Genomic DNA, 72089 nt, shown 5'->3' on the forward strand with positions numbered 1-72089 from the left:
CTCCTGGGCCTATTGATCGATTCCCCGGCAGCTGTCTTGACTACCCGGTTCCTCCTCTAAATGGTTTGTCACCCAGAGTTCCTCGTCCCACCTTCTCCCATCATCTTTCCAAGCCCCTTTCCTCTATGTCCCCATTGGAGTCCCCATCCCCACGACCGTTACCTGAGCAACACTTGTCGGTAAACCATCACTGCGCTCTCTCCCTTACTGCCCTCAGCCGCAAATGGCAGATGAGCGGATTGTTTCTGCTTCGAACTGAGGCTCAGACACAGCACTGAGTGCCTAGACCCAGCGAGTAGCTGTTTGTGTCTCGGCGTACTTCAAAGGCAACGCCAGCCATGTATAGGCGAGTGGCGTTTGATTACGGTCCTTTCTCCATCTCAGGTGTTTAACCAGGTGTGTTACCTCGTCTCTCGGCAGAAAACAAAACGCTTTGACTTGGCTCTTTGACAAAAGACAACTTCAAAAACCCCAAAGTGGAAACAAAGATCTAGAGAGCAAAGCTCAACTACTGGCCTACAGTTAATGTGCAACATTCCACCCCCCCCCCACCATCCGCCAAAGTAATATTCAACTGACAGCTTTTTACAATGAGGCTCTATGTCAAAGCAATTAAGAGAGAATCATTCCAAAAAATTTAAAATGTTTTTTAGATAGTTTGAAACATCTGAATCTGATATAAACAAATTACTATTAGTGAATTCAGTGCTTTTCTATGTTCAGCTGGACAAATAGCATCCTATCTCAGAAAAGAAATAACTACTTTATTGAATATTTTGCCGGTTGAAGAAAACAGAATCTCTTTTGTTCATGTAATCAACAGTTAGACTGATCAGTGGAAAAGGAGGGTTTGTGATTTTTCCCAACTTAATATCGCAAAATCAACAGAAAATGAAATTAATGTTTAAACATTTTCTAAGAAAATGTTTCTGTTACGTTCCTCAGTGCGTTCACTTTCCTCAGCATATTAGTAAAATAAATATCAGTGACATAATAGCAATAGGATGTTCAGCCTGGATGGGTGCTAAGTTTTATAAGCCCGTCAGCCAATCATTTACCCAACAGATTAGTGGAAATAATCACAATGTGCCCTTATGTCAGGAGCTCGGCAAGCATTTATAAGAAATATCTGTCGCTTAATGAGGCCTTTCAAAATCATAAACACACTCACTTAGAAAATAACATAAGCGAAACACACAGCTAGCAATTTCATAGTGGGGTAGCATTTAATGACAATCTACTTTTATTTGGATGGAAAGAGTGGATTGAAACAACGCTGGAAAAGAAGTCTCCTTCTGCTCTCCCTCCCTCGCTCCCTCCCTCCCACGGTTTGCTGGAGAGACAAAAAAAAAAAACCGCAGTAACACAAAGGCAACGCTAGCTTTCCATTGCTGGCTTACTAATCGACCTCTTTGTTGTGTTCTGTGCATGCCTATCCCTGTCACATGACTGTGTTTCCATGGCGACTGAGGTCTGAGTAATCATTTGCGCAATGACCTTTATTCCCTTGAGGGAAGGGGAGGGGGAGGCTGGAATGAAAGCGAAGCCAGCAAAAGGAGAGAGAGTGATGGGGGGGGGGGACGGGGGGGGGAGCGAGCAGGGAGGGTGAGAGCAGCAGAGCTAGGCTGCAGGGACTCAAACAAAAAACTGCTTTTCTCCCAGCACCGAGAATCTGTCGGGTTTGCATAGATAAGGAACAGAGCTTACTAAAGGCGGAGAGAGAAATCCAGATGCAACTGCAGGGAAAAAGAGGCAGATAGAGAGGTAAAGCACGGGTGACAGGAAACCGCAGAAAGTCTTTGCACCTTTTGTCCAGTAAAAGGGGGCGGGGAGACACAGCACCGGGGCTCGGGAGACCCTGAGCCGCCTTTGGGAAACTTTACTGGGGCAGCGTCCTCCTTGCGGTGGGAGCGGAGGAGTCTAAGCGGAGGAGTAGCTGCTAAGTTACCGTGCTAAGGAGGGCGCTGAGGGGTGCATGGCGGCACCGCGCCGTGTTTTAGCGTCACGGCTAAGCCTTTCTCGCCACCTACGTACCATAACGGCTCGCACCATCAGCACCAGGCAGGTGAATATCACCGGGCAAAGTGGAGGGTGCCTTCTTGTCTTTGTATACGGGCCAGGCTGTTACCGAAGTAAATCAGGTCAACATGGAAGCCGCAAAAAATGCCAAGAATTACTGCTCTGATTCCCAATGATTAGCAAGAGACAAAGTTACCGAACACAGGAAAACAGCACTTCACTCAGAGGACAGAAATGTCAGACTGGGTTAGGACTGGGACTGCATTCCCAGACTGGGTTAGGACTGGGACTGCATTCCCAGACTGGGTTCTGGCACAGTCAGGACTATGAAGCATGGATCCAATCATACCCCGAATGTAACAAAGGCCTTTTGCTTTAAAAATTCACAGGTGCCGCACAGGGTGAATGAGGAGAGTAACTGAAATAAAGCCTGATTGTTCTTTTAATATTTATCCTTCCAAGTTTTAGCCCAAGCTACTGTGAAAGAAGGCTATAAGAATCGATTCAGAAATAATGACTTTCTCCACTCAAGAGAAAAAGACCTTAGACCCTATGAAATATGTAGAGTCTTAAAATGCAGTTATACATTATTACTATCAATAATCAGACGTGCTGGATGTTGTGAAGCCAATTCCATTGAGAAAAATGCATCTTGAAGTTATTACTAACATCAATGATCCAGCTAGAGTTTCAAAGCACCAGTGGGACAAAAGTTCCTCTCTGACCCTCTGTGACGTTTGTCATGCCCCCATTGTTCAGCCTGCCTGTACCTTACGGATCCGTGTGGTTACCTCCTAAAGGCCCAAAATGAAGGCAACGGCTGAGAAGCTCCTTTAGCGAATGTCGCAGACCTAAGACATTTACAATCGAGAGGCGGCCATTCGGCTAACTTAATGCCCTGGGAAAGAGCTGCACATTGTTGTAGATGTTTTGCTTGTTCTATTGACGCCTCATGAATGTCTCATATGGCTGGTGCTCTGCGGCTTACGCTACAGGCGACACATGTCCCGTTTACCTTTCACCTGAAGTCTTTTCCTTCAAAGCCGTGGCAATTTTTGAGTCTCTCTAATAAAATGCCAGGCGGTGCCTTGCGTGAGCGGAAGGCGAGTGGAAGTGTTCATTGTAAGAAAGGTGCGAACACAGACCCAGCCTTCCTCTGCTAATGAGGAAGGTCATGGTGTTTCTTTTCCGAAGAACTGCGAAGTGGAGTGTCAGAGGGAGCATAGTGCCACCCCCCCAAAGCGCAGGCGCCCCCCCCCTCGCCGGAGTCCGCGGTGACAATGGCCACGTGGCGAGCCTGAGCTGAACCCCACCACCCCGTGGACTCCAGAGAGAATGCAGCCGCCCCGGCTTTACCTCTGAGACTCTGTCTGTGCCTGACGATGCCTTCCTTCCCCCCACCCCCGACTTGCTCATCTTCCTCCCTGGCTCCCCACACAAAGAGCCTGATGAGGTCGGCCAGGATATCGATCATGTGTGCCGCTCTCTCTCCCAGCTGCTAAAATCCGGTTAGCAGGCCCACGGATCCTGCCAGCCAGGGAATGCACCAGTGTTTGGGCTGGCAAGATGAGGGACAGGCTGACTGTGACCTCTCATGCCACAGCGAAACCACTTCTGACACGATTCTGTATTACAGCTCCTGCTGGCCAGCTGATTGGTCGGTATTTTTCCCGTTCTCGGTTAGGTTGGCAACTGGGCACCTCATCACGGGTTGGATGAGGGGGTTTGTGTGATACAGGAGTAATACACACAGACACACACACACACACACACACACGAGTAGAAGCATATGGGATGAGTCAATCTGTGGTCATTACCCTCTCACAACCAACCTGACATGGAATTTTTTGAAAACAGCATTCCTTTCCAGAAATGTCCTCATGCTATAATAAATGCTGCAGTGTGAGTATGAATTTGCCATTTGTGTCCAAGGGGAACCGGAGAATCTGGTGGTGAGTTTGCTCTGGTGGTGTATGCTGTCTTTAGCATACCATAGACATTTGATAAAGACGATAATGGCCATCAACTTTTAAGCATTATGTCCTCTAACTAGCTAACCTACTGAAGCAACTGGAATATAGATCTAGGACCAGGATGGCTGTGGAAATGTCCATAATTGGACATAAAATGTTCAAACATAGAGGGAACTGAGTAAACAGCTCATATTGGGCTAAAACAGTGCAGCATGCAGTCGGGCTGGCTGAGAAGGCGTGATGGACGGGCACGTTCGCGTGGATGAAAGCTGCCGGGGCTTCACATGCCGTCATAATTCGTCGCTTCCCCGCTGAGATGCGCCGGGAAAGAGGAACCACTAAATTTTAAGCGCTTCCATGTGTTTGGCTGTTCCGAAGACGTGACGGGAATCGGGCGAGGAGATGAGCTGCCTGACGGAGCAGGTCGTTGGGGTTTCCATTCGCCACCAAAGCGGCTGAGGTGCCATGGCGACGGCCGGCGGCTACTGCCCATCCCAGGGAGCCCGCAGCTTCATCTTTAGGTTGCCAGGAAGGGAGAGTCTCATGGTCGCGTGCGGGATGACTCACCTTGCGGCGAACTGGCTTGAGTTAACTACGCTGTTCTTTGCCATGGGGGATGAGGTTGTTGACTGTTTTGCATCTCCCAGAAACCTCCCTGGCATGGCAAGGTGAAAGGGGAACAGGGTCGCACGTGATAAGACCCTCAAGGTGCTTTGGAGACAGAGGAGAGCTTGTATGAGGCCAGAATGAACACTTTCAGCTTTACCGCTCTCTACGTTGGTCGAGGTCCTCCTGGGAGTAAAGGACCTCTCAAGCACGGGCAGTAACGTCCATTTAGGACATACCCAGATAAAGAAATAAATTTTATGGCAAAATGTGCTCCTAGCTAATGCAGAGTGAGGAAGGAAATATCTCCAATTCATCAATTTGTCTTGTCCTTGTTTTGGTCCTTGTTCTACGGAGTGACAACTCTTAAACTGCCCCCCTCCCCCAAACCCCCAGCCAGGGTCCTGTGAAGTACAGGAGGCACAAACGTCACATTTCTCCAGCCCACTGCACTGTTGCCTGCAGACAGCAGACCTCTGAGCCCATCTGGCTCAGCGCCGGAGTGATGGCTGGACCCCCCTAGGTGGATAACAGCAGCCACACCGTCTCACCCAGGCTGCATCACACACATGCACATACACAAAAATGTTTCAGTAGCAAAACAAAAATCTTTAATGCAGCATCTGAGTATTGCAAATGCTGGAACATCCAGCAGAGTGACATCACAACATCCCAGACACAAATAAATGTAACGGAGAAGCTGGAATCTTCGTCTTACAATCACTTTCCACCTAAGCAGTATTTCGATGCATGTGTGTTATGTCTGACTCTGTTTGGCAGCCTCGGCCTCTCATTCTCTTTCTCCTTCAGCAGTGAATGACGTTGCTATTCACAAACCTCCCTCAAACCTAGACTGCATTGGTTGCCTGCTTCCCTTCTTGTGAGAGGAAGGGGATCCCATTTTAATATGGATGCTTCCCGGGTTACGACGGTCCGTGTTACAATATTTCGACTTTACGATGGATATGACTATTTACTAAATTGCATGAGATATTCAACATTTTATCATAAAATTGGCTTTTTGTTAATGATTTTGCACAACTGTAGGCTAATGTAAGTGTTCTAAGCATGTTTAAGGTAGGCAAGAGTAAGCTATTATGTTTGTTAAGTTAGGTGTACCGTACTAAAGTGCATTTTCACCTTATGATATTTACGCTTTTTAGGTTCATAACCCCATCGTAACCTGGGGAACCTCTGTATATGATACAATGATAAATCTCAGAATGGGCAGGGAACAAGGAAAAGGAGGGAAATGGGCCCAGTTGTCCATGATGAGACCCTTCTGATGGTCCTTAGTGAAGCACATGTGTGGAAGACATCATTAGAATGGTTCCTCACCTCAAGCTGGAAGGTCACATCAAAATGGACCTTCTCTACCCCATCACGCATCAGAAAGCCATCAGAGCCCGAGCAGAATTTCTGCAGCGAGAGCGACTAGGGTAATTCATCCCAGGGAAGAGACTGTCCTGTGCTAGTGAGGAAGCGTATCAGTGTGAAGAAATCAGGAGCGGTTTCAGAACAGCTCCCAGGATGCACTTGTTGGAACTACAGGTAGTCAAGATTCATCGCTGTGCTTTTCTGTTATCATAACCGCGAGGTCAAACGGAGCATGTTATAAACGACAACAAAAGGCAGTCATCCCCAGCAAAAGATACATCAGGGTAAGGAGTAAAGGAATAAAGGATCGTTCTTCACATAAAGTCCTGTTTGATACATTTTAATTGATTGTTTGTGTGATGTATTGTGTAGTCAATTTAAGTGTGTAAAGGGCCCTCAACTTCATTAATCATTCACAGCTTATTTTCAACAGCAGTAGATTACTATCAACAGTAATTTCCCTGTTAATTGCTTAACTGTTTTGCAGTATCAAATAATGCAGCCATATTTCTGTGGTAAAAGTGTACTACTAATGCACCCCAATAGGCTATGCTAACCATGCAGTGTCTTGATACTTTTGCAAGTACTGGTTTCAAAATGCATTTTGGATTAAATTTTGAATTTTTGCTTTGTTTGTGGGGGAGGGGGGGGTCACAATAGGTTATAGTTACCAGCCAAAATCTTGAATATAGCCGGGGCTTTTTGACTTACTGCGGTATGTCTATGTCTGCCTGCCATTTGCCAGAACAGAAGTAAACAAGACATGCCGATGTGTGGCTTTCTGCTGTGTGCTCTCTGGGACAGGAGCCAGTGTCCCGGTAACCCTGTACTGCATAAGCCGTTAGAAGATGGATGGATCTCAATGCGCTTCATGTAGCTGTGAAATATGTTGGAGATTGTTTATTATCCAACATAAACCAGAAAACATCATTTACAGTGAAACAAACTTCGGCATTAAGATTTGCAGTATTGAGTATTTCTAGCACCAGTATAAATATTATGTCCTTTACCTACAAAAATACAGCAGTGCTTCACACTACAGACCCCCTCCCTGCCATTGACTTATTAGCAGAGGATAATTAATTTCCTTTTATTTTTTTGCTAATGTCTTTCATTTCACGGTCACTCAGAGGACTCAACTATATGCATTTCAGGGAGGCTACTGTTGATGACTGAACCCAAGGGGATTTGCCTGGGTGATGTTTATTTCTAAGTTTATCACAAAAAGTCAAGAGAGTATTTTGTATTAAGTGAAGAGGGCATTTCACTGCCAGAGCATGCTGGGAAGTATGCAAATCACTACAGTTCCTTTCCTGTGGCACCTACACCTTGCCCGTCTCAGAGCAGCCAGAATTGTCTATCTCATTCAAAACTGTCAAACCTCTGTCAAACTTCAATAAAGCAAAAATATTTAGGTGATAAAGATTAGGCTAGGGTTAATGCTTATAGAGCAAGAACAGCACAACAGCTCACTAGTGTCAGTGGTGGCTTAATGGTTAGGCGAATGCACCTGTAATTGACAGATTGCTGGTCCAAATCCTTAACCAGCAAAGTACCACTGAGGTACTCTGAGTAAAGTATTGCCCCCAAGCCCTGCTCCCCAGGTGCTGAATTACCTGGCCCCTGCTATGTCACATAGGGATTAAATTCAGAGGACACATTTCATTGTTGTGTGTCAACAATGACTACTAATCACTTTCACTAGTGACAGAGCATGGAGAGAGATCAATCAATTGTTCCCATAACCACTTAGATAATTGAGAGTCATGTGAACTGGAGTCTTTCCCATGAATATGAGTGCAGAGATCCAGAAGACCATGCAGATTTGGACACTAAGATAATGGAGTGTCATGTTGACATGCATGTCATTGAGTCTAGAGGACACTGGAGTCTGTATCGAGATCCCAGGCAAGCTCAGGTAAAGACCTACACACCACAAATAAATCCTTCCTCACTTAATGCCTTTTCACACAACAATTGTCTCAAATGTTTTTAAATGAGCATTTGATGTTCAGAAGATGTTTTGGATATAATCAACCAGAAGGATGAGGAGCACATCCATGCTGGACACGATGATGAAAAAAAAAAGTGGACTGCGTGTTTGGCTACTGCCGTCATGGCAACTGGTGTCCCACCCAAGGAGTGAGGCTCACACTTTGCCTACTCCATCTTTTCCTTCTCTGTGGTTTAAAAATTTAAATTGATGTGTCAAGATTAAAGGATAGAAAGTTACGAAACCCAATATCCAAGCGAATGAGAGCCTGAGCACAGGAGAGAAATCTTAATTTTCTGCGTTCAGAGCTCATGCTCACCAGCTCGCGCGCCTCTCATGGTGCTGATACTAATTGGACGGAGCTGGAAGGAGAGATATGGCATGCATCTTTAATGAAGGGCCCCTCAGCCCCCCAGCTCCCTCTCTGAGTGCCTGGCTCCGGGAGTACGCTGTGCTTCGCCGCGACTGCGGGCCTCAGCAAAATGAGGTTCTATTTTCTGCTGCTTCCTGTTCCTCGTTGCTGTGTTGCCATGGTTACGGTGTTAGCCCACGGAGTGCCGCTTCCCGTCTCAGTTGAGGCTGGATGGGGTTATCTCTCTCTCGGTCTCTTACGGCTCTGGGTTTTTTTTTTTTCTCGTCATGCTCCACTCCTCTTCCTGCTAATATTTTCCTGCAAACATATCGGGTTTTGGCCCCTACCCGCCTTGTGCGGTTTACACCTTTTCAAAATGCATCTATATACCTGTGTATCACCTCCGTGCAGAGAATGCGACCGTGGTAGGTATTGCTGATCAGATGTCCTCTGAACCGTGGACCATCATTTTCACTGCACATTGATTGCTGCTGTTCGGCCCTGAGTCTTGGGGATCGTATCAAAACACATACACACGTTTGTATTTGTATCTTTGTGGGGACTCTCCATTCATTTCTATGGGCAAAACTGTAATCCCAACAATGACGACTTTAACCCTTACCCAGCACTAACCTTAACCTAAAGTAACCAAACAATATAAAAAAGTAATATATAAAAAGACTTTCAGCTTTTTTAATTTTTTGATTGTAGTCACAGATTTTTATGAAATTTTGTTTCCCCTTGTGGGGACTGAAAAGCTGGTCCCCACAACATCATAATAAGAGGTTTTTATCACACTGTGGGGACATTTGGTCCCCACACTGTAACATATACATGACCCAGAGACACACGCAGTCACACAAACAACAGGTAGGTGACGCAGCCCAGCTGCACTCCTCAAAAAACTTCCCGTAACACACAAAACTGGGTGTCGGGGGCCATGTCGATTTTAAGACTCGGTCATGGAAAGTCTGCTTCTGCAGACGCACTCATCTGGTGAACAAAATGTGCAGCAGAAGCCTGGAACTTTCTCTCCATAAACGGACGGCTCTAGGAAAAAAAAAATTAAAGTATGGGGCCATGCGAGAGGGCATGCTCACGAGGCAGGCGTCGGCTCGCCTGATTAAATAAAACTGGAGAAGTAAAAACAAGACTAATCCCAAGACTGAAACCCCACTGAAGAAGAAAATGTTCAGAGAAAAGCGGCAGAGATTAAGCTACCGCCTTTAAAAGGACACGTGGGTAGTTATATATTTTCACAAAGCACAAAGACCAACAGCAGGGGCTAAACTAGGCTCGTGGGGGTTACATACATCCTTCTTTCTTCTGGTAATCATTTCTCTGGCTTAATTGGTCCTGTTTGTACAGTTAGTACAATGTGTACCTATGTGTCATCCCAAAACATGGAATTTGGATATGTGTGTGTGTGTGTACATGTATATATATGTAGTACTGTGCAAAAGTCTTAGGCAGTCATAGAAAATTATATTAGTGTAAAACTTTGCTATAATGTCTGTCAAAGTGTCTTAGCTTAACCATCTGAAAACCTCTGCTAAAGTCACTCCACCATTTGCAGCAACCAGCCAAAACACCCATGCATATTTCTCACTTGACCACTAGCACAGCGCATATGGCTAATTAATACCTCACTGACTTATTAAACAATTTTAAATGAATTAAGTGAGCTTGTGTGAAATTGTGTCAGTTTTTTTTTTTCCTGGGCATATATGTATTTATTATGCAGTATTTTTGCACAGTACTGTGTGTGTGTGTGTGTGTATATATATATATATATATATATATATATATATATATATATATGCACACATTTTTTTTCTTTCATTTTGAAAAATGGAGGGGTATTTGTGGAGGGAAGTGGCCATCAGCTTGAGTCTGCCAATAAAAAATATCATTAAGCTAATTAAGCTTTTAAGGGAGAGATGCACAGTGATGATGGGCTTCTGGTAATATGACAGCTGATCATTCAAAACAGAGTCAATGTTTGGCAACTGAGTATTTATTAAATGGCAGAAGAACGGATGTTTGAGATGGTACGGTGAGTGACGGGCCATCTCAACTGTGCAGAAGGACATTTCTAACACCCCCACAATGCAATAAGCGGGGGACGCATAACTGAAACCAATAACACAAAGGAATTCAGACTGAGCGTCATATGCTGAATATTGCATATCAATTTAAAGGGGAATTTAAAGACCTTAGGAGAAATAAATACAGCCAGATATGTTTTGGGGGTGTTTACGGATGCGGCCTTCCCTTTAAATGACCTCATCCTGAGCAACAGCACGGGCTAGACCAAGGCTCAGGACCTGCGTATCAAGCTACTGCTCAGCAGTTACAGAATACCTGAAAAAACAAGCACTGCTCTTTAAGCATTCATTACATCTCATATACACATTTGTTATAAACATTGAATTCCATTTTTTTTTTGGACAAAAGCCTGCCAGTTGAATTTTCAGACACATCCGTCATGAACTGAGTACATAAGAGATTGCCTGAGAGTCAGTATTAAAAAGAGGAAGGGCTGACTGTGGCTGTGCTGCATTCTGCTGCGGGGGGGGGGGGGGGTCTCAGTCGTCAGCGCGCGCCACACGCCCCTCCATCGCGTGAGTAAACACGTAAGTAAGATCTCACAAAGTATGGCTGCCTAGTGGCCTACTTTGTTATTTTCTTTAATATTTATATATGACCAAGTTGAGCAGCTGGAAGATGGATGGATTTAAACATGGGAGGAGTTTATTTGAATCACTATACAGCTACACTATACAATTTTTGTTTTTTTAAACAAATTTACAATACACGAGTGATTTTTGGTTTTTGGTCTTAGGTAGAATGGTAATCTGAAAAAAAAAATATTTGTAGAATTATTCAGTCTTATAATTCAGTGCCAGTTATGGTAAATGAATTGGTAAAAAAAAAAGGCTTTAAATGGTTTCATGAATGCAAATAGATGTTTATGGACTTTTACTCAAGTATTTCTACTCAAAATGACAACCTAGTACCTGTGAACTAGTTATGATGTTGGTGCACAAACACTCCTGCACCATGTGACCAAGATCAATGATAATGTTACTTTTAAAGGAATAGTCAATGAACATAGGTAGCAGAAAAGCAATCAAATTTAACAGAAGTAAAAGCTCTATTTATAGAAGGCAGGGGTGCAGATCAGTGAGTATCTCTGTCAAATACTTTATGTTGGTTTTAGCAAAACTGAGCTTCTGAGTCAGTCAACATTTCCCAGTGCAGAAGTTTTAAGGCAGCTGTGAGGCTGGACTGGAAACATCTTGCAGGATCCAATTCCTCTGGAACATACGAATAAAACATGAAAGGTTGCGTTTGACCTCCCAGCGCAGGATGTATGGTATGCTGCCTTATCTGACGGCCGCGTGTCTCGAATTCTGACAACACTGACGTTTTTGCTAAGAGCTGAGATGTGAAGACACCAGCAAGCTGTTAAAAATACCAGTAAGATTAATGTTCATTAAGACGTTAGGCTTCTCCATGCCAGCTCCATGATGGATGCAGGACCATGTAAAACAGAGGCAGCTTTTCATTCCTTCAGAGCACTTTTCAGGTGCTTGATTTAACTAATTATCTTTCTAATTGAGGTAACTTAGAGCATCTCTGCTCAGCGCTGAGGCCGTTTAAAGCCAGCTGAAAGACCCCAGGACTATGGCCTTAGGCCACACTGATGCACTTAATGTGTGGCAAGAGATACGTGTGATTCATTAAGCCCCATGGGGCACGGGGGGGGGGGGGGGGGGGTTAGCAATGCTAGGGTGTACGTTCCCAGGGGTCGTGGAGGCTGAGCAGAAGAAGACCTCTCTGGTGGTTCCCGTAGCCCCAGACAGATACCCCACTGTAACCTTCGACACTCACACGGCGCCTCGCTCTGATTGGGGCACGCTCGTCACAGCTCAGAGAGCAGTCCGCCTCCTGGAGATTCTCACGCATTTCAGTACGGTATCCCAGAATGACCAAAAAGGAGGGCGGCTCAGAGGATGGGCAGACTGCATATACTCTCCACATGCCGCACCTGTGCCATCCCCTCATTACCGCCTAGACACCCTCCTTGTAGCACGTAAACATCTCAAAACACACAAGAGAAGCGGGCACACAAAACTAAAAGGGTGCCAATCTTACTAAAAAGTCATTCCAATGAGCAGAGAGAAAGCTGCCTGTCTCACTTATACGTATAAGAAAAAATGTTACTTTTCTGGTGTTTTTTGTGACATTTATAATATTTTATAGCATTTTTATAATATAGCCCTAAGCCCTTTGTGCCCACTACTGTCCACTGTCCAATGCATGCATGCATTTTACCATCATCCTGGTGCTTTCCTTGGCACAGAGAGCTATGGCTTAATGCTACACAGCCAGATTGATAACTCTGCATCTGTTAAGGACTCACTGTGGAGTACATCATGTCAAATTGGCTAAACCATCCCTGTATTCCGACATCCTAACCGTAAGCCCAAGCACCACCTCACTAACAGGCTTCTCAGTAAGCTAAACTTATAACGATAGACTACAGCTCAGAACCGACCCCCCCCCCCCCTCCTTAACGTTCATTTCTACATCACGGTATTTTTTTCCCCTGAACTCTACTGTGAGCCATGATGGACCCCTTCAGTAGAGAAGGGCCTTCAATTAAAGTAGCCAAGGTTAAAAATAAAAATATTGTAGCGCCGCCAGGGCGCATGTCCCAGCATGCCCTGCGTGCAGCTGTAAATAGCCCCTGTCTGTAACTGTAAATAGCCCTTGTTGTGTTATCATCAATGTTAATGGTTGCATTTCCCTGTTGTTGCGCGTGTGTTTGCCTGTGTACCCGGTCCGACCCTTGCCTGTATTTAGCTTGCGTAAATCTCCCACCGTGCGTGCATCTTGCAGTTCGCCGTCTTGTGTTTCAACTGTGTGTATTTGGTTCGGTGCTCCTTGGGTGCCTGTTATAGTCTCCTTGTCCCTCTCTGCTGTGGCGATGCCTCGGTCCGTCAAGTGCTGCAATTTTTTTTCACTGTGTGCCTGGAGTATATTTAATTTTTTTTAAATGTGTAATATGGAATACCATAATTTCACAAATCCGATTAATGTCCCATACATAAAAAATGAATAAATGATAAATTAAACAGAAAAGGCTTTATAGATGTAGGCCTTAAAGCCTTTCCTGTAAAGTCTTATGTTGTGTGAGCTGGTTTTGTGTTTTTGTGGCTTTTTGTCTTGATTTTCAGGAGGTCACAGGTCTGTTGGTTGCAGAGGGGTGGGCTTTATCTGCTGATGTAGGCCAGATGGTCCGTTTCTGTTGCCCCTGCGCCTGTCTCCTTTGTTGATAAAAGCCGTGCCCACATGAAGAGGAGCGGCTCAGGATCAGCCCTTCTCAACACAGGGATGACAAATTAGGCTCTTTGCTCTTCTCCAGGTCCTGCCTAAGATGTGGAGGACACATCTCCTGAGGTGAGGTGCTGAGCACATCTCTGGACCTGGTCCCGAACATGATCGAGCTTGTGCACATTAAGGGGGCGTAATCTACGGTTCAGGTCTGAGTCTCTCCTCTTTCTGTCTTACAGTATGAGCATATCTTGACTGGCCTCATTCCTCCCACAAACCATTGTGTTAGTCAGATTTCCGTAAGTCATATTTACCTTCCCATAGCATTCAAGACACCTCACAGCATATAAAGCATACGCCAAATATATCTTAGTAATACTTACTGATTTTTAATGCTGAATCATCGCTGTGAGCTTAAGAGCTGTTTCACTCTCACCTTCTATTGGATGTTCACTACAAGCCAGGAGAACTGGGAATCTGCAAGATGTTGCCTTTGCAGCGTACAGCCCAGCTTCAGATGGCTCGCATATGTCGTAGGCTGCATTATTGCGTTTGCGCTTCCATAAGATCTACGCATCTTGGATTTTTTTTTGCATAAGTGTGGATTTACTTCAGTCAGTTTTAAGTAGGTAGGTGGTGAAGTGGCCTTTTCATTAGACCTGCCTGGAGTTCTGGGGTTCATTGGGGTTCACTGGGGTTCCAGCTACGGCCCTTTAAGGGCGTGAAGATGAGCCACACTCATTAGACGCTGGAGACACGCGTCTGCTCCTGCTGCGTGAAACCTTGCTGGGTGGGGATCAGCATGACTGTCCATCCCAAACTGTCCCACACCATCAAAGACATCAGTGGGCAAAAACAAAAAAACAATCTGACCAACAGTCCTTTAAGCAAGTAGCATTTTTGCAAAATGGAAGGCAGCGCTGAGTTATATTTTGGCATTTTTTTTGTTTATTTACATTCCTTTCCTTGCTCTTTCCCATTTATGCAGCTGATTTTTTTTACTTTACAGATTCAAGGATCCTGCTCTGAGCTACACAAACCCCAGGCCAGGACTGAAACCAGCAACCTCCAGGGTGGAAGTTCACAGCTTTACCTTGCATTCTGTGTGTATGGTCCTGGGTGGCTCCCCGGACCCCTGTCTGGCCTGTCTGCTGCCCAGCTCGGCTGCCTCCCTGTCCGGAAGATGCTCCATGGCTCTCCCACTGCTCATATTTCACAGGCCTGAGTGAGGCCTTGGTCTACAGGGACCCTGAACTGGAAGGAAATGAGGAAGAAGTATGGCTCTTTAAATCAGGCTGCCTCCCACCTCAGGGGAAGGACATAACGGTAACGACCTTCCTAAGCAATCAATCCCCGCGAGACCCAACACCGCCACGTCAAATGTGCTTCTCAGTCAGCATGGTGGTGGGTGGGGGGGGGGGGGTGCAAGCAAGAGGGTGCATTTAGTGCGTGCGGCAGTCGATATTTGCACGTCTGCAAACACCCTGATCAGAATCGTTGGAGTCTACAAAGAGATTACTATTAATGAATAAATGAATAACTCTTCCTAGCATCACCCCAGTTTACTTACATTCACAATTTATTTCCATCCCACAGTGTTTCTTATGGTATGTAGACAGTCTAGTGTTAAAGGTATGTGTTTCATGCATTTCAGTTTCATGCCTACATACTTGTAAATTGTCCTGAAATGTCCTGCATGTTATATGGTATAACTGGGCACCTCCCACCGAGGCAAAATGCTTGCATGTTTATCACACTCAGCCAGCAAAGATCTTTCTAATTCTGATAAAGTCAAGCACGTCTTTGCCGGCAGAATGCAATCAAGGCGGCCAATTATGAGGTCATTTCAAGATCAGCTTGGATTGGCTAATGCCCTGCATGGAAAATCACCTACTGTTTTGCATTAGTGGCCTTATTTCCTTTGTATGTTAACATGTTTAAGTGGGCCTGAGCCAAGCCGAGTCTCTTAGACACATATGGAGACGGCCTGGTGAACGGGGAGACAGACAAAGGGTATTAGCTTGGTGGGAGGGGTGAGGTCGGGTTGGATTTGGTTGGGTTGTGTTGGCTGAAGTGGAGGGGGGGGTGGCTCCCTGGAAGAATAAAGACTTGCTCCTGGGTGCCTGGTGCCTTCTGTCTGCCTGGGGAGTGACGAGGAGATGAGGGCTGGCGGCCAGGGGCCGGCCTGGAGAGAGCCGGCAGCTGAGAGGGCGACCCGGGCTGGGGATGAATATGGATGAGAGGTCTGGTCGTCCCTGTGGTTGACGGCAGCGAGATGGATCTCGGTGGTTGAGTGAGACGGAGGCAGGTGGGCTCACACAGACCCCCACGCGATGGCCTGACAGGGCCCCACTGTTCACTATAATTAACGCTTCCCCCTCCTGCAACACCAAAATGGAGTTTGGGGGGTGGGCGAGGCATCCAAGCCCAAGTGGGGATGGATCCTGACTAATAGACAGGGCCTCAGATGAGACAGGCAATGTTTTATTTATGAGAGTGGGGCGCACACTGCGTACGTGTCTGTGTCTGAGTGTGTGTGTCTGAGTGTGTGCGTCTTGTGTAAATGTGGTTAGCTGGATGAGAACCTTGAACATGTGATTTCCAGATCAATATCCTAGACAGACAATCAGTTCAACCAGAGCAAGGGGAAGTCTAATTCCTGTACTCCGCCTGAATTTAAACTCTCTTTTGCCATGTATTTCATAATATGTAGGCAAATACTAAATATATAGGAGTATGTTTTGTTTAGAAATGACTTTATTAATAATAGTTAAGGTCATTTTTAAAATGAATGTGGATCAGTGTTGGAACATTGCACTGAACTGCCCGAGTACCGTGGTGTGTGATAAGGGTTTCATTGTACCGCGCTTCAGGCTGTAGGGGGCGCAATAACGCAGCATCCACTCGAATGTTACGTGGTCTTAAGCCACATTGCCAGCAAACAAACAACCAGCATGATACTGGCAGTGATATAAAATCGCAAGAAGACCCATACAGACCACGTCGTGCTCACATCGACATGCCTGGTCCAAACCTCAGACAGGGGTCATCAATTTTCGCAGCCCCCAGCCCCCACCATCCTTTACCCATTTGATTACTTCTCTTATCTGGTCCGCCTGTCAATTCCTGTGACTCCAACATGGGTCTCCGGATGGGAGATGATAACTATTAAGAGTAGCCTGTCACACGATCATAGCAGCTCATTAGAGAATCCTGTTCTCATGGCACATCCCAGTCAGAATCAACTCACTCTGCTTAAAGTACTTATGGCTTTTGCAAAGCTTGATACTTAAACCCTCTGGATAGCATGGTAAGGGTACTGCTGTAGATGGACACCTTTAGGGCATCTACCCCAGGCTCTGTATGTGGAGTTTTGCTATGGCGTCTACCTAAGGGCCAAAAATGTGTTCCAGGTCGCTAGATGTCACTGAGTCACCTATTGTGTATGTGTGTGCTGTGAGGGTGTTTGTGTGCTGTGAGGGTGTTTGCTGTGCTGTGAGGGTGTTTGTGTGCTGTGAGGGTGTTTGTGTACTGTGAGGGTGTTTGTGTGCTGTGAGGGTGTTTGTGTGCTGTGAGGGTGTTTGCTGTGCTGTGAGGGTGTTTGCTGTGCTGTGAGGGTCTTTGTGTGCTGTGAGGGTGTTTGCTGTGCTGTGAGGGTCTTTGTGTGCTGTGAGGGTGTTTGTGTGCGTGAGGGTGTTTGTGTGCTGTGAGGGTGTTTGCTGTGCTGTGAGGGTCTTTGTGTGCTGTGAGGGTGTTTGTGTGCTGTGAGGGTCTTTGTGTGCTGTGAGGGTGTTTGTGTGCGTGAGGGTGTTTGTGTGCTGTGAGGGTGTTTGCTGTGCTGTGAGGGTCTTTGTGTGCTGTGAGGGTGTTTGTGTGCTGTGAGGGTGTTTGCTGTGCTGTGCACTGGTGCCTGGTCCGGGGACTTACTAGACATTCTGACCCCCCTGAGAAAATGTCACCTTGGGATTCCCCGCCCCCCTTTTATGTTGTATAATTGAATGTATTCAAGGTCCCCTGTAAAGTGTTGGGCCCCCAGAACCTGGCGCCCCGTGCCTGGTTCCTGGCCCGGTACTGTCCGGCGCAGGCTCCAGAGAAATAGGATACATGTTCAGTCGCAGGAAGCACACTGTCCTCTCTGCTGTACAGGCAGCGCCCAACTGCCGCAAACCATCACTCACACAAAGCCTTACATAAGTTTTATGCAATTTAGATTTATCTTCCAAAGTACTTTAGAAGAAACTGATTTGCCAGAAATATACTAGTATAATGTACTAAAAACAGATTAAATACATGAAAAGAAAAAGTGTAATTTTACTTCCAGACACATGTTGCATTGACGCTTCTGCAACCTCTGTGAATCTCGTATATTTTTTCACACAAGTCCAGGTTCATTTAAGCAGGTTTTAAGTGGAGAGCTGCCTGTTTTAGTATCATCGCATGTCTTGAACCACAGAGATCATTCCCATTATTATTATTTTTATGATTATTGTCATTGTATTATAATTATTATGTCGAACACCTGCAAACCCATAGCCGGCCTTGCTGTAAGTAAAAGCTGTTTCTCTCTCCAGCATTAACGTGGCTTGCGCTCCCTGAAGATAAACATGCTGCAAAAGCTACCATCACACAAAAAGGCTGCATTTTCACACTAATTACAACGAAGGAGCCGCTTGACCTAAGCTCATGTGCATGAGTGGTGTCTCACTCTAGGTCATGCGGCCTCAGAAGAACCATCCATGACGAAGAGTCATCTATTATTCCGCTTCAGTTTGGGGAAATGATAAAAATGACTCCCCATGGCAAAAAAAACTCCACTCAGTCACTGATACACATCACCTCCCAACCCCTTCCCTCCCGGATCAGCACCACACCAAGTGACTGACAGCTAGCAGACGGCAGATCGTAATTACGGCCCTGCCAATCCAGGGCAGCTACCGGCCTCCTGCCGGGGGCCCTCGATTGATCACGTCTGACTGGAGTGGGATGAGGGTGGGACTGGCCAGGAAGGGGGGGCTGATGTGATACCCTGTTGGACCGGTGATTCTGATTCAGCGGCTGTTGGGCATAGTCTCATATGCCGGTGGAAGCGGCGCTATGGAAGAAAGCGGGTCACCAAACCGAGGCTCTCGGTTTCATCACCAGTGGGGCCCAGACGTCCTCCCTGAGCCTTTTTTGGACTCTTTACTTACATTTGAGGCAGTCGGCAGGTCGGCCGGAAAGTGACACTGCGTTCCAACCAGGCTGTAAACATTAAAGCGAGGAAGAAGCGCCGTTCAACAAACTGCCCTAAGAGAAAAAAGCAGGAAATACCCCACTGATGCTGAAAACGTTAATGCCGGCCATGATAGGAAGGTGTCAGAGCACAGAGCGCATCGCTGCTTGCTGTGTTTGGGGCTGCGAGGCCGCAGATCGGTCAGAGGGCCCATGCTGACCCCAGTCTAACGCTGCGCCTACAATGGGCATGTGAGAGTCAGAACTGGACCATGGAGCGACGGGAGAAGATGGCCTAGTCTGATCAGTCACATTTTCTGTTACATCATGAGGACGGCTGGGTGTGTGTTGTTTACCTGGGGCAGAGATGGCACCAGGATGCACTATGGGAAGACAGCAAGGTGGCAGAGGCAGTGTGATACTCTGGGCAATCTTCTGCTCGGGTTCAGGCATTCATGTGTATGTTGCTTTGAGACATACCATCTACGTAAACTTTGTTGCCGACCAAATACACCCCTGCTATACCAAACTCAATGGTATTCCCTGAAGGCAGTGGCCTCTTTCAGCAGGATAATGCGCCCATCACTCAAGAATGGTTTGAGGGACATGAAAAAAAGTTCAAGATTGACTTGGTCTTAAAATTCCCCAGATCTCAAGCTGATCGAGCATCTGTGGGACGTGAGGACTTGAAGTATCTGCTGCTAATATCTTCATATACCACAGGACACCTTCAGAGGTCTTGTGGAGTTCATTCCTTGATGGGGAAAATCACTGGTCACTGGGCCATTTTTGGTGGCTGAGGACAGCAGATCTTCCTCGCTGATGAGGAACAGGCTCAACCCCTGATAGAGCAACACCCAGTACCTGAAAAGCCAAAATGTAAATGTTCAGCTGGTGTGATGAACTTGCTGGGGCCGGGGCGGGGGGGCTGTTGGGTGGATGGTGAGGTGTGGCTCAAGGGGGGCAGCGGTGATTTTCGAGAAGGATGCAGAGGGCTTGGTCAGAGATGTATGGATTAACAGCAAGGGGTTTGGGTGGGGGGGAAACAAGGCTTTCGGAGATAATTCTGTACATGGGATTGGCAGGGAATGTGAAAAGCTTGGCTGGGAATTCGACTGATGCTGTTGACGTGTAGAAGCCCGATTGCATCCATCATGGGCCAGGGGGACTTCTGATACATTATATGGAGGATAAGCTGAACAGAGAAATCTGTTCCTTACCAAGGAAAAAAACTTCCATGTGTAGTAAGAACTGAAGCTATTGATATATTATTCATTCACGAGTTTAGACTTTAAAAGTTCAGAAAGATGTAGTGTGTAGCCTGTTTTAATTAGGATTAAAAATGAAGAAACCTTCCTCACTGCAGGCTTCATGTTACAACAGTGTGGCCTGCAGCCGTCATTAAAATTAACACAGGTGGCAGAATAAAGATTATTTATGAAGTATGCCTGCATGCAGATTACCATGAGTGAGCTGGACTCTCACCTACCGCTTCAAGGGAGGAGGTCCGGACCAGCGGACTGGCATGGGATGGCACCATCTCTGCCCCTTTCTGCTGCCAGCCTCGGCGGTCGATTCAGCGCTGGGGCACTGGCTGAGGGAGTTAGCTCATGGGGAATTAGCTTCCTTTTCGCTATCAGTAAAGCACCGGGAATCGTCGCCTGACGATGAAGGCACCTCACAACACCACCTCAGCTGCGCAGGATAGGATCAGATCAGGATGCCTACAGATTTCCTATAATTCCAGCCTCTCCCTTTGGTGTCTTCCGCTCCTCTCAGTGGGAAGGGGGCGGGGAAGCAGGAGTGAACAACCAGAAGGTTCCGGCGGAGTGCGGCAGCGGGTGTTTTGCCGCTCTTTGTTCTGCAAAGCTGTGTTTGAAGCCAGAGGGAGGCACCGAGGGAGGGAGCGGACGCCTCACAGGCTGCCGCGGGACGGGCCAGAGCTGCCGCCACGTGCTTGTCTGGGAATCGCTGCGTGGGCCACAGCGGCATGGCTGTTCATCCAATTACCAGAACAGATGTGCAATCAGGCTCACTCTGTGTGACTTTGATTAAAGAAAATGCGATGTGGCCAATGTAGCGTTTTTAAATTAAATCTGCGCAGTGCTGACCCCTATGGGCTGGAGGCCAACATACCTGTGTCACCACTGTACACTTGACCTGCAAACCCAGTAATGGGGAGTGAGTAATATTTTCCTGTCTGGGGGGGGAGGTTTCCGATCCTCCATTATGCTGCAGCTGTGGAGGCCCAGGAGGGTAATGTGGGGGGGGGGGGTGTTGCAAATAAAATAAAATTGGTCTGGGAGAGTTAGAGATGACAGACATGCCAGTACGCAACAGGCAGCATGAATGGCCGCCACATGCAGGGCAACAAAAGCCCAACCCATTCACAATTAAGCGGGAACCTGTTCAGATGAAGGTCCAATATAAAGGAAGAAATGTCTGCAAAATAAATAATTCACACTGGGCAGCAGCTGGCCGAGTGACGTACGGAGCCCAGTGGCTGCTGGTAAAAGTGACCCTGCTGTAAAACTCCTGCCTCCGTATGACAGATTAAAACCTGCACACAGCGTCGGGAGAAGCGAAGGAGCGCTTTTCTCTGCATCTCTGCCTCCAACGGTGTTCTAATGATATGAAGATCATGCTAAAGAACATGCTTATCAGACGTGGCGTACAGATAGGGTGTTACGTATACTCACACCCCTGCGAGGACGATATTTCCAACTGGGAGGCCGCCAACGGGTAGGATGCATTAAGACTGCAGTGGGCAGGTGGTGACGTCCTTCATGTTTACCACTGCTGGGGGAGGAAACATCTATCCAGAAATAAAAGACAAAGGTCAAAAGGTATAGGTGGTAATATATGCATGAAATGCAAGACGGGGTGGTACAAGCTGTAAGATGTCAGCTGTGGCGGGAGGGGAGATGTTTGGGAATTGACAGTTAGTAATACGTTGATCAGTTTGTGGCAGGTAACCAAAGAGGGACACTCACTGGTGGTAGTGGGGGCTGGGGAGGCCGGAGAAAGACAAGAGAAGAGCCCACTGATACCCTGTAGTAGCATCAACATCACCAACAAAGCGGGTCTCATGGTATGGTTCAGCACACATGTATGGACCTACCTCTTCTCTACCGCCCCCACCAGGTGGGGGAACAAAGGAACAGGAGAACGTTCTGCTAGTTCCTCCGCCTGTAGCTCTGTCCTCACAATCCTGGACTCAATCCTGAGGCAGGAAGCGGGAAATGGCAAAAGGGGTGGGCGGGGAGCTGGGGATGTGATGGGGGGGGGGGGGGGGGAGGCATCCAATCACTCGGTACCCGTAAAAATCAGATGAAAGAGCCGACTGCCGGGGAATTCACAACACCACCCCCTCCTCGTTCCATTTCCCCTGCACAGACACTATGCAAATGTCCCCCCGCACATCTGAAACATTCTTTAATTTGACAGATTTCAATACACAGCCAGCCCTGCTCCTTGCCGGAGCAGAAACCATCACTCTGCAGTCGCTCTCTATAAATTTTAAATAAGCCTTTACAAAAACAGACTGCTTCCCGCAAGCTGCATCTCTTATTTCAATATAAGAAATAATACCGCACAGAATTGTTATGGAGACCCTCCCCCCAAATCCTCAGTACCCCCCCCCACCCATGCACACACCTCTCACAAATCTGCATAATTTCCTTAAACATATTCTGATGTATGCGTGTGAATAATAAGGTGGGCTCCGGTGCAGGGGGGGCTTCCTGCCGTTCATTACGGTTTCGTGCAGCCGTGGCCGGCCTCCCTCTGGGCTCCTCGTTAAGGAACTCCAACCCGAATTGAAGGCTCTGTCTCCCCCAGCTGCCCCATGGCCAAACCAGAGCCAACCAGCGTGTGCAGGAGCCACAGGCAGGGGGCGCCAGGGAGATGCTGCCTTTGTGAATGGTGGCACTGTTGGGGGGGGTGAAAAAACATTCTGGGGACAGTCAGTGCAGTTTGTTTCGCCACTGCTGTGACTCCTTTCAAACGCAGTCAGGAGTCCGAGCACTGAGCAAAGAGATTCTCTCTGTCGAGAGGCTTTTGGCAAAGTGGGTCCTGATCAATTTCCATTGTCATTAACACAGCTCCCGTGATTATTTCTGAAAGACATCTTGCTCAGGAAAACCCATCTCCTGATCTTTGTTGTTCCACAGAAAATCACGGGCTATGAGTTCGAACTCGGACGCGCTGCTCTAACAAGCTCATGTCTTGCATGAATAACCTTGACCCAGACTCCTGATTGACGCAATGCCTTGACCAAAATGGGCTCAATTCTCTACCCAGATTTCCCGTCTGACCACAGGGCTCCAAGGCTCGTCTGGCCATGTACCCACCTTGCCTTCTGAACGACCTTTGTGTCTGGTACATGATTGGGCAGACCGGTTGACCCAGGAAGGGGTGGGTCGAACCTCCACCAATTAGGAGCTGAAGAAGAGGAGCGTAGACTCAGTGTCTCCAGGCCAATTGTCATTAGACAAATCTCATTGGTCCAAATCCGGGGTGGGCAACCGGTGACAGGCCTTTGGTACTGCATTATTTTCCTCGGAGCAGAATACAGGAGGCCCCTCTGCTCGCCCCCTGCTGCAGACACTTTCATAAATTGTTGCGAGGGACCTGGTATCCATTTAGAAAAGGGGTCAACTGCAGAACAGCAGCGAACGTGCAGTTTTTCTTTGCGACGGAGACTACACATGTGACATCACATCGTATGCCAACCAAGCGCATAGCAACACATGATCTGCAAATAACTTCTAGTAGATATAAATAATAGCACGCCAGTGACAAGCAGCCAGCCTTGCTCTTGGCTTAACAAAAGACCTTGTGGGTAACCTGGTTAGCTGGTGCCACCCCACCGCTCGCAGTTTGCTGCTCGTCAGCCTTGTGAGTGCAGCTCAATTATGGTGCACACCTCTTCAGCTGCATCAAACGCTAATTATACCATTAATGAGAGATTTCAAATGTCAGAGCCTTGGATAACGGGGTCTTGTGGCGCTTTTCTCTCGCCGCCAAGAAATGAACTGTACCTGAGCCGTACCGTAAACTGGCAGTTTTCCATTGTACATGATTGAAGCCCAACCTAAGCCGTATCTGCGCAGACGTGGCCCCGCTTACTAGCAGGGCCGAAAGCATAACCAAACTGAGCTGGTTGCAGCACCACCATTTGATTGGTCGAAATGCACGGACATAGAGGTGCATAGCAGAATAACAAAACAAGCATCCGGTCTTGGGCTATGTAGGAGCCCAGGAATCGTGGTGCAAGTGTGTGTCTTGGAGTGTGAGTAAAAGCAGAATCCAGCTTTATATGATCAGTAATGTGGCACAGGAGAAATTAATGGATGTTCTCTTCACCCACAAGGTCCACACCTGCATCTTACAGACGGATCTTTAAAAATCATTTTCCATTTATCCCTCATTCCAGCTGAAATAAATAACCTCAGTACTTTTTTCCAGGTTTCACATGCTGCCAAATATTAACAAGACCAAAGTTAACACTGTTGTAGCAAGTATAATATGTTAAGCCTGCAGAAGTCGTCCTCTCTGGTCCAACTCTCTCCAAACAAAACAAGACCAATGAAAGCAGTCACTAAAGAGGAAACCTTTGTACAGAAATCTCCACAAAGACTTCCTATCCATTCCATCTGCCACGCCTGATTCAGCTTCAAGACGCAGGACACACTAAAAGCAACCCCTTTCACATCAGCCAATGCTATCCAGCCATACCCCCAAAGCCTGTCTGTTACTTAAACCAAACCAGTTTGGGCAGTGAGTGGCTCATGCCGTAGCCCCAAGCTATGGAGAGGCACTGCACGACACTGCACTGTGACCCCCAAGCTATGGAGAGCAAGATGGGGTAGGTGAAGAGAAGCATTCCAGTGTGCCAGTACTTATGCAAATGGCAAATAATAATAACAATAATAATAATAATAATAATAGTAATAATGGCTGATTCTGAACACACCTAAGAGATTTCTCAGTTAGCTAGGAAAACATAAGCTATAAGTCATGATTGTCCAATAGGAATGCTCCTCACTCAAACTCTTATTGGACAATCATAACTTGTAGCTTAAGTTAACCCAGCTAACTGAGAAATTCCGTTTTTTTGGAATACTCCCCATCGGTATCCAGGGCTACCAAGCATGAGATCTGATGGATTTCCAGGCCATTGCCAAGGTATAGCAATACCCAAGGGTCAGCAAGAGCACTGGACTGGCCTTGCACTTAGTCTTGTGAGGCCTTGCCGTCCCACTGCCGACAGATGGTGTAAAAACATCATGCTGTCCATTATTGCCCAACATGCTATCGTAGTGCTACAGCTGTGCTGGTCCAGGCGAAATGCTCCACAGCCGCTGTGCCTAGGCTTTGCTCGCTAATGCCCCACAGCCGCTGTGCCTAGGCTCTACTCGCTAATGCCCCACAGCCCCCGTGCCTAGCCTCTGCTCGAAAATGCCCCACAGCTGCTGTGCCTAGGCACTGCTCGCTAATGCCCCACAGCCCCTGTGCCTAGGCTCTGCTCGCTAATGCCCCACAGCCGCTGTGCCTAGGCTCTGCTCGCTAATGCCCCACAGCCCCTGTGTCTAGGCTCTGCTCGCTAATGCCCCACAACCCCTGTGCCTAGGCTCTGCTCGAAAATGCCCCACAGCTGCTGTGCCTAGGGTCTGCTCGCTAATGCCCCACAGCCGCTGTGCCTAGGCTCTGCTCGCTAATGCCCCACAGCCCCTGTGCCTAGGCTCTGCTCGCTAATGCCCCACAACCCCTGTGCCTAGGCTCTGCTCGAAAATGCCCCACAGCCGCTGTGCCTAGGCTCTGCTCGCTAATGCCCCACAGCCCATGTGCCTAGGCTCTGCTCGAAAATGCCCCACAGCCGCTGTGTCTAGGCTCTGCTCGCTAATGCCCCACAGCCCCTGTGCCTAGGCTCTGCTCGCTAATGCCCCACAGCCCCTGTGTGTAGGCCCTGCTCGAAAATGCCCCACAGCCGCTGTGCCTAGGCCCTGCTCGCTAATGCCCCACAGCCCCTGTGCCTAAGCTCTGCTCGCTAATGTCCCACAGCCCCTGTGCCTAGGCTCTGCTTGCTAATGCCCCACAGCCGCTGTGCCTAGGCCCTGCTCGCTAATGCCCCACAGCCCCTGTGCCTAAGCTCTGCTCGCTAATGTCCCACAGCCCCTGTGCCTAGGCTCTGCTCGCTAATGCCCCACAGCCCCTGTGCCTAGGCTCTGCTCGCTAATGCCCCACAGCCCCTGTGCCTAAGCTCTGCTCGCTAATGCCCCACAGCCCCTGTGCCTAGGCTCTGCTCGCTAATGCCCCACAGCCCCTGTGCGTAGGCCCTGCTCGAAAATGCCCCACAGCCGCTGTGCCTAGGCTCTGCTCGCTAATGCCCCACAGCCCCTGTGTCTAGGCTCTGCTCGCTAATGCCCCACAACCCCTGTGCCTAGGCTCTGCTCGAAAATGCCCCACAGCTGCTGTGCCTAGGGTCTGCTCGCTAATGCCCCACAGCCGCTGTGCCTAGGCTCTGCTCGCTAATGCCCCACAGCCCCTGTGCCTAGGCGCTGCTCGCTAATGCCCCACAGCCCCTGTGCGTAGGCTCTGCTCGAAAATGCCCCACAGCCGCTGTGCCTAGGCTCTGCTCGCTAATGCCCCACAGCCCCTGTGCCTAAGCTCTGCTCGCTAATGCCCCACAGCCCCTGTGCCTAGGCTCTGCTCGCTAATGCCCCACAGCCCCTGTGCCTAGGCTCTGCTCGCTAATGCCCCACAGCCCCTGTGCCTAGGCTCTGCTCGCTAATGCCCCACAGCCCCTGTGCCTAGGCTCTGCTCGCTAATGCCCCACAGCCGCTGTGCCTAGGCTCTGCTCGCTAATGCCCCACAGCCCCTGTGCCTAGGCTCTGCTCGCTAATGCCCCACAGCCCCTGTGTGTAGGCCCTGCTCGAAAATGCCCCACAGCCGCTGTGCCTAGGCCCTGCTCGCTAATGCCCCACAGCCCCTGTGCCTAAGCTCTGCTCGCTAATGTCCCACAGCCCCTGTGCCTAGGCTCTGCTTGCTAATGCCCCACAGCCGCTGTGCCTAGGCCCTGCTCGCTAATGCCCCACAGCCCCTGTGCCTAAGCTCTGCTCGCTAATGTCCCACAGCCCCTGTGCCTAGGCTCTGCTCGCTAATGCCCCACAGCCCCTGTGCCTAGGCTCTGCTCGCTAATGCCCCACAGCCCCTGTGCCTAAGCTCTGCTCGCTAATGCCCCACAGCCCCTGTGCCTAGGCTCTGCTCGCTAATGCCCCACAGCCCCTGTGCGTAGGCCCTGCTCGAAAATGCCCCACAGCCGCTGTGCCTAGGCTCTGCTCGCTAATGCCCCACAGCCCCTGTGTCTAGGCTCTGCTCGCTAATGCCCCACAACCCCTGTGCCTAGGCTCTGCTCGAAAATGCCCCACAGCTGCTGTGCCTAGGGTCTGCTCGCTAATGCCCCACAGCCGCTGTGCCTAGGCTCTGCTCGCTAATGCCCCACAGCCCCTGTGCCTAGGCGCTGCTCGCTAATGCCCCACAGCCCCTGTGCGTAGGCTCTGCTCGAAAATGCCCCACAGCCGCTGTGCCTAGGCTCTGCTCGCTAATGCCCCACAGCCCCTGTGCCTAGGCGCTGCTCGCTAATGCCCCACAGCCCCTGTGCGTAGGCTCTGCTCGAAAATGCCCCACAGCCGCTGTGCCTAGGCTCTGCTCGCTAATGCCCCACAGCCCCTGTGCCTAAGCTCTGCTCGCTAATGCCCCACAGCCCCTGTGCCTAGGCTCTGCTCGCTAATGCCCCACAGCCCCTGTGCCTAGGCTCTGCTCGCTAATGCCCCACAGCCCCTGTGCCTAGGCTCTGCTCGCTAATGCCCCACAGCCCCTGTGCCTAGGCTCTGCTCGCTAATGCCCCACAGCCGCTGTGCCTGTGTTCGTTCTCAGAGACGGTACAAAGACCAGTGAAACTTACACCTGTCCAGGCAGCCGTGACTTTTGTACAAAGAAAAAAAGCTAATGACATAACACTAAGTCAAATGCTAAGATATGAATGTATTTTTAGAGCCTAAACTTGGTGTGTACTGGTATTCCTTCCAACTTCAAACTTCAATAATTAAGCAGGCTGAGCTGGTTGTTGAGTTTCAAAAGTCTTTTGAAATATCTTGACATTTCTGAATTGTTTTCACGATGTTTTGAAGGTGTGTGTATTCATTTTTCCTCTTCTAAAATAATGGTATTAATAACAGCAACTGCCCTAAAAGTAACAATAATAACACAAAAAATATTTATATTGCTTAATAGTGCATAACTCCTGCATAATTATTTGACTAAATTATAATTCTGTTTGGGTGAGCATTAATTTGTCCAGCTCAGGTAGCATAAAGATCATTTGCTGAAACATTCTAACACTGTTCTTATACGATCTGTATCTTGTTGGCAGCTGACAGATGCACACTCAGTCTATGATTATTTTAAAGCTTTTCTAAAGTTTTTCAGGTCTCATGATCAGAATCTTGACTGGAACCAAAACAGGCAAATACTGTTGATACTCCAGAACCTGGCTTCAAAACCTGACTGTGTCCTATGCACTTTGACTGTCATTATTGTCCACCAGGTCATATTTCCACCCAAGAGTCTCTACATGCTGGTGGTCATGTGGCTTCCCTTGGTGCATGTCAGTGACATCACTACTTTTCATCACTTCCTCAATTCAAGCACAGACTATAATAATAGATGGATGACACTAATGTAGTCCTCCTGTCGCCCACCGCTCGAGCATAAACGCAATGCCAACGCAGGACTTCAAGGTTCACGCCTTCCAAAGGTCGACGCCCCCAGTCTTCCCACTCCTCATCTACATGGGTGGTCAGCTGACCTGTGGTTAAAGGTAGAACATTTACGAAGCAGGGACCCCACTGTCTGCGTCACTCAAATCTCAAAGAATCGTGTCAAACCAGCCAATAATTAGCAGTCAAGGCTTGTTTTGTCTTCATCGCCACACATACCCAACACCCCCCGCTCACCCAGGCACGTTCTGAAACCGCGCCTACGGGGGCTGGATAAAAATATGTAATGAGATCCATCCCTGCTACACGGTATGAAAACATATGCACATAGTGAAGTCATCTCCATCCTGGTGTCTTGATAAGATCTTCAGACAAGTGTATTTTTTCATTTTTTTAAAAAAAAAAAAAAAAACAGAGCAGTTCCTGGTCTTAATTCATAGATCTTTTATAGACAGTTATACGAGCCTTGCTGCTTTCATAAGTCCAAATTCCGCTCTGCCTCAGTTCCGCCTGCCCCACAAGGTTGCTCCCCTCTGCCACTTGGCAAAGGTAATATGCAGACAAATTAATTTTGTACGAGGCTTTTAACAAGACTTATGTTGGTCAGTTTCAGATTTTATCTTCATGGGTATTTTACTGAAGCAATTCAAATGAGTATTTTGCTCACTTAAAAACGTTTCCAGTGACTATGTCAGCCAATAGCCACTGACCATTATGAGCAGTTGTTTTCTTTGCTCTATGGGCATCAATACAAAATTTAACCCATTTTTCTGCTCTTGTTGAATCTCACATGAATTTGTCACATTTACCTGCATGTAACACTCAGCCAATTCTACAAAACAGTGTATTTAAATTATTTTGTCACGTATTTAACCAAGGAATCATTATTATTAAGCTAGCAGTGTAATGTAAAATGTTCTTGTGCTAGCTGTTATCATGTGTACTGTACAGAGATGATACGTATGACAATTTTCGCTCATGTTTGCCAGGGGCATGACTATGCAGTATGTACAAATGCCCAGGCCAGGATGGCATCCTGGTAACGGCACTAACTTTTGTATTGACCCTTCAGAAAGCTGGGACAGCCCCCCCCCCCCCCACTGAGTAACTACTCACTAAGGCGTCAGCCAGGTGTCCTTAAACAATTTTGCCTGGCACTTTAGACCCACTGAAAAGTCGATTTTGCGCTTCTCAGATGCAACTTCAAGCGGCGGAGCTGGGGGGCAGCACTGAGCAGCCAGGCAGCATCCAGCTAACTCACACGGGTAGGAAAAAAATTAATCAGGCCGTGTTGCAAACCATGGAGTTGCAAGCAACATTTAAGTGATCTATTACGTGATGGGCTGTACCGCTCTACAACTCAAATCTGAATTATGCTTTAATTAATGCAAGTAATTAGGATTAGTGGCCATGAATGCTGCTTAGCTGTTAGATTTGGCTGAAGCACATTTCAGAAACCAAACACAAAAGCAATCTGTGGGTAAAAGACAGGCACAGAAATTGCATCAGTTGCCAGACTGTTATATGATCAAAGCTAAATTAACCTACTTGCAATTTAAAAAATTGAAGTTTGTCCGAGGAACCACATTCTAAGGCAGTCTGGAAATGCCTAAGATGCGATGTTTATGTGCCAACCGGTCAGAATCAGACCTGTGACAGGAGAGCAGGCAGGCTTGTGCCCTTGAGCAAAGTAATTAACCTGAATTGCCTCATTAAATGGGTGGAGGTGTGAAAGAGAAGTGAGCTCCACCACTGGCTCTGTCTGAAAGGGATTATTAAGCCAACAACTATTATAAGGAACTAATGGGGCCTAAAGAATATAGCAACGCTGGCACCTGTGTCTTATATGTACAGCACAGGCTTACATATATGTAACTAGCAAAGGCTGATTTACGTGTAGCTAGCACAGGCTGACTTACATGTAGCTAGCACAGGCTGATTTGCATGTAGCTAGCACAGGCTGACTTACGTGTAGCTAGCACAGGCTGACTTACATGTAGCTAGCACCGGCTGATTTGCATGTAGCTAGCACAGGCTAACTTACATGTACCTAGCACAGGCTGACTTACATGTAGCTAGCACAGGCTGATTTGCATGTAGCTAGCACAGGCTGACTTACATGTAGCCAGCACAGGCTGATTTGCATGTAGCTAGCACAGGCTGACTTACATGTAACTAGCACAGGCTGACTTACATGTAGCTAGCACAGGCTGACTTACATGTAACTAGCACAGTCTGATTTGCATGTAGCTGGCACAGGCTGACTTGTGTAACTAGTACAGGCTGACTTGTGTAGCTAGTAGAGGCTGACTTGTGTAGCTAGTACAGGCTGACTTGTGTAGCTAGTAGAGGCTGACTTGTGTAGCTAGTACAGGTTGACTTACATGTAGCTGGCACAGGCTGACTTGTGTAGCTAGTACAGGCTGACTTGTGTAGCTAGTACAGGCTGACTTATTTTCAATGCAGCCGTTGAAATGTTTCAGCTCTCTGGCTGGTAATCAGGAAGTGACTCACAAAACAAGTCTGTGATATGGTCTGTGGACAGAAAAGAGTCTGACTTTATTTGCGGCTGCAGCAGTATACGGCACAATCCATTGTTCTTTTATGCTGTTTTCACATTCTCAAACGCAAATGCTATCAAGAAAAAAAATGTACAAAAGACATGAAAGCTTTAAACATCACCCATCCATTCATCCATCACTCCATCACTCCATCACTCCATCTTCCAACCACATCTCCAGTGCATGATTTGTGGGGCAGTTTTTAAAAATTACAAATAAATTGCAATTAAAGATTAATATGAAATGTAGCATATTAAAGACTTACTCCGGTTGGGATTCAGAACAGACCCACATGAAATGGGGATGGTAGCATATTATGTGGGTTATGGGGTTAAACAAACTGGGGGAGAGGGAAAAAACAGAAGTCAGCTTCTACACAACGGGGAATATGAAGGGAAAGGTCTGGGTAACCTGGGTAGAATGTGCATGAGTGTGAGCCCTCAAGACAAAACCACAGCGTTTTTAACACTCTCTGTGATTAGGCACAGCTGACTAACAGGGCTTGTCACCTGACTTTGTACAGACGTCCGTGGCCCCTCCCAAAAAACATACAATACTTCTAATAGTGTGGTTGTGGGTACGACCAAAAGACCCTGAGTATCTGACTTGGACCAGCAGCAAGCCTAGGTGGTTATGACCACCGACAAAGCGGCGCGTGGAACCATTCAAATATTAAGATCAGCCACAGAAGCTATCAGCTACTGGTGGTTAGAGCAGGTGTGGCATGATTTTCTCATATTCCTTCTGGTTTGGAGCCTAGCAGACTGTTTAATAAGCTGTGCTAATGCTTGCTGACTTAGACGGGACCTTGAAGCATTGCAGTGGGTGATCCAGAGCATATGAAATTGTGCACCGTGCTTTTATTGCAAAATTTTCCATTGTTATATTTTTTGTTTAAAGCACTCGATGTAACTACACTATGCTTAAAACTACACTATGTAACTACACTATGATTAAAAATTGAACATTTTTCTGCTGTTCTTTGTGTCCCTTCCGTCTCTCTGTCTCTCTCTCTCTCTCTCTCTCTCTCTCTCTCTCCTTGTGTCACCTTCCCTGGGTATCTTTCACTCCCTGGCTTTCCCTCCCCACCCCCTCACACTCAGCTGCTGTCAGCAAGAGCAGAAAGCTGGGAGGCCCGTGGGAATGTTGCCGTGGCAACGCCCGCCACTCAATCCCATCTCGGATGTAAATGACCTCAAATTTTATTAGCGCACAATTTCCTTGAGATCCCTACAGCTCTGTCTCCTTTTCAGAGCATCTCCAGCGATTGCTGCAATAGCACCGAGTTTCTGGGATTTGTTTTTATTTTCAAAAGAAAACCGTAGCGCGCCAGACAATATTTGCATCCTTATGCATATTCATTATTTTTTTCGTTGAAAGAAAATTTTAAAAAGATGCCACCTTCATATGACCACCATCTCATTGATGTAGCAGAACTCCTGTGTATAAAAACCCGCTTAATGATAAATTCACAGAAACAACGTAACACATATGGAAGAGTGCATGAGTGTAAACGTCGGATGGGATGCCACACGTCATCCGTATCAGAGAATAGAATAATAATTATCCCCCTCAGCTCCCCATGAGCGTATCAGAGCCATTGTCAGCTCATATTTAGTATATTTAGTGTAACGAATTGCAAGGAAAGTTTTCAGGTCGCTGTAACACAACCAATTAAAATGTAGCTATGTTTTGTTTGGGAAGCAAACAGCCCCAAAAATCTTTTTCATTGTAGTGTCACAGCTGTTCACAGCGCCCCCACCTCCAGCCTCAGTTTCCAGGTTTGCAGTGTCCTCCTGCGGACTCCAAGATGAAGGTATTTTGCCTTTGATTTCACAGTTCTCCCTCTTATAGACACAAACATCCCAGAAAAATGTGTATTGAACCAAATGCTTTGCTCTCCTTTAATTATAGAATGTAAAGCATTATACAGGAGGCTTGATGAAAAGGGATACATGAGAGATGTTCACCTGAAGCGCACTGTGAGTTGTCATATTTCTACTGTGTGGAGTAATAAATGGAATCAGTCAGGAAAAGCTACATCAAACATACTCCCAGGAACAGGGGCGGTGGGTCGGAAATGGCAGGAAGTCCCAGTGAACATCAGGAAGTAACATGGGAAACAGGAAGTATGGTTTGTGCCGAGAATCCGAATTGTCACACTGGCCATCTGTGAAAACCACCCCAGAAAATGCGAGCTGGTTTGTGTAGCCGCACGTGGGGCATGGAGCTGGACCACTGCTGCTCTGTGATGATGTCAACTTGGTATCAAAAGGATTGGGCCAGAACTGAGAGAATGACACTCCTCCTTCGCATGCCATGTCACTCAGGAAGGTGTCAAGATGAAGAGAAGATGGCTCACAGCTGACTTCTGGGAAGTGGAGGGCAGAGCCTCGGGGAAGACCTACCAGAAATGGGCATTTGAAATAACATAAGAAAGGTGTGATTAGTAATAGCTTTTAAAGCAGTTTTTGGTACACCCCCTCATTTGAGGGCTCCACCCAGGCTTCAAATTAACCTTTGACCTTCCGTTCCTCAGAACCTCAAGGGTATCGGATTTTAAAGGCACCTCAGACATGAAAGACTGTAAATCCACTGCTCTGTGCCGTCAGCCCCGAAGAAAAGGGACGCTTTCTTGCTTTTGTGCTGCTACCGGGAACCAGATATGCTCCAAAAAGCCACTTCAGATCCACTTATGGGACGGCCAGCTGCCACCGGTTTCTCAGCCTTAAAGCCCACATGCTCTGCTTCCTTCGAAATTTGGTTAACGCCCCATATGCTGAGGCTGTGAAAATGGGAGTTACCAGCGGGGACGTCAGTGTCACGTGCTGGAAATTTGGGCTGAGCGGGCTCCTGCTGAAATTCCACAAATAATCACAAATACAATCCGTCCACCTGTTACAGACTCTGTGGTTGGGATCACACAGGACAATAAAAATGACAATTTTTTTAGAGCTTTATTTAAAAGCATTTTTAACACGTATTGTAACAAGTTTACAACCCACCAGCAACCACCCGTTTCTTTACCTTCACAAAGAAGTGCACCAGCAGATGTTTGAAGTTTTCATCTATGCAGGTGTTTTTTATATATAAATTAAAGACCAAGAATGTACTATGGTGTACAACTAACAAGGCGCAGAGGCCTTACAAGCTGCTTTTCCATGAGCAGCCAGAATCAGACCCAGGCCAAACCGGGCTGTTCATTCTGAGAAGGTGAAGACACCAGCAATGGCTAATTAGCATGAAAATCATATTAAAACTGTTATGAAGCTTATGGTGACTTGGGTTTTTTTTTCCACCACAAGTGCCATACTTTTGGTTTGGTATTTTTGGTACTTTCCCTTTTCCAATCCAATACCAGTACCAAAATTTTGAGTACCGAAAGTGCCAAACCAGCTGGGGTACTTCTATGGTACTTCTGTACTTTGGGGCGGGACACCAAACACTTTCTTTGTCGATTGGTTATGCAAATAGCCTGCCGCTGAAACACAATACAAACGTCCTCTTGAAAAAGGTTACGATCTCAGAAAACAACAATAAATGTAGTAAAAAAAATGTGATCTGGTCAGAAGAACAGATACAACAAAATGATCAGGATGACATAACAAGAAATGTATTTTGTTTAATAATATATTAGGACAGCACCCATATAGCGTGCTGTCCTAGAGATGTGATTTTGCTCTAAATATAGCAATGCGATTTTGTTGTAAAAAACATTGCGGTATTTATAAAGCAAGGATGAAAATGATTATGATTGTCTCAGAGAACGCATGCAGAGCTAATGCAGAAGCAGAGGAGGTTAACTTTAAACATATATTACATAATCTAAAAAAGGAATAATAATTAAAAATGCAAAGCTAGCTAAGGTGTTTTTCCCTATGACAGAGTAGAAATGTTTTATCGAAACTTTAACGCCCTTTGCTATAATATCTCTGCAGAATTGAAAGTAAGAAAAAGCCTGATCTTAATATAGCTAAATAATATAGCTTATATAGCTAACATAGCTAATATAAGCTAATATAGCTTAATACAGCTATGTATTAGCGATGTAAAATATTGCATGTGCATAACTTGCGATGTTGGTATTAATATATACCAGCTCTAATAATATAGTACAGCCATTTTCAGTAGAAAATACTCCGCATCACGTTGTGATGTCATTCGGCACCGGTACCAGTTTTTAAAGCAGTGGAAAACCATCACCTTGAAGTACTGTGCTTTGGTTCTCTACGTACAAAGAGTTAGGTACCTGGTGCAGTGGAAAAGTGCCCTTAGGGGTAGCACTTTCACCTTACACCTCCAGTGTGTGTCTGTGCGTGCGTTTCCTGAGATGGAGCATACCAGGGGTGTACCCATGTGCCCTACCCAGTATGGGACAGGCTCCAAGCCCTCGTGTGACCCTACTTAGGAAGACTGATGGATTAAAATTAGACATATACTTAAATGAATCATACCTTGTAAACACCTCTACCATGTTCAAGTTCTGCAAAACCATGGACTCAGAGCAGGTCATGTTGGTACTGTGCTAAATAAGGCATCCAGTATAATTCACTCCATTATTTAAGTCAATGATATCGCCTTTTTTACTTTTTCTGATAACGAGGTGTCTTGAATAACGCTGCAGTTAGCCAGTGATGCAGAATGGTCTGAAATTACAACCAGTATCCAGCAACTTCTGAAACAGCCTGCAGTTCATTCCAGCATGGCATTCACACGATGACGGTAGGAAAACAGAAGGGACCAGTCAGATCCCAGAGCCAGTGGGAGCCTTTGAAACGGACAGAGAACGGCATGGGCACTGTGACAGCCTCCCAGTAAACACACCCTCCTGGAATACTAAAACCACACCAAGGTGCAGTACGGCCGGCGACTGTTCTCACCGGTGCCCGTGTGGAACCCGTGGCCAATTTGACGGCAAAGGAGCGAACGTGCCAAGCTGTCTGTGCCTGCAGCCCCCACCAGCCACACCCCCCACCCCATCACCCACCTTATCAAGGCTTTCCAGCCATGGCAGGCCGGCATTACTGCAATTAGGGGCTGATAATAATGGCATTAAGCAGGTGCTCGCAGCTGACCAGCTGCTCCGGGGGGGTCAGTCTCCTTGTCACATGCGCCCACACGCACACCCACACACGCCCACCCCATCCCCGCCGCCCCTGCTGGACCCACCCTCAGCTGACCATTAGCACAGACATTGGTCGCCTTCCTCAGAGGTTTGATTCCGCTTGTTAATCGTGCCCATGTGCGTTCCCATATTAGCATGTGTCATGTCTGGGTCGCGACCTCCACCGGTGGGTAATGAGGGGAACGTCACCTCTGGGATGTTCGGCTCGGCCTGATGTGAGGTCTGTCCTGGTGTGATGCTGATTGGAAGTCAGCTGTCAAAGACCAAAAGTGTGTCTGTGTGTGTGTGTGAGGGGGGGTCTGTGTTTGCCACATTGTGGGGACCAAATGTAACAAAATATAAAGCTCAAGTTCAATAATAATAAAAAAATCTCACTGCAATGAAAAAAAACTACAAAAGGCAAAAGCTGTGTATTTTGTCCGGTCACTTATGACTAAGGTTATGACTGGGTAGGGGTAAAGGGTGTCAGAGTTGGGGTTAGGGTACATTCACACCATGAGCAGCAAGAGCATCAAAGTGACTGGAAGTCATTCACTCTATGGGAGGGCGGTGGCCAACGTGGGCTGCGAGAGCGTCAAATAAAGTTAAAGCTGGGATAACATTATGGCAATGAGCTATGATGGGTTTCGGCTGCAACCAATCAGAATGTATAGATGCTCCCCTAAAGAGAGTTCCTGTAGTCTGTAAACTTTTGTTCCGACCAAACAGTTCCCAAGCACCGGTGGGGTATGGATTACCTCATGGTATTTTACCCTCTAGATACTGTAAAAAACATACTTGTGTTTAGGCGGCATAAAACTACACATTTAAAAAACCAACGGAGACATGCATTTTTATACCGCAACAACACGGTATAAATATACGAGTTAAAAGGGTCTTTCAGTACTGAGATAGACCGAGGCTAATGCTTATCTATTCAAGGGCGAAGGTTTCAGTCTGCAATGCATTATATTGGTTGCTGTATGATATCTGGCAATATTTCTGTAGAAAAAAAGAATGATATCACACAGTATATTGGCGCCATAGACTGCAAAATAATGAAAATCGTCAGTAACTTCAACATTACTTACTTATAGCAGTAGTGCTTGTCTTAACATAATTACATGTGCTTTGACAAATTACATCCTATATGCAGTCTGGCCCAAGTACATCAAATAAGTTTGCCAGACTTAGCATTGCGAAAAACCTTGTCCCCGCCTACTCTGTCTACGTCAGAGAGCGTCCCCGGCATTCGCTAGTATGGCGGACAGGCCGGCCGGATGGGACGCTGAACGTACGGTTAGGGTTACGCTCACGGAGAGGAATGGGGAGTCTCCACAATGATATGGGTATATGAACTGTGCGCGTGTGTGTGCACGTACATGTGTTCAGTTTCAATGGAACAGGCCACAGATGGCTGTCACACTAGGTTTGTGATTGTTTCCTTTCAAACAACGCAATATAAAACATGCACTTTGAAGATGACCCTCGCTCTTTGTGTTGCATTGTGATCAGGTGAATGAGTTAAAAAAAAAAAAAAACTATGAAATGAAACGAAATTAAATATTTACCTGATCATGTAAATGCATGCATGGAAATCGATACTAGTAGAAGGTCGTTTTCACTGCAATTACTTCTTTAAATGCATGATCTGAGAAATCTGTGACAGCAGATCCTAATATGGAGCATCAGCAACTCTGTTTCTCTCCTATTAAAAAAAAGAAAAAAACACACTGAGATTTCCATTTCTGTTCTCTGGGTTTTACATAAGCCGGTTAGCCAGCTCACACTCTGTGTTCATACGGAGAAAATGCTGTATTCTGAACAACAGAGAGGCATCTTCTGTTGGAGGTCTTATTATTCAAGTTACCGCATATCAGAAGTTAGTATTTCATAGAAAGCCGTTGCATTAAGCACCATCGTTAATCGTGCGCATCCCACAGTGACGGGAAAGTGCATGAGCTAGTTTTGGGTGTAAACACTGTGCAGTCAGCAGGAAGCATCACGGGTCAGAGAGTGTCATAGACTGGCAGCTTCAGCTTCCATGAGAAACTGATACTGTTGGACCCTTGGGCCTGGCGCTTCATCTGATAATGTCACATTTTTAGGGTTATCTACATTTGTAAAAGTAGATAACAGTTAAAAATATAAAAAATAATATCAGAAAATGCCAGTGAGTCTAAGTTGTACAGGAGGTTAGAGAGGGATAGACGGATGTTAAAAAAATGTGCAGCATAAATAACCAAAAAATAAAATGAACACACTAGACTAGAAGTAAAAAGTGTTTCATATTGACAGTGTGATGTCAGCAACATATTTAAATAATTTTTCAGAAAAAAAAAATTAAGATTAAGATTTTTTATGAAAACAACCTAATGTTCCCTAAATATCATTCATCTTCACCGAAACCACTGGTCTTCAGACACCAGTTATCACGCTTTTAGTGAAGACCCTTTGATTAATGGCCAAAGTATCTTTTTCCGAAATGCACATCACACGCCCAAGCCAATGCGTTATCCTCACTAAGTACATACAAATCTGTGGGGAATCCCAACAGCATTTTCTCTAGATTATCTGCTTGCTTCCATTCCAGGGAGTCAGATAAAAATCTGAACTAGTATTTCCACGTGGATGCGATTCGATATGAATGCATAATCTATGTATTTGGACAGAAAATGCTTATATTTTCATGCTAAGAGACTGCCAACATTACTTTACTACACAAAAAAATGACAGAACTTCAATAAAACAATTGCAGAGACATATGAGTATATTCAAATCAATGTTTAAGACCCTTTTACCACATATACACATTATTGGGATTGAAGAGGGGAATGAATCCTGTTTATGAATCTGTCCTTTCATTTTCCTTTTTACTTATATATGAAATGCAGTGTTTTTCCTACCATTTTTTTTTTTGCAGTAATAGCATGACAGTCATGTATGTCACATACTTGCATACATAAAAGTTTTCCTTCAGCTTATATCAAGACAGATTCTGTTTGTGTGTTCGAGACCCATCTGGAGGACCTATTTCACTACAGCACATGCTCACAAAGGCTGCTTCCTGTCGTGACTGTGCCTGTCCACAGGCCAGATGGCTCCAAGGTTTATCCAGATTAGTACCAGTGAAAAACAAACTCTCCCTCTCCCGGCTCCCTGTCCAACTCCACCGGCGCAGCCCCCTCTGCAAGCAGACTCGGACCGGTGCTGAGCGGGACAGGCTTCACCGCGGCAACGGCAAATTCCGCGGAAATCCGGCAAGTGGTGAGCAGAATTAATGAATGAATTTAGATGGCTTCAGTGATCAAGTCAAAAATTATTACACTGTCAATCATCCCCAGTTCCACTCACTTACTGAATTAATGAGAAACCGACAACAGCTATATAAAATCAACTAATAAAGGAGAATGACAATTTAATTAATTGAAATGTAAACAATATCTTCCCACTGTGGAAGCAATATTATTGTTATAGAATATCAGATATTGGTGTGAGGACAATGTCACTGTTTAATTTAAACCAAAATTGCAGCAAAGGTGCAAATTGGGGTGAAAACCATGTTTATTTGTTTAATTAACCTTAATTGGTTATCATCCAAAATCAAAGATTTCTAACAATTTTTAGTTACCAGAAATGAGACCTTAACACAAAAGTTATACTAATACTTACATCTCGCAATATGTTGATTTTTTTGCCTAATTTAAAATCCACTACTAACCCTGCTCCTCTGTTTTGGAATATGACTGCACTCCAGGTTTTCTCTCAAGGTGGCTAGAAGGTGAGACTCAGACCCCTAAAGACACACGAAAGCCAACCCAGCCCAGGATGCATCACCCCGCAGACTCCATTCACAAGGTTCACACCAAGGTCACATGACTTTTTTTTGGGAAAATGCTGATATAGTTTGTGACAATATACAGCAAAAAGATAATGTTTGAGATTGACACTAGAATAGCCCCAATGCTTTGATTCACATTTATAAAAAGGCTTTTGTTGCACTCTGGTCAGGCTGTTTTATCTAGACCCATCGAGATGCTGCACTCTCCCCATCCGCTGTGGTGCCGAGGCATAGCTGTGCGGATCTCATTTCCTCAGAGTCCCACTTTACACCAAAAGGTGGACAGAAAGAGTACAAGGAAATTTCTCTCATTTTTTTTTTTTTTAAGAGCACAGGCCTATACCCTCCCACACCATTAGGGGTGTGCTATACCATCAATTTATAGCTGAAGTCAAACAAACAGATCCATCTCTATGCTTGTATTCTTTTCTTTTCCTTTTCTACTACAGTGAAGACTCTGCATAAAAAAATAGCATGCTAGCAATGCTAGCTAAAAATATGAGCTACAAAAATCACAAGGCACTGGGGACTTCTGCACTACAGTTCCCTCTATATACTCAGACCCCCCCCCCCCCCACCCCCCGTTTACGCAGACAAACCTGAGCAGCCGTGATGCTGTAGACTTTTACATAAATGCATGTAGTCACACATATAATTAATTCCCACAATAATCAAGCACCCAGGAGGCTATGTAATCAATCAATCTGAGGGCTGCTGAAATCAAACCATTCAGCGCCACTTTACTCCTTTTAAGTGAAAAAAATGCAAGGACTGAATGATCTGCTGTAACTTTTTAATAACGGACGCCACGAGTACGAAATGAGACAAAGACAGAGAGAGGCGAGAAAAGCAATTCTTGGTTTCATCAGTATCTACAATTGCACGTAACGTTCAAATGGTCCATTTCAATTCCGGAGAAATAAGGGCTCCAAAGTGTTATTTTGACTGCAGACTTGCATGCCGTTGCCCCTCTAGATTCTCAGTTAGGACAAAGGCAGCTGCACTGTGGCTAAAATTAAGACAGGAAGAGGAAGTAGGTGCCACTTCTAAGAGGGGGCAGCAGGTGCTGAACGGAAGCGTATCATGTGGGTTATTGTGTTTCATGTCTCAGCAAGAGTATTGCATACAGTCTGACTGTACTGGTCCAGTAAGACTTCTAGAAGCAAAGAAACTTTATACACGGCTGGCAGTTTAGAATAAAGGGCTTGCAGCACTGGAATGGTTGTGGGTTTGAGTCTCATGTGGTGCTCTGCCATGAATCTGGGCCAGGTAGAGGGCCTGAATTGTGCCAGTAAAACAGTCAACTGTTCACATGTATCAAAAGTTGCAACTTTGGAAGTTATGATATTATAAAAAAGACACATTAGGTATCCAACTAGGTAATGTACTGCTATCCATTCATCTTCCAACCAATTACCCTGGGCAGGATTGCAGGGGGTCTGGAGCCTATCTCAGGTAACACAGCAGACCAGGCTGGGGAACACCCTTGACAGAATGCTAGTCCAGGAGGGCCCACACAGAAAGACACTGGTGTCACATTTCTTGAGGCTGCCAATCCTCTACTAAGCCTCCTTGACAAATTATTAATATACTCGTTCAGCTGCTGCATTGTTTTCATGTAGGTGCATCATTACTATGTTGCTGAATTTGTTGGCTTTGTTTGTTTCAACGGTGACTTTCTAATCTTTTAGCCTTAATGAAATATTGCTGTCATTGTGCTGATTTTTCTCCCCAGTCTGTATTTCATTCATATTATTTATGATTATTTTAAGTTATTATTCATGCAAATTATTCTAGTTCGTAAGTCAGCACATTAGTGGTCATAAGTCATGTGGTGTGACTTTAATTGAAAAAGAATTCCTCTTTTCCAAAACCTGAGCTTTGCTGAACTGTTGAAAATAAAGTGTTTTACTTTATAAAAACCTGATTTTTTTTTTTTGCAAAAAAAACACCAATTTTTCTTAAAATTTTTATTATAAATCAGAATTTTCTTAATATATTTAGAAAGACCAGCAATTAATGGATCAACGCCCATATTGGGTTTAATGGAAATATTTCTTGAATCTATTCATCTTGCTTTGGCTTTAAATCCATCCATCCATCCATCCTCAAATCACTTATCGTCATCTCCTCTGTCGGGGGGCCTGGATCCTATCCGCTGCACAAGGCCGGACTACACCATGGATGGGATACTTTAAATGGAGTGCAATTAATTTTTATTTTTCTACCTGCCCATCCTCGTTGCTACTGGAGCCCTTTGTTTTTCTAAGCGTATATAACACTATTTTTTTCTGATTAAGTGCTATGTAGAATGTTACGCATTTAATACGCCGCACGAAAGGCGCGGATTTCCAGGTAGTCCTTCCTATGAGTTCACATTGCTTATTGATCGTGGATATATAATGGCCCAGAGGAGGATAAACTGGGAGCCAGTATCTGGCTCTTAATGATGCTATGGCCAGGATTTAAAGCCCCTCCCTGGCTACACAGCGCAGACCAGGCCCAGCAGGTGAGCTTCTCGGATGTTCATTTATTTTTCTCTAACTAAATGACATGAATGCACCTGAAGATGATCATTTCTGGCCACTCGCTTGCAAGCAGTTTCACATTTTTTACTTGCACTTCTTGTGAGCTTGCCTCAACAAAGGCAGCCTTCACATTTTAACAAGCATGTCTGTAGCCCACCCCAGATTATCTTAAGAACATCAGACAAGCATAGAATCTGTACGCCGTATGAAACCTGGGCATTAATGAACATCGTATGATGACCCAAATCCAATGTGTGTTATAATGAACAAAAGTCAAATGGTGTTTGTTCTAGTTACAAAGACTGCAGGGGAGTTATTCTTGACCATTGCTTAACTAAACAGTTCTTAGTGTGAGGCTACATTAGTAACGTCCATGCAGAGGGAATCTGGAGAGTGCTGGAGGTGCTACCTTGTTCCTTTGACCTGACCTTGTCATGTCAGTTCCTCTTCCAGAAGGCAGAGATCCTCATTTCCTGAGAGACGGCTCACCAAATCAATGTTCTTTGTTTTCGCATGTGCCAATCACACAGAATCACACCAATGGCCCCACTAGAAGCCCCTCGTCCTTCGCTCCTTCGACCTAGAACACTAATCAATGTGTTCTTTTCCATCTTCTTCCAGTTCTTTTGATTATGTCTTTGCAGACTGCATAACAATAGGTTGGGAATATAGAAACACCTGAGCAGCGTAGAATTTGAATGTTACTCCAACAGGAAATTCAGCCTACATTCAGGTATTTGAATGCAGTAGAATCTGGATTGCACTACCTACTCAAATTTATATGTGAGAAATCTTCTCTTGTTTTGTGAACTTACTATTACAGTTATATGCAGACTTGCACTGCATTCCGAACAAAAGTAGCACCAAATAAATATGTAAGTAAATGTAAAAGGATATTTTTTTCAAGCTAATTATACAATAAACTCAGGAGACACCTCAAAGGATAGTCATATACTGATTATACACACTGGCCACTTTATTAGGTACACTGGTACCGGATTGGACCCCCTTTTGCCTTCAGAACTGACTTAAAGGTACCATAGAATGAAAATCTGATTTCACCTCAGGAGAATTTGGTACACGGAAGTGCCAATACCATACCATTATTCTCAAACACTGTCGTCCCCTCTTTCAAATATAAATCGCACATATGTAAAAGAAGGTGGTAAAACGGGCTGATTCAAAAATCCTAGACTGTTATGCAACTGTCTTAACAACGCCCCCAAATTTAACATACACCATCCCGCTTTCAAACCCAATGGACCTGCACAACCTATAACATACATTTACATCTCTTGAGGGGTTTGCAAGCACATTTTCCACAAGTGCACCTGGCGAGGAAAAAAAAAAACGAAAACCATTGATGAAAAGTTATTTATTACCAGTAGGCTAAGAAGGTAAGTCCTATTCAGGGGTATGTTTCCCAAAAGCCCCCATTTCCAGCTTACACAGCTGGAACGGTCCAGTTGCATGATTCCAACTATGCATTTGAGAAAGGTACCCCAGGTTAGCAAGGAAGTACTAAACAACATTACAAAGTGTGGGGTACTAACATTGACCAGAGGATTCTGCACTGCCTTTTCGGTTAGCTAAACAAATATGTAATCGATACTGAAGTAAAAAAAAAAAAAAAAACATTAAATAAAAGCAGCCCAAATTCATTACAAACAAGACATTTATGAGCTACTCAGCTTGCCATTAGGAGTTCTTGATAAAAATTGCATGATGAAGCTAGCATCGTAAAATCATTTGATGTCTGAGATACAAAATAATTAGTGTTCTTGTTACAATGCTAAAAAAATATGACTATGCCAAAACTGTGCCTAAGCTGAAATGGGTGTATTACATAAAAAATACAGTATAGATGTATAGATTCAACAAGGTGCTTGAAACATTTCTAAGAGACTTTGGTCCATGTTGACATGATGGCATAACAGAGCTGCTGCAGATCTGTCAGCTGCACTTTCATGATGCGACTCTCCTGTTCCACCACATCCCACAGGTGCTCTATTGGATTGAGTGACTGGTCTGGTGACTGTGGAGACCATTTGAGTGCAGTGATCTCATGGTCATGTTCAAGAAACCAGTCTGAGATGATATGAGCTTTGTCACATGGTGTCTTATCCTGCTTGAAGTAGTCATTAGAAGCTGGGTGCACTGTGGTCATAAAGGGATGGACACAGTCAGCAGCAATACTCAGGTAGGCTGTGGTCATACAGGGATGGACATGGTCAGCAGCAATACTCAGGTAGGCTGTGGTCATAAAGGGATGGACACAGTCAGCAGCAATACTCAGGTAGGCTGTGGTCATACAGGGATGGACATGGTCAGCAGCAATACTCAGGTAGGCTGTGGTCATACAGGGATGGACATGGTCAGCAGCAATACTCAGGTAGGCTGTGGTCATAAAGGGATGGACATGGTCAGCAGCAATACTCAGGTAGGCTGTGGTCATACAGGGATGGACATGGTCAGCAGCAATACTCAGGTACGCTGTGGTCATACAGGGATGGACATGGTCAGCAGCAATACTCAGGTAGGCTGTGGTCATACAGGGATGGACATGGTCAGCAGCAATACTCAGGTAGACTGTGGTCATACAGGGATGGACATGGTCAGCAGCAATACTCAGGTAGGCTGTGGTCATACAGGGATGGACATGGTCAGCAGCAATACTCAGGTAGGCTGTGGCATTTAAACTAAGCTCAATTGGTACTAAAGGGCCCAAAGTGTGCCAAGAAAATATGCCCCACACCATTACACCATCACCCCCAGCCGGACTTGTTGATGCAAGGCAGGATGGATCAATGCTTTCATGTTGTCGCCAAATTCTGACCCTTAATATCGCAGCAGAAATCAAGTCTCATTTGAACATACAGTTTCTCAAATCTTCCATTGTCCAATGTTGGTAAGCCTGTGCACACAGTAGCCTCAGATTCCAGTTCTTGGCTGACAGGAGTGGCCACTAGTTCGATCTTCTGCTGCTGTAGCCCGCCAGCTTCAAGGTTCAACATGTTGTGCATTCAGAGATTCTCTTCCGCATACCTTGGATGTAATGAGTGGTTATTTGAGTGACTGTTGCCTTTCTGTCATCTTGAACCAGTCTGGCCATTCATTTCTGACCTATGCTATGAAGAAGGGATTTCCACCCAGAAAACCACTGCTCACTGGATGTTTTTCCTTTTTCAGCCCATTCTCTGTAAACCTTAGTGATGGTTGTGCATGAAAATCCCAGTAGATCAGCAGTTTCTGAAATACTCAAACCAGCCCATCTGGCACGAATAACCATGCCACATTCAAAATAACTTAAATCACCTTTCTTTCCCATTCTGGTGTTTGATGTGGACATTAACTGAATCTCCTGACATGTATCCACATGATCTTATATACTGAATTACTGACATATGATTGGTTGATTAAATACTTGCTTCAACAAGCAGTTGAACAGGTCTATCTAATAAAGTGGTGAATGAGCACATACAAGCAATAATTCGAAAGGTACATTGCAAAACATATGGATGATTCGCATAAAAATGCTACAATATTGAACAGCAAACAAGCAGCTGTATAAAATAAGTGTACAAAGGTCACAGGTATGGCTTGTACTAATGGATACATACATGAATGTACCCTGAAACTGGCCCCAATTCCAGTATGGATTATGCTGCTAACCTTAATCTAAATAACTTCAATAAAATTTCAGTTGGTGTAAATGGATAAAAACTGGCCTTCAAAGAAGTCATTTTACCGCACAATTAATTACTCTAATTATACGCCACTAGCTAAGTCAAGTCTTACAAGCACAAAAAACATATCCACCCAAAGACTAATACTTTTAAAAGATGCAACATCTTAACAGATTAGTTTAATAGTATTAGTACATTAATAGTAATGATTATGTGGGAATAATGTGAAGTTAAAAATCCTGCATTATGTTAACAAGAAGCTCAGTTATTAATTTTAAGAGATAGAATGCAAACAAAAACTAGATGGAAAGTACATTTGCAAACGATTATCCTTTCTTTCACACAATTTCATTTATGCTTGTTGTTGTTATTATTATTATTATTATTATTATTATTATAAGTCAGGGAACATCCTGGAAAGGAGATTAGTTCACCACATGGCACACACTCTGGGTAATACGGATACGGCAGTTCACCTAAGTGCATTAGATTGTGGCAGAGCACGCAAAATCCATGTAACATGGTAACTCCACACGTGGAGCAGAGACAACATTGCTACCCACCATGCTGCCACCCACTCTATCCTGATTATTATTAGTAGTAGTACTAATACTAGTAGCAGTGGAATAAAGACTATATAATGGCTTGGTTTTTGTTATGTACAAAAATCAAGTCTTTATAATTGTTAACCACTCAGTTTGCTCAAATGAAGTCATTATTTTAATAAGAACTACAATTAATAGCTGAAAAGTCACCCAAGGACCCCCAGACACCCCAGCCTTAGCGGTAAAACCAGATGAAAGTGTTTAGTGTATATTCTGCCTTACAGTCAAACAGGCAATGACTGCAAATTAACAACCCTGGATGACTCATGAAAAAACATGGCCATTTATGAAGAGACCTTTGCAGTTACTGGAAAGGAGCTTCCCTGCATTTAGGTACTGCAGCCTGACTGCATCAGATCTACAGCCCAAGCTTCTGGTCCTAAAATACTCTGGGAGACTGAAGCAAAATGCCATCGTTAACCTGTCATTAGTTCTGGTTTCATTTTCTATTCCTGCCTGCTTTATTTAGAAACAATGAGCAGGGTGCCACCACACGCTGATCCCCAAGCAAACATTAGCAGTACTGTTGTAAATCCCTCTATGAGTGGGATCCCCAGTGAGTAACAGTACTGAAGCCTGACTTTGTGTAAGTTGACATTCTAATAAATGTCCTCAGTAGATACTAACCAGCCAATTTTCAAAGTTTCACTTCTCAAAACAGCCAAAAAAGTACCTTTATAAACCTAATGGCACTTCTGTGTCTTCCACAGACTATCTGAAGTGATTGCTATTTTATTTCTCACAATCAGAGCAATACAATTATTTGCATCATAAAATGTAACCGATTCCTTGATGAGGGTCTGATCAAAATACCCATATTACTTGATACATGCTTGACATCTCAGGAGTCTACCTTTTTAACGTCTTTGTTACAAAATAGTTCATTTGTATGTGATGTGCAAAGGTCGCATCAAATATTTTAATCCAAATGACTTCCAGATGGAACTGGACAGAGAAATCCAGCAGATTGGTTGTACTAAAACAAACCACGGAGTTCTTGGTTTAATATAAACCCAAGAAACATTTTAAAAACTTGCTCACTTGCTAAGTTCACAGAAAATTGCTGTTTCATGGGTACAACCTTTGTTGATATCAATAGTAAGTTACAATTCAGCAGTCTTGATAAACCGTCTATAAGCAGGTGCACATTTGTGAGATATGCTGCTCCTGTAGGTGGAAATTTGGACACTCAGGGATACCGCGGGTCATTTTAAAGACCCTCTTAGGCAAGGAATTGTGTCATTCTGTCCCTGTCAGCCAAAGGCAAATTTTGGCTGACGCCATAACATTTTTTTCTTACGTGTGGTATTAAGTTGTTTAATTACGCAGAAGTGGGGTTTATGAGCCAACCGTACAATTTACCAACAAAATCCACATAACTTTTCAGACGGTTTCAGGTTTTCGGCACTATCAGGGGGCGATAAGTGTGCGCTAGAGAGCAGCGCGCTCACTTCACCGAGTACTTCGCATCTTTTTGAGCGTCTCAGACTTAAGTGATCATCAGCAGAAAGGCTTTGTATGATCATTTCAGGCTTAATCGGACACATTTAGCAGCGTCCTCATTAAGCCCGTAATCACACGCAGAATCACCGCTGCTCAGCTGTGAGGCGCTCCTAAACCGCAGCTCGGCGACCGCCAACGGCCCATTAATCATCGCGCCGCAAAGAAAGCGCTTTTGTGGGCTCAGCCAATGGGCGACGCGTTGCCACGGTGACGACCTTTACCCTCGAGAGGTTTTTTTGTGCATTTTTTTCTCTTTCTGGCTTGTTGATGCTTTCGTTCTCAGAATTGAGTGATGAGGTGTGACTTTGGGATGCTCTTCGCAGAAGAAGGAGGCGAGGGAGAGAAGGGCGCCTCACCGTCCTGTCCCATTCGCTAACGTTAGCTGGTGCTCCGAAGTAAACATGTCAGTGTTTCTCCCGTGGGTCTTCTCACTCATTTTTGCGTAGTTCTGCTATAGCCAGCGCTAACATTACCATAGGTTTAGCTGCCTTTACATGTTAGCTACCTAGCAGTTCTCTCAGATGCCTGGTCAGATTTTCTGTTTTTGCTAGAGATGTCTCCCATATACATGTGTTTTTGGATTATATATTATTAAAACATCTTATGATATTCGATTAGTTATATCGAGATACAGTGTCGATTGATAAGGGTTTTATTTATTAAAATTGATTAACAAAACGCGGCTAATTTAGCATAAGTGTTGATTTCGAAGTTGGAATATTAATTGGTTAGTAACTGTGTCATTCAGTGTGTTTCGGTTCGTAAGCGAAGTTGCCGTTATTCCGCAAATATTAAAAAATGAATTTTATTAAGAATTTTAAAAATCGTTGCTATGGGGCATTTGCCTCATTAATATGGGATTGATGGATTTGACAGATTACCGCGTAACATCCCAAATGTCATCCGTTTTGCATTTTAGGATGTTTTTGTAAATTGCTACAAACGGTACTGTCTGTGTGCGACTGGGGGTTTCATGAGAATAATTTGTATTCATGTAATTTAAAATTCAACTCCCGTTTGTTAATTTGCTCCTAATAATTGGAATTTAGTAATTCCAAGCAAATACCCTCGGAATTAAGTCCGTGTCACGCATGCTTCCTTTAGCCTAGGTTTGAATTACATAGAGTCAATACGGCTTTTTCACCTAATGCCTCCAGAATCACGGCTTCTTCGACCATGTGTAGTGCAACCCTAACTGTTAAAACTTGCGATTTCTCAAGCTGTGCTTCTAGGGAATTGTTGTGGGGAAAATATGCATTGTGATTTTTGTTTTGCTTGTGGCGCTGCTTGCTCCAAGATGAAACAAAGGGTCCAATATGGTAACCGTGTCTGAGATTAACAGTTGACTGACAACGTGCTGGGCGCTGGGAATCTCCCTCTATATAGGGGCCCGGCACTTTAGGCTGGAGGAGCGGACAAGCCTTGGCCTCAGTAGGCGAAGATAAGTGCTGAGTAAATGATTCCTTGCACCAGACGGGTGGCACTCACACGCCACAGAAAGTGGGCAGATCGCAGAGAAGTGGACAGCTCCTGCCAGACTTTGGTCTTGTTATCAGACAGGCAATGGAGATCTTAAACTATGAGGGCCATTTTAGAGGAGTGAAACCACAGGGGCAAAGTGTCCACATGGCAGACTATGTTAAGCTGAACATCAGACACTTATCCACTGTTGTTACGTCCTCATGTACAGGAGTGTATCTATTTTGCTTTCTTGCGATGTATGTACAACGTTGTGGTCGAGCACAATAGCAAACCTTCCAAATAAAGCTGCTGAAATATACCTTTAATCTGCATAATTTTTCAAGGAGACTATGTTTTTCATATTGCAGTACACTGGTAGTCAGCGATGTGGTAATTGGTGGCAGAGATGTTTTTCAGTTACTTAAAGAACAATACAGCCAAAACAATTAGCATTTAATTTTGAGCTGGTGTTGAGAGCTGCATCATTACAACACACAAGTATAATACATCTATGTAAAAAATACTTGTATTAGTGCTTTCAAATGTGCCTCAGTTCATACTGCTGAGTTGCTAGGATGTTCAGAGTTTTTAAAAGCATCTCCTTACATTTACATCTGTTGTCTTAGTGAAAGGGAGGGAAGTTATGAGGATCTCGTCTCCACTCTCCAAGGAACAGCCAGCCCTCCCACTAGACCTGGTTAGGTTAGTGACCCCTTCAGCCTCACCAGCAGATAACCTTGCCTGACACCCTTACATCTTTTGGTGTGAGTAACGATGTTTTTTAGAAAAAAAGATAATCATTTCTATCGGCCTAGTGCCTTGGATGGAGTTGTGGCTCTGAGGCTAGGGGTCTGTGCCAGTAATAGGAAGGTCGCTGGTTTGAATCCTGTGAAATGCCAGGAGTGATTCTACTCCATTGGGCCCTTGAGCAAGGCCCTTAACCTGCAGTTGTTCATTCCTGGGTATGGTGTTAATCTGCATCCAGCCCTGTAAGGAGGTCCTCAGACTTGCAGGGAAATTTGGGGGTTGGTGGCAGGATTGGCACTCCAGCCGCTGGAAAACACTCACATTGCTCCATTTGGACTAGTGTGGTGCTGAGGTATCACCCTGAGGTGGGTCGGTGGGTGTGGCAATGTGCTGTAACCCCACATACCCTTACGTCTGGAGGCTGTTGTTGACTAAATCTGGAATGACTTGCCTGCTTGTAGAAAAGGGTCTAGATTTTTTTCTTTTCTATGAATGCCCTGCTTGCAGACTGCATTAGGTGACATAAACAAACAATAATTTTTTTTTGGCTCCAATATTATGACCAAAGGTAGGCATCTGAAAACCCCTCCCATCTCAGCAACCCCACCCTCTTAAATCAGAAGCCAAAAAAAGTCAGTCTAGTGTTTGAACAACATACATTTTTTTGATGAGCGAGATTTTATTTTTGCTGTTTTTCCCCCCACCGTCAATTTTTGGAATCTCTCCGGCGATGCTTCAGTGTCAAGCCGCTTCTGGGCCGCTCGCCGGAAGCACGGTACCGGGGTTTACATGTACCAACGTGCCGGCGTTTGGGAGCACAGTGCGTTGGGCATGAGGATGGGCCACGGCGACACGGGCACGGTTAGTGGTGCTGGGGCGTGGCGGCTGCCTGGCGCTCTCTCCCGGTCGTGGGGGCGTCAGGGATGGGCAGCTGTGGGCACAGGGCTGAGAAGCCATAAATACAAACACTTTTCATGCAGCCTGACTGCTGGAAGCCAGACAATTAAGGGGATGGAAGACGGTGCATTTGCATACATATTAAAGTGAAGCCGTTAAAAAGAGTTCGGGAGATGGGGGGATGTGGGGGCAAGCAGCACACTTGCAAACGAGCCTTTCATCTAAAATACAGAACTAACCCCCCCCCCCCCCCCATCACTCAGGCATAAATCTGCATCCACTTTCCGTCACGAGTGCCCGACTTGGGCACCGAAAAGAACCGATCGGCTGAGGGTACCATCCTCCGTGGGGCTGATTTGTCCACGTCTCGCAGTTTGCCCCCCCTCCCCACACCGTGGTGGATTAGATTAATCCTGTCTCCACTCCGACGGCGCCACTAGAATAAAAGTGCATTCATCGTGCCGTCCGTGTTCATGGCATGATGTAAGGGGCACCAGTTGTCACCGTGGACCCAGAACATTACATGACCACTTTTCGTCACTTAGCTGATGTTCGTACCAGGCTGAAATTTACATGTCTGCAGTGGCAAAGGTATGACGCATTCAGTACAATAATGGTGCGTGTTAGCAAAGTAACACACACAGAGTTCATGTTAATACCACAGCTCATTAGTAATTTGTATAGTATGTGTAAAAGAAGAGTATATTTTAAAATATCCATAATGCCCATATAATGAGCACTACTGGGCAATTATTATGAGAAGTAAAGAGTTACAGTGGACATGGTGGCAATCACTGTAATTGTGATGAAGGCTATAGCTGTACATACAGATATGGTTTAGGTCGAGGCTACAGCAGCAGTAACAGCCACACAGAGTCCTCAGCAGGATTGTTTTGTTAAGGGAGGGGTGTCAGAAGTGCCTGGTAGAGGGCAGGGTCCTGTTTGGGTGGTAGGGAAACACTGGGCTCTAGAACGGATGGGGGGCAGCACAGCATGAGGGAACAAAATTGGAGGGGAGGGGAGGGGAGGGGGGGTCACAACGGAAGGGAACCTGGTTTTGAGTGTAAAAAGAAGAGCGGTGTACATCCCTGTCAGGCAGAAGGGCTTTGACAGAGGCTACCACCACCTCCCACTGCTCATCTCGTATACTGCCGACCTCAGAGGCTGGGGAGGGACAGGGAGGAAGGAGAGGCGCAAGCCCATCGCCGTCAGCTACCACAAAGGAAGGGAGAGGGAGGGCTCTGGAATATCCTGCCGTCTTTCGTTCTGAATGCTGTGTATTTTGTATCAATACCACAGAAGCCCACCAGCGATAACTAACTGCCTTTACTGACATCTTAAAGCCCAATGATAAAACTCTCATCCCAAAAATAAGGAATTGTATGACGTTGCTAAAGTTGCTTTATCTGTCACTGTCAGTTTCCATCTATGGGGGGGGGGGAAATAAAAGCACTGATAGTCTTATTTCTAGCTTAGTAATGTAGAATGTACTGTAGACATGCTTGTTTTACTGTGCACACGTGTGTTTTGTCTTTGGGCGTGACTTTGTCCTGCCCACTATATCCCAGATCTCCACTCTCTGCTCGCCATTAGCCCCAACATTCACTTGCGTTCAGAGTGGACAACAACTTTATTTTTGAACTTAACCAACTTAAATCAGTTTTATGATTGATGCAATATACATGTGATGCATTTTAACTGTCAGAAAGTAACCCAGTGTAAACAAAACAAGTACAATCAGACACTAGCAGCTTGTAGGGGAAAAGAATATACAGTCAGATCAAAACTAAAACTAGTTTTAGGTATCAGAAATAAAGCAAGCGTACATACAAACAGGCATGTAACAAACTGAAAATGTAAGAATGTAAAACCAATCCTTCCACTGCTGATAGATATTAAGAAAAAGCACAAAAATCCCAAATTTCTTTTTCAATAATGAAATTTTACAATTTAATCAGATGTTCATAAAGTGACTGTACCTCCAGTTTGTATCCTCCACTTTGAAATTCCTTCACACGCATATTTCACACGAAATATAAGCATCTCATTTTGCATATTGTGAAAACATTAAGCATTTTTGTAATGTCACCCATATGTCGCCAGTGTGGCAATCGTATTCGTCAAAAAAATACAAATCTGGGTTTCCTTGTTGTCTGATGTTTATTCATCATGTGAATTACGCCGAAACAGTGAAAGCCGATTGAACCCGAGTGTGAATTAATAATGCAGGAGAGAATGAAATGACGACGCCAGCAAAGAAATGAAAACAATTGAAGCACAACATATTATAAAGCTCCTGAAATGACAATAAGACTGGGCAAGCTTTCTGAAATGATTCATTCGAAAGGCTGCCGTTTTAGCCCTGAGCTCCCGTGACCCCGTCTCCAGTGGACTGCTGATGAAGCTGGCCTCGTTAGTGCTGTGGTACGCTGAGATAGAGGGAGCGATACGGGCCAGGAGGACCACAAACACCACATGCCCAGATGCGGGACAGCATCTGAAGCTTTGACCCCGAAAAAGTTAAGACTTGCACCTTTCTTAAAGCTACATGAGCTACTTTGGATACAACTGCAGCAAGATGATGTTAGCTACTGCTAGGTTACAGCAAAGACAGACACGCTCCTCTAAAAGATATGGATGGTGTGGATGCTATGGTTACAATCTGTCGTGAAGACCACAAGGTCATGCACCTGGTTTGCAGAGACCAGGAACCATTCCTCCACAATTACTGCCCAGCTTGATGGGACATATGCCACCGTCACAGGCCTCTCTCCTGTCAGTCCCACCAACTCAGGTCTGTGACTGTGAAATTCAGATCTGGTGACTGAGAGTGTCACGAATTTCTAGTCATTTCGTCCTCAAGCACCTCATACCACCCACTGATAAGTTGCGCCTGTGCATTGGAGCACTGTCATTCTGGAAGACACTCGCCCAGCAGGAGACACACATTGCATCATGGGATGCAGGTGATCTTGCCTTTCGTTCTTCCACTCTCTCTTGCATTATTAATATACTCTTGGGTTGAATCTGCTCAGCATGGCAATAACCCATGTTCCATCATCCTTGCCATCAGGAGCAGACCTAGGCCATGGCCAGCAAATGCACCCTGAACTAGTAAATCTGCCACAGCCATTGACAGGGTAAACTGGGCTAATTCTTATACCGAGGCTACACATGTGCATGTCTATTTGTCAGGATCACAAAGGGAGCTGAGACACCAGCTATCCATTGCCATCTGCTGCTGGAGATTATGGTTATAGTTACATCTAAAATTTGTTACCTGTATAGGGTTGAAGTTGGGTCACGCCTTTAAGACCCACGAGTGTCTCCTTTGACTATTTCAAGTATTGCTGGACACTTGTGATCTTCTGTTGTACCATAAAGTCTAAATGATGCATTTGTAGTACTGATGTAGGTAGTTCCCACTGTTACTTCTCAGTGATAATGTAAGTTTATATTTCCCTAGGTTGACTTTGCTTGACATTAATTTTTGCTTGCTCCCTTTACATAATAGTATGCCACACAATGCATGTGTAAACACTCCAACATAAAATGCCATCACTCTGCTGGATTCATTTGATTGTGCTTTCCCAGGAGCACTGTCAAGTAAATGCGATGAAGTGCCACAACACAAATGTATCAATGCATATTCTAGATGGTTTTCATTGTTTTCCATCTCTGGGAAGACTTATGGGCTTTAGATGAACCATTTAATGCAGGTGCAGCATGTTGGTCAACGCTGGCCAGACATGAGCTTCGATATTGCAGGTGTGAGAGATTGAAGTTCCTGTCTACACACTAGAATGGTCCGAGTTCATGTCTAGGATCCAGTGCAGGTCTGTGGGTGAAATATATCTCACTCGTATATACACTAGCCTGGGCCATATTTTTAGGTTATTAACGAACACACAAATATTCACAGAATGGGCCCTCAAACATGTCCTTGACATAATTATTCATGCATGTAGACACACCTACATATTTAGACAAGTTATGCCTCAAACAAAAAAGAAAGCTATTTTCATTGTCCTCTGTCTTCCTAGAAGTTTAATTAAGTAAAGGGTTCTTCTGTTTGTGTTGCTGTATTTTGAATTTGCTGTGTGATTGACCTAGCTTGAAATGAACTCTTCTACATTGACCTTTAATTGTTTCACTTGTTTTTTTTTTAGCATAGAATGGAATTTGCATCTTGCCTTGGGAAACCATTCAGTATGAGAGCTTCTGCCTGAAAGACAATAAGAATTGTAATAATACTAGACACTTTAATCGTCAAATGACCACAAAAATCACTTTAACAAGGAGAGGGTTTCCAGAATAGTAAACAAGCCGATTGAATTTAGTGGACTGAAATTACATAGAAAAGAACATCAGTAGTGAATGAAAATTTCACAGACTTTGGTGACATTTGGCAATACAAAATTTGTCAGATGAAGATGAAAATTAAATTGACTGCTAGTCATATTATTGTCTTTGTCTAAAGCAGAAATCTACTAGAACCTTTTTCTGATCTTCTGTAAAGTATACGTAGACTTACCTTCTTAAAGGGAGAGGTTTTGTTGGATGCCACTGTGGCTCTGCGGGGAGCGCTATAGCCAGCTCCTCCAGGATTGTGAGTTTGATTCCCACCCTCTCACTGTGTGTGGAGTTTGATCTTCTCTCCACGTTCACATGGATGTCTGCTAGCAGATCCAGCTTTGTCCTACAGTCCAAGACTTATGGTTTAAGTGAACCGGTGTCTCTAGATTCAACATTTAAGAGGTTTATTCGTCACATACGCAGTTGTACACATACGACATGTAGTGAAATGTAACCCTGGTCACTCCGAGCAGCTGTGCATGATAGCAGAATAATAAAATATAAAGATAACAATATAAAATAAAAAATATATGAAATAGGTTCAGCTGTACATAATCTATACATAAGTGACATGGTCAAAGTGATTGTGTCTCTGAACTGCAATGAGTATTTGTGGCTTGAGACTGATTGGCACGGCATTCAGGGAGTCCTCTGCCTTGCACAGTCTCACCTTGGACATATTTCATGCCATAAGTCTGCATTGGATAAACAGGCATGAAATTTGGATGGATGGATATTAGAGTCTATTGTTGGGGCTTCCAACCTTGTGCCCTCATGGGTCATAAAAAGGGTGTGGCTTTTTGGATTTTAAGGTTTTAAGGTTTAAAGTTCTTTTTTTGGATATTAACCAGCCCCTATGCCAAACACCCAGCATTATGTGGTCCAGTAGAATACTACCTGTGGATTGGGAAGCCCTGCTCAAATGGACACAATCACTTAGGATCCTAACAGGTCCATCACACATTACCATATCATCATCATGACATCATTGGATGTATGTATGTTCAGGAGTCATGCTTTGATGCTTCCCCAAATTCTACCTCCATGAGAGCATGCATGATGTGGTCTGTTAAGCACGTGGAACATGCAGGTGAGCAGCACGGACCGCTATACGCGCCTTACCGTTCAGCCTCTGCACATTGACCTGGCCTTGACCTCGGGGGAGACGCAGCTGTAAATCAGCCCCAGAGCTGGAACATTTCTCTGATTCACTAGACCATAAAGGACACACCTCTCCATACCTACAGCCCGGTGACACCGGGGCCTTTTGTTGGTTGAGTGGGTTTTCACAGTGTTTGCACCAGTTCTCAGTCTCTCCAGACTGGTATTCCTCACTTTCAGCTCCACTTAAAAGACTAAGAAGCCTTTTCCTTTCAGTTTGGGTTTCAGTCACTAATTATCAGCAGTGGATCCTATACTCAAGGGCACCACAATACCACCCCCTTCGGTTCTTGTTAAAATTTTGGGGATTAGATTTTGAAAGGTACGTGAAGACCTCTTTTGGGAAGGCTTTTTCCAAAGAAGCCGTTAATTGTTTGCAAATTATAAGATCACCTTAACAGGATAAATGTGCAGGACAGGAGAACATCTAAGGGTGCTTCCACTGCACCAGGTCCTGTACTTTTGGTACTGCAATAAAGTACCAAAACGTATGGTACATCAAGGTGTTGGTTTTCCACTGACGTAAAAACTGGTACCAGTGCCGAATGACATCACAATGCAAGGCGGGGTATTTTGTACCAAATTTGGAAAATGGCTATAATATACTACAGGGTTGGGCGATGTGTGATATTAATACCAACATCACATGTTATGCACGTGCAGTTCTCACATCGCAAAGACCGTGATGGTCAGCTGGGTTTAGATCAAGCTTTTTCATACCCCCATATTGTCCGGACATTATAGTGCAGGGGGTTTAAGTTTCACTAAAACGTTTTTACTTTGTCACAACAAAACTTAGCAAGTTTTGCAATTTTAATGATTATTCCTTTTTAAGATGATCTAGTATTTCTTTAAAAATCAGTTTAAAGTTTATTGCCACTGCTTTTGCATGAATGCTGCACTCTCCAACCATTCATTTTCATCCTTGCTGTTTAAATCAATCTTAGGTGGAATTATGAAGAATTGTTTATTTTGAACTCCTTTTTTTCTTTCCCAATATTTATTACAACAAAAAACACGATATTAGATTTTTTTTTCTTTATCGTGCAGCCCCAGTATATTATAGCAAATACTTTTTTAAATATCTCTTGTCATGCCATCCAGATCTTCTTTTCGTTCTTCTGACCGGATCACAAAAGCTCGGATCTCTTAATTTGTCCATGCATACATTTTATTGACATCTTTTTTTACTTTATTTATCAGCATATTTTTTCAAAATTTTCACATATTTTAGACACTGAATATCTTTGAGTGAGTCAACATGCTGTATTTTTTTTTTAAGAAAATCAGCAAATCAGAAACAGGGAAAGCGGGTGGTTGGGTGAACATGGAGACTGTTAAATGGGGCACTTTTCGGTAAAGCGACTGCATTTTCCCACCTGGACGACTGCCCAGCATCACGCCAAAAGACACGCATTCGGTGCCGGGTCACGACAACAGCGTCTGCGCAGGACAGGCAGCTATGGCGCTCCCCCCTGCCCCCTAGAAAGTCCATGCAGACACTCATCATTCATACAAGGCGTTAATAGGCCCGCACTAGCGTATATAGGTCAGTAGGTAGTGGTTAAAGACGCGGACTCTAACCCCGCCCAGGTCCCATGGGGCCCTGACATTCTACACTTCAGCTAGATGACCTGATTTGCTCCCACAAAGAATTCAGCGGTATAAAGGGATAAATGCTGTAGGCCATCTTATGCCGATTTGCAGAGCTTAGTGACTTAATGACAACTCGATTTGGTCACGTTCATGACTTATGTGGCATGAACATAAAGCATCAGGTGTTCCCATGTGTGAATGAATATATATATATATATATATATATGTGTGTGTGTGTGTGTGTGTGTGTGTACATATATACACACACATAGATATGTAATTCTGAGGCTGCAACTGAAAATGTAAGGCATATAGACAGGGTCAGCTTGGCTAATGTGCATAATGTAGGTAATTATATATGTTGGTGCTGTACGTGGTGATTCCAGCATCTTTGAGACAGTCACTGTGCCTTTTCACACACTACACTGGCATTTTCACACATTACAGTATCTATAATTTACTGGTGTGATGAACAGAGGAAAAAAACATCCAGGCAGGGGAAGTTCTTTGGATGAGAACACCTAGTTAAAGAGAGACCTCAGAGGAGAGCGGCCAGACCCCTTAAAGCTAATATGAAGGAAACAAGTGCATGAAGAGCAGCTCAGTACAACAGCGGTGCCAGGCAAAGCCATCTCTGAACCCAGAACTCATGTACCCTTTACAGTACTAGCTAGGTGTCTAATAAAGTGGGTCCTACCCGGTACTAGCTAGGTGTCTAATAAAGTGGGTCCTACCCGGTACTAGCTAGGTGTCTAATAAAGTGGGTCCTACCCGGTACTAGCTAGGTGTGTCTAATAAAGTGGGTCCTACCCGGTACTAGCTAGGTGTGTCTAATAAAGTGGGTCCTACCCGGTACTAGCTAGGTGTGTCTAATAAAGTGGGTCCTACCCGGTACTAGCTAGGTGTGTCTAATAAAGTGGGTCCTACCCGGTACTAGCTAGGTGTGTCTAATAAAGTGGGTCCTACCCGGTACTAGCTAGGTGTGTCTAATAAAGTGGGTCCTACCCGGTACTAGCTAGGTGTCTAATAAAGTGGGTCCTACCCGGTACTAGCTAGGTGTCTAATAAAGTGGGTCCTACCCGGTACTAGCTAGGTGTGTCTAATAAAGTGGGTCCTACCCGCTACTAGCTAGGTGTGTCTAATAAAGTGGGTCCTACCCGGTACTAGCTAGGTGTGTCTAATAAAGTGGGTCCTACCCGGTACTAGCTAGGTGTGTCTAATAAAGTGGGTCCTACCCGGTACTAGCTAGGTGTGTCTAATAAAGTGGGTCCTACCCGCTACTAGCTAGGTGTCTAATAAAGTGGGTCCTACCCGATACTAGCTAGGTGTACCTAATAAAGTGGGTCCTACCCGGTACTAGCTAGGTGTGTCTAATAAAGTGGGTCCTACCCGGTACTAGCTAGGTGTGTCTAATAAAGTGGGTCCTACCCGGTACTAGCTAGGTGTCTAATAAAGTGGGTCCTACCCGGTACTAGCTAGGTGTGTCTAATAAAGTGGGTCCTACCCGGTACTAGCTAGGTGTGTCTAATAAAGTGGGTCCTACCCGGTACTAGCTAGGTGTGTCTAATAAAGTGGGTCCTACCCGGTACTAGCTAGGTGTGTCAAATAAAGTGGGTCCTACCCGGTACTAGCTAGGTGTGTCTAATAAAGTGGGTCCTACCCGGTACTAGCTAGGTGTGTCTAATAAAGTGGGTCCTACCCGGTACTAGCTAGGTGTGTCTAATAAAGTGGGTCCTACCCGGTACTAGCTAGGTGTGTCTAATAAAGTGGGTCCTACCCGGTACTAGCTAGGTGTGTCTAATAAAGTGGGTCCTACCCGGTACTAGCTAGGTGTGTCTAATAAAGTGGGTCCTACCCGGTACTAGCTAGGTGTGTCTAATAAAGTGGGTCCTACCCGGTACTAGCTAGGTGTGTCTAATAAAGTGGGTCCTACCCGGTACTAGCTAGGTGTGTCTAATAAAGTGGGTCCTACCCGGTACTAGCTAGGTGTGTCTAATAAAGTGGGTCCTACCCGGTACTAGCTAGGTGTGTCTAATAAAGTGGGTCCTACCCGGTACTAGCTAGGTGTGTCTAATAAAGTGGGTCCTACCCGGTACTAGCTAGGTGTGTCTAATAAAGTGGGTCCTACCCGGTACTAGCTAGGTGTACTTAATAACATGGGTCTTGCCCAGTACTAGTTAGGTGTACTTAATAAAGTGGGCCCTACCCAGTACTAGTTAGGTGTACTTAATAACATGGGTCTTGCCCAGTACTAGTTAGGTGTACTTAATAAAGTGGGCCCTACCCAGTACTAGTTAGGTGTACTTAATAACATGGGTCTTGCCCAGTACTAGTTAGGTGTACTTAATAAAGTGGGCCCTACCCAGTACTAGTTAGGTGTACTTAATAATGTGGGTCCTGCCCAGTACTAGCTGGGTGTGCCAAATAAAGTGGGTCCTACCCAGTACTAACTAGGCCTACCTACCAAAGTGGTACTAGCTAGGTGTATTGAAGCACATACATGCTCACTCTGATGTGCATTGTCCATGCCTGCATATCTAGTGCAGGGTGATGATGAGTCTGCAATCTGTGCCACCAGGAAAATTGCAGCAGGGAGAGAACACCCACTATGGGGTCTTATTGAATGTTATCTGCCTTTAAGCATTATTTTTCTAATTGTCACACACCCATTTATATATATAAAATTAACACCCTTTAAGGTACATCTGTCTGCTGGACCTGAGACAGCCCCACATTCCACACCTCCTCGGTGACCGGTGTTAGTGACGGTGCTGCCGTCCGCGGCCCCCGCGGCGGGCAGGGGTGGGACGCTCTCCAGCGCCTGTACTGTCCGCACTGCCGCAGAGCCAGGCGTGGGAGTTCGCCCTGGCTCTAATTGATTCCCCGAAGATTCGGTCTCTTCTGCCTGCTGTAGCAGGAACGAAATAGAGAATAATACAATAAAATGAATCACGATTGCATGGAAAACAAAAGGAGACAGTGATTAAAATGGGCTAGTGCTCGTCTGAGTTTGATAGAGACTGAATACTCTCATTGTCTGACCACCTTAAGTATTTCTGTAGGCTTTTATGGTTTGGTGGCCTTTGCTGAACATATGCGCTGGACGCACATAATACTAAACAGTGAATTTTAAAATGTGCGCTATAGACTCGACATTGCTAGATACAGAGCAGTGCTCTCTCTGCGTTTTAGTGGATTATTTTACTATATCAAAGGACTGTTTGCGGGATTTAAATTTTACACAAAGATATTCTTGAGCGAGAAGACCCAAGCTAAAGATTTAGTTAAACGCTGTGGTGCTTGTAAATTGTATCATATAGAAATTCAGAATGTTTTGCTTTAGTTTATGATATTGAAATGTAGCTATTCCCACTAATGTCGTTACTCTCTTTGCTTCATAAATTGTTTTATTCATTCACGGGTGCATATTCATGTTCTAAAATTCAAAGGGATCACTTTGGATCGTCCTAACTACACTTCACATGAAATTATTGCAAAATATGAGACCAAAGCATGGTATAAATTGATTCTCGTTTTAGTCAGGGAACAATATTATAATGAAATAATGCTGGCAAATTAAACCATGAATTAATAATGATATGCAAATAAGAAATACAACACAATGAGGCGTCTCCCGCACACAAAAGGGTGAAGGGAGCCAGCGTCACGTTTCAGCAAACATTCATCACGGCTTCCCGGCGTAGTTTGGACTTCGCAAACTCCGGGTGAGAGCTGCCAAATGGCTGTGTTGTGGCCTTTTTAAAAAATTTAGGATACGTTTTTAATTCTGTTCCTCCTGCTGTCTGTAATAAACCTGCATGCTGAATGTTTAAAGATTAATGTGCCGGCTCTCCCCTCCCTCTCCCTTTCTCTCCCCCCCCCCCCCCCCCAGCACCCCCCCCCCTCCCATTCTACCCAAGCAGTACCCTCACGTATGCATATGCAAATGCTAAGCCTGAGCTCGGAGGAAGTAATTGTATGCATTTTTAACTGGCCAATCGGCTGCCAGATAGGCATAGATTGTCTCTGCTGCTTTTTTTCCTTTTTTATTTTTAGCTCTGTGCTTCCCCCTCCAGATGCAGAGAAATTGTTCCATGGTTCCAGTCTGCTGTAGAGTGATTAGAAATGGACCCGCTTTTCCTCCTCTCTCTCTCTCTTTCTCTCTGCCACCCACTCCCTCCCTTTCTTTTGCTCCTTCCCTCCATCCATCCCTCTATCTCCACCTGAGATGTGCTTCATTCCTTTTGAGATTCTGCGGGGCCACAGCATCACTCAAGGGCTGTTTCAGTTGGGTTTTTTTCTGGGTGCAGGCAAAGAAAGGGCAGAAGCAGAGGAGGGGAAGAAGGAGGGGAACACAACTAGGGCATCAAGATGCCCGCCACACCAGCCGTCGAGGTGCCCACACGCTCCGTGCCCGGTCATACATGCTCCGAGACACACAATGTATCGCCCTTACCCGTTGTGCGATAGTCTCTGGAGGCATGGAAATTCCAGCGACCAGCAGGGGTTCCTTCGATTTTGGGAATGGTACCTCTGATAGTCTGCTGTTCCATTCTGAAATCCTAATTTTTAGTTTAATAGCACACAGATCCTAAATAGAGCCACTTTGAAAAATGGAAGATAAGTGTAATAACAACCTACACCGGTCGAATACCTCTTTGCAGTTATTTAACTTGATAAAGTCGCTTGTAAAGTTCATAGAAGACACAGTTATCGTGTACATATTTCAGGGGACACACTGCCACGTCATTAAAGGTCTAGCTGCATAAATGGTTATATTATGGTTACATAATGGTTAGCTATGCACTGTATTGACCTGGATACACAAATACATGACATATATGGTGCTGTAGACAGATGTGCCAGGTAAATAATTAGTAATGAAAGGTACACAAAGGGTTTGGAGAACTTGGCATGTCAACTAAGAAAGAAAGTCAGGAGAAAGGAAGAAGGCCCGTTTTTACCAAGGTAACCTGTGAGCAGCAGAGGTGTATGACGTGTCACCCCCCTCATACTCACTTTGGGGCAGTCCGCATTGTTCCGCCCCTTGAGGACCCCCACTTTCGATGGGGTGAATGAATGGTTTTGTCCGTGAAGCTGTCAGTCGTGAGAACACTTAGCAACCAACCAATGGAATCGAGCCATTAAAAACACATAACGTGTAACACTGAAAAAAATACTGTCACAGATAAAATAATCAAATGAATATTGTCCTATGAAATTATTATTATCAGTAGCAGGATGCAATGTGCATCTTGGCCAGACAAAACCCTCATCCCTAAACAGTGTGTCTTGTGTTTTGTCATTTTCTTACATGAATTTTTATTATAAAATACAGAAGAGACAGCAGTGTCTGTGTACTGTGTGTGGACAAGTGGACACTTTCTCTTTTTTCTACATATTCTTCTCTATAATTTTGTGCGTAGGAGAAGGTGATAAACAGTCATTTTAGAGGGATGAGAAGAGAACAGAGAGGGGAGGGGGAAGAGCGAAGCACAAGCAGGCAAAAAAAAATTAGCTAGTAAGTTCATATCAAGAAAAAAAATACTCCCTGAAGGTCAGCATCTCCTTGCGCCTGGAACTTGATGTGTGCCTGAGCCATAAAACACGAAAAACATGGATTATTTGCGTATGTCACACGGCGTCTGATAAGGGATGCATTTCTGAATGATGAATAAATGAGATCAATTGTGAAAATGATGTTCCAGACATTTTTGTCTGTGTCTTAACTATAACAAGTAGCCTCAACACTCTGAAAACCCTTTTATGGATATTTTCCTTTGGAAACTGTAGCCTATTCCTACATCATGTCAATGGCCTCCACTCTCCATTATGCCATTGCAGGATCTCCTGGACTAGGAGCTGGCTGGTGTAGGGCCGGCAGTAGGGGGCGACCTTAAATTCACTTTAAGATGAGAAAACATACCAGGTAAGTCATTTACCTTTAGTATAATTTAAAAAAAATGAATGAAAATGGCAACATATATCTGTTTTCTTCCAACAAACAGCTGTGAGATTGCAGAGACCCACCATGACAGAAAGGCAGAAAAGCACACTCTCCTGTGGGCACTGAGAAAATGTCTCTGCTGCTGGTAATTCCCTCCTATTGGGGCATGTAAACCTGGTTGGGGCAATAAAGGGCAAAACCTACAAAGGCACCTACAAAAATTGCGTAATTATGATCATTAACTTGGCATAAACATTATATGTCCAAAAGAATGTGGACACCAGCTCCAATACCAAGAGTATTAATATGAGGTTGGTCGGCCTACTGCTGCTGTAACAGCCTCTACTCTTCTGCTAAGGCTTCACATTAGACGTCGGCACACATTGCTGGTGGGCTTTGCAGCCATTCAGGTGGGCTGTTGAGGTTGGGTCACCAGGTCCCTTTCTGTGAACTTGAGTGCCTGCCACTTTGCAGCTGAACTTGCTCCCAGATGTTTTGATCTTCACAGTCACTTCACTTACGTTAATCAGGGAGGAGAAATGTGGCAAACGGAGTTGTTGGAGAGAGTGGTGGTGCTGAGAGTCACTAACCTCTTCTGCACATCCATCAGTTCTGCTGCCCCTGCTTGTTGCTGGGTGGCTGGGGGCTTAATTATACACCCAAGTCAGAAATCTGTGTGGCATAATGGGCCAATTCCTCTGATTAATAGGGGTGTTCACGTACTTTTGGCTGCGCAGGGGACATAGCATACCAGCAGGATGAAGTCTTCCATTGTGGTGGCCCCCCCATATCGCAGTCCTGCCTTTTCTTAATTAAGACCCATTAGTGCTGGTCAAAGGGCATGGAGAGCCGTAGGCAGGCTTCGCCCCCCCCACCCGTGATCCCCCACCCCCAGCCTGAGGAGCATGTTGCACTACCCAAAACAAAATGCAATTGGCGGGCTAAGTCAGCGCCATCTCAGAAGATGGTGCCCCAGGCAGCCACCTATGCCACCTAACGTTAGACGGGTACTGCTTTCGGCTGTGGGCCAATACAGCATTGCAGGGTGGGGCCAGGGTGGGCATGATGGGCAATTCCCCCGACTGCCTCCCCTGCCGACCCCTCCCTCAGAACCCAAACTAACCCCCCCCCCGCACCGGCCCACGTCGCGAGGTGATGGGCCAGGATGAAGAGCAGAGGAAGAGGAGCCATTACCAGGACTCCCGCGCAAACAGCCGCGATGTCTCACAGATGAGGGACCCTACGTGTGGCAGCCCGGGGACAGGCGGAGGGTTCCAGAAGCCAGCATCCTGGGCTGACAGGCGCGTTCATTCACAGATTCGGAGTGGCCCGTGACGCTGCGAGAGGACGCAGGCATGCCTTGGGGAGGGGGGCTTTTCCTTTCTGCCTGAAAATACATATTGTGTGTGTGTGTGTGGATTAGGTTTCTATTACATTGTGGGGACCAAATGGTCCTCATAATGTAATAAAAACCTGTTTTTTCAATTTAACCATTTTTCAGGTCCCCACAAAGATCTGTTAATGCAAGTTAGAATGGCAAAAGTCTTGTATTTTGTTTGGTTACTTATGGTTAAGGTTAAGGTTGTCATGTTGGGATTAGAGTTTCCCCATAGAAGTGGATGGAGAGTCCCTACAAAGATATAATTACAAACCTGTTTGTGTGTGTGTGGATTATGTTATATAATTTATTATCTTAAAATGATTTTGTCTTTATCTTTAAATAATTTATATTTTTTGTATTTTATGTATTAAAAACTAGGCTCTCTGAAAGACCCAGAACTGCAGGCTCACTCACATACAGATATGACATCATTTCCTGCCATATTTACATTTTTATTTTTAATTAGTGGGAACAACTAACCAGAAACAGGAACCAAACTTTGTCAAAAAGGAATTTAAAAAACTGTGTGCAATGTACATACAGTATATCTCATATCTATAATATATATATATATATAATTATCTTGATATAGAAAATGTATTTACTATGAACTCTACATGGATAGATTATAAGCAGCGAGTGTCCTGTATACACGCAACGCCCTCTTCCTGGCCCCTCTAACGTAGATCTGCAGTGACACACCAGGTGTCATCAGAACCACAAATCACTTCAGAGCCCAGCTCTCACTCCCTCCCTTCCTCTCCCTCCCTCTCTCTCTCTCTCTCTCTCTCTCTCCCCCCCTCGCCACTCACTCAACTCAAACACACACACACACACTCTTCCTCCATCCCCTTGTGTGTCGCTTCACATTTAAAAGACAGTGTGTGCGTGTATGCATATATATGTACTGCATATATATATTTATATATATGAGCACTTCAGAAAGCAGGGAGGGAGGGGGGCGGGCCGATGGCAGCCTGATCCAGCCCCCTTAAAGCTGAAGCGGCAGAGGAACAAGGTCAGGCAAGTCGTGGGGCCGCTGCCGTCCCCCTGCTGCTGGGGGGCTTTTATGCAAATGAATTCCATGACATGCCTGGATTTGTTTATCAGCCCCTGGCCCCTCCCCCCACATTATCACCCCCTCCCTTTTATTTTCTCTCAGCTCCCACCTACTCACAGCTTCCCTTGTATGCTGAAGATAATTCTTTGGGTTTTTCATCAGCAGGCTAATGCTGTCCTGCCCCCCCCCAAGCCCTAACCCCCACATTGGCACAGGTACCAATCATACCAGCCCCGGTATCTCCGGGCATTTCTATCCACATGAAAGCGTCACGATTTATCTCAAAGGGCCAAGACATAAGGAGAAACCAGGATATCAGGGATACTTTGCTTTGAAAACTCTGTCAGCTTTTGTGACACATGTGAATCATGCCATTCCTAATCACTAAATTACCTGAAGGCATCACCGATCATGTGGAAGACATGTTTTCCTTAGCATCCGAGCCAGATTAGAGCCACACGATGAGGGGGGGAAAAGGGGGCCGTTACGGCTGTGTTCTAAAGCTTGGGCAGAAGCACTGGCTGCAGCTGTGCACGGCACGCAGGACCGGGCGTGTGTCACGTAGAGGGCTGCAGCTAGCAGCCAGCCTGCCAACATGCTGCTGGGGGGGGTCAACAGGTTTGTCTGGTGGCTTTGTCTTCCGCCCTCTCATACCTGTTGACACTGCAGCAGAATCGCACCCCCACCTCACCAAGCTCCCCTGACCACTAGTGGACTAGTGCTGTGATGCACCAACAGACTGGCTTCTGCAGCAACAAGTGCGAATGCTTCTCCCCCCTATTCACCTGCAAGACGGGGGGATACAGACGAAATGTGAAACATCTGAAAATCCAAATCCCCCCCTCCCTAAGACTGGGAGGTTCTCTGCACACTGGTTGCCAGCAGCAAAGCAATCACTGGTCAGTCGTTACGATCACAATGGTGAGAGAGGTTTTTCCACAAGAGGAAGAGGGATTATTATATGTATGGTGTGGGGGTTATGGGACGAGGCATGTTATAGAACAAAAGTTATCTTAATGAGCCTGAGAAAATATAATGTGTCTTTCTGAACCATCCCATAATACACCCATGTCCTCTGCATCAAAAACATGTTTTTGCTACAAATAGCAAAAGCTCTATCTATCTATCTATCTATCTATCTATCTATCTCTCAATCCTAAGCCACTTATTTTTTATGGAGGGGGATCTTCAGAATAAATGTTCTAGCTGTTCTCACCCCCATCCCTCCATTCACAGGGCAGATCATGGACCACTCCATTCCCATGCGTGAGTCTGCAGCGCCATGCTCTCCAGCGGCCTCTGAGAGCTGCAGTCGCCATGGAAACGTGGCCAATCGCAACATCCGCCTGTTACATGGGTGGGGACAGTGCGCAGCTTGAGCGGGCGTGGAGGGTGGTCAAACTTTAAAGACCACCTTTAAGAATGCGTGTGGGCCGATGCAGCATGGCCGTGAGTTTAAAACTGAGTGTGAGCCGCATTTTTAAAAACACACCCAGCGCAACTGAAGGGAATGCAAAAAATTAAAAATACCAAAATAGCAACAGTTGGAGGGGATGCTTTTCTGTTGATGCAAAGCCCAACCGGGCACGACGTAGGCATTCGGAAATGCTGGACAGTGCCGAGCCGGCGGCCTGGTTTATGGCTGCGGTCAGTTTCCATGCCGTTCACCAAACATGAAGTTAGTGTTCTCTGTTTTTACCCTTCACATTTGCACATTGACATGCATAAAGGCAACAATGCAATGTATCAAATGCAACATTGCATATTTTTAATGTTGCATAAGTGTTGTGTACTTTACAAAGCCCCTGTTTTTAAATCATAATCCTTCCACGGTCTGTAAGAGCCACTCCGAACACCTGCAGCATTAGACGTTTCACACAGTCAAGACCTCGTGGTTGTTTTCCTCGCTGTGTCTGCATCTTCAACGAGACGCTGATATTTCAAAGAGTTTAGTGGTTTATTTCATGGAAGTGAGCGCATATCTTTCGAGCAACGAATTTCTCTTTCTAACCGGCATTTATTCAAGGAAGGCTCTGGCACTGTACGCATGTCCTGATTTTGCTGAGCTCGATGTATCCCTGGGTCAACAAAGGAGGGGCTTGCGGTTCACTTCTTTAACCAATCACAGTCTTCATCGTATGACATCATCACATTGGTCTGTTTTTTCTGATTTCAAAACTCAAGGCTTCAAGCCATTAAGACTCAGGTGGGGTGTAGCTCGGCAGGCTAAGCCTCTGTGCTTGTGATCAGAAGGTTGCAGGTTCAAGCCTTGTTATTATTATTATTACCATAATTATCATGAAATAAAGATGCACCCTTACATTGTTCTGTGCAGCCGTTGCAGGGAAGCATATTTTCTTCTCTGGCCATTTGACTTCTGAGACATTGTGGCATGGTTTCCAATTCACCTCCCCCCCCCCTTCACGGCTTGTCTCCAGAGGGTTGCAGCCTGTGCCACTAAACAAACATGACCAGGCGCCCCCCTGCGGCCCCCCGAAGGGGATCCTGGACCTCCAGGTGATGGTGACAGGCCTCCTGAACAAACGCGGTGTGATCAGCTGGCCCCGTGGAGCAGGGTGTACCCTGGGCCTCTGCTTTCAGCCCTATCCTGGGGTCTGGCCTTCAGCTGCTGGGACTTGGGGGGGGGGGGGGAATCGGAGTCTGACATGGGCAGGGGGTGTGAGGCCAGTTCGACGCGGGGACTTCACTATGGCTATAAAGCCCCCGCACAGTCAGGAAGAGGAGAGCTCCCCACGCAAGTCATGCAGCCATTTGCTGTAGGAATGTTTTCACAGGAGGGACACAGTCAAACAGATGTGGCTACACGTGTATCAGGCAGGGTAGGGGGTTCACAGGACAAGGGACAAATGGCATTTGCATTTACATTAAGTTATTTAGCAGATGATGTTATAGCGACAGAGCAGACATAGAGGCATACAACTGTCAAGGAGCCAGCTTGGGTATAAAAGCTAGACTGAGTTATGGGAACAGCATAGTTAAGGAAATAAGCACTACACGAAACCTCATAGAAACTAATATTAGAAACACTATTCCTATAAATAACACCAAGATAGTCTAGTAGGAACTAAATCTACATAAAATACAACAGAAATACAACAGAGCTTCTCACAGTGCCAAGTGACACTGTTCTAATGGAAGATAACACATCGATAGAGAGTCAGTTGAGATGGGTCTTAAGACATTTCTGTGACTGTTGTGATTCTGCAGACCAGAGGCAGGTGAATAGATGTTCAACTGCTGATCAGAAATGGCCAGATAGATGTTTATGATCTCAGTGTAGGCAAGTGCCTTTCCATTAAAGCCGTGAAAGCCACCATCAAGGACTTGAACTTGATGGAAACCATTGGTGAGGAACAAGGAGATGTGTTACAGTTACAACCGGTGTGGCTGACAACGAAGGTCACTTTTGACTATGTACATAACTCACTCACCCCTTAATTCATATTTTTCATCTATCTATCTATCTATCTATCTATCTATCTATCTATCTATCTATCTATCTATCTAATCTATCTATCTATCTAATCTATTGTTTCTCCCTACTTGGGAGTTTTTGGTTCTTCTTCTCTGTTGTCATCTGGCTTTTCAAAATTTCCCTTTTTCCTGTTTTTTTTTTTACTCTCTCTTAATGATGTAGGAATTTATCTCAATGCACCCATGTAAAGAGCCTTTGGATGACTATTGTGAAAGGCGCTATAAAAAATGAATTAGATAGATAGATAGTGGAAGAGGCTGGATGGATCTGTCTAATTAAGCCGGCAGGCCTGCCAGTACGGAGTTAAACTGAGATGGCCAAATGTTGTTGGTCTCTAATGGGTTTTCCTAGATAGTCAGACTGGGCTCATTAATTACCAAGGGCTCTCTGGGACCCAGGGGCACAGGAGGGCCACGGACACCCCGGCCAGTTCAGGGGCTCCAGCACTTCAGAGGGGCCCCAAATTATAAGTTTGGGGGCTGGCTCAGCAAAATCTACAGTGGGGGGACCCTCACTCGGAAAAATGTACTGAGGGACCCAATGTGACATTTTGTCAGAGGGCCCCTGATGGGACCATCCTGTGCTAGAAGGTCAACATCTGAGACTAGACAGGTTCTGTTGGTGTCAGCTATCAATTTAACTCATACTGCACAAATTTCATAAACAGAGGTTAGGAGGCCTCCAGGCCGGCTGAAGGCCACATCATGGAATCAATGGAAGCCATGCAAATCCCACTGGTGACTCTCTGGTGCCACAGTATCCCCAAGGAAGAGGCTTTCAGCACATCACATCTCCTCAGCCCCACCTCCTTACTCACCGCCGACACATCAGGCCGAGGTATGCAACTAAAAACAACAATAATAATAATAACATAAATATTACTAGGGCTTCAAGCTAAGCGCCACACAGTCTATCAACAGCAAGGTCTGACTCTACAGAGCCAAGCAAGCGTATGACATTATTCCGTGGTTTTGATATTCACAAATCATGTGCAGTTATGCTCTTTGTCCATATGAATATTTGTGTTCAAGAATCCAGAAATGTGTCTAAAGCAATATTTTAATTTGGTCAGCTGAGCTGGTTGTAATTGTACCTTCTGTCTACCATGAAACCAATGAAGGTCCCTTCTGCTAGTTTGTCAACTGATACTAGACAGCTTCACTTACGCCAGTGTGCAGTCAGTCATTCATCATGTCAGATACTTGTTCCTTCCTGCCTGGGTTACCTATATTCTCATTTGATACCTACTAATCCACTTAGCGTGGCTGATCTTCCCAGCAGTGAAGCATCACACACAAAGAACAGAAATCTTGCATGAAATATGAAAACTCGGTGGTGTAAACAAAATAAGTCCATCCCTAAAAAAGGAACAACAGTCCGAATAAAATTTATCCATCCGACAATTTAAACAAGTGAAACAGTCACCGAAAGCCTGATTGGGTAGATATTAAAGCATTTTGTTGCGGGTACAGACGCCTTTGCAAAGCCCACTTCAACCCGCCG

General features: G+C 45.2%; 2 long non-coding RNA genes across 3 annotated transcripts; one reads left to right on the top strand and one right to left on the bottom strand.

Annotated features, from left to right (window-relative positions):
- Positions 1-12562: 12562 nt before the first annotated feature.
- LOC111858680 (uncharacterized) lies at positions 12563-20718 on the bottom strand. Its single transcript, XR_002841645.2, has 3 exons — positions 20364-20718; positions 19231-19738; positions 12563-14917 (listed from the first exon to the last, which is right to left on the bottom strand). It is a non-coding gene; the product is annotated as an uncharacterized lncRNA (long non-coding RNA).
- Positions 20719-48755: 28037 nt separating this feature from the next.
- LOC111858683 (uncharacterized) lies at positions 48756-64870 on the top strand. Of its 2 annotated transcripts, XR_002841649.2 has the most exons (5): positions 48756-48887; positions 50572-50647; positions 64129-64223; positions 64547-64631; positions 64711-64870. It is a non-coding gene; the product is annotated as an uncharacterized lncRNA (long non-coding RNA). The 2 variants fall into 2 exon arrangements; XR_002841648.2 differs by lacking the exon at positions 64129-64223.
- The last annotated feature ends 7219 nt before the right edge of the window (positions 64871-72089 follow it).

Source organism: Paramormyrops kingsleyae, chromosome 2, assembly GCF_048594095.1.
Source record: "Paramormyrops kingsleyae isolate MSU_618 chromosome 2, PKINGS_0.4, whole genome shotgun sequence".
In the NCBI taxonomy this organism is placed as follows: domain Eukaryota; kingdom Metazoa; phylum Chordata; class Actinopteri; order Osteoglossiformes; family Mormyridae; genus Paramormyrops; species Paramormyrops kingsleyae.